Source organism: Triticum aestivum, chromosome 5D, assembly GCF_018294505.1.
Source record: "Triticum aestivum cultivar Chinese Spring chromosome 5D, IWGSC CS RefSeq v2.1, whole genome shotgun sequence".
NCBI lineage: Eukaryota > Viridiplantae > Streptophyta > Magnoliopsida > Poales > Poaceae > Triticum > Triticum aestivum.
Window position 1 is genome coordinate 437596190 of NC_057808.1, and position 71909 is coordinate 437668098.

A 71909-nucleotide genomic window follows, 5' to 3' on the forward strand; every position below is an offset into this window, starting at 1 on the left:
CCAAGACTACACTGCTAGTACTGATAGTCTCCAACAACTGGCAAACTGATGGCATGGCCCCAGAGAAATCAAATCAACATCATATTGCTTGCCTCCCTGCACTCTTGCAGCATTGCATGTTCTGAGTTCATCATGTCTCTGTCCCTTGCCAACTGCACACCATGATGCTTCTCTCCACTCTCACCTATAAATCTATCAGCTTACCACCACCATCTCATCATCAGTTCAACCACAAGCCAAGCACCACAACAACACCCAGCGGGCTCAAAAGTTTCTCTGAACTTTCCGCCAAGAAACAAGGAGAAGCAGTCATGGTCAGTGCCAAGAGGCTCGCCCAACTGGCAAAGAAGTGGCAGAGGATGGCGGCCATGGGGAGGAAGAGGCTCACCCAGACTACGACCGTGAAAAGAGCAGCCGAGGAGTGCTGCGCAATAAACTCAGTAGCGGTGAAGGGACACTGCATGGTGTATACAGCCGATGGGCGGCGGTTCAAGGTGCCACTGGTGTACCTCGACACGGTGGTCTTCGGCGAGCTCCTGAGGATGTCTCAGGAGGAGTTTGGGTTTGCAAGCGGCCATGATGGTAGGATCACGCTGCCCTGTGACGCTGCCATGCACTTCCTCAAGAGAGATGCCACTGCGGAAGTAATGATGGTGCTCCTGAGCTCCATTGAGAGGCCGTGCTGCTTTGATAGCGGTGTGGTGGCGCCATGTGTAGGGCTTAGCCAGCATCTAGCTGTTTGTTAGCTAGTGAAGAATGGCAGCTAGCTAGGATCCTTGTTCATGGCACCAGTTTTTGTTCAATGGAAGATGTGAATATGAAGTTAGTAGATTGGAAATGGAACAAAGATTTGTGATGAAATTTGGAAGCTTTCTGATCAGGCAAAGTGTTCAATTGTTTGTTTCCAAGTCAGTACGTACTAGCAAAGCTTCAATAACACAGCTGTATTTGCGTGTTAACAAATCTGAGTCAAGGCATACACTTCAAAACTAAAACTAATGTGCGCTGATATTTGAGAAACTATAAAACTAATGAATCCTGCACATGTTTTTCTTGAAGAATGACACAGGAGCTTTCCAATTATTGAACAGAAAAAACAGAGAAAGGCAGAGGGTGATACATTCAAGTATGCATACCACATGAGTTTTACAAATGTTACGTGCCTAGAATTAGATTAGATGAAAGAAAACTTCCATTAAACTGCTCAATAATTAATGGACACCTGCAGATTGAACAACTGAGAACTAGTTACCAAACACTTGAATAATCCTAGATAAAATTCTCAGTTTTGTGAAGAATTAGGTAGTGAAATATACCTTTATTTCTTTCTGACTTAGCTGTATTTCTTTCCTTCAGGTCAGGTTGCGAAAATCATGGCGTCAAAAAATGCATAATAGCCAGCTCGCAAAGATGTCCGTTGGTGTTTCAGATTGGATTTCTTTTTTTGAAAAGGAGGATTACCCCCAACCTCTGCATCCATTGGAAAATTAATGATTAAAAGGTTCCACTATGAACTGGCCAGAAGACAATGAACTTGGTCCTAATAGAACCTTAAAAACATCCCAAAACTGGGTGTAGATTGAGTTAATTGCATACTGGGAATAAAAAAAATGTTGCATAACAATGGAGCAAGCAAATCACATCTGGGCTCAGGATTTAATGGAGATGGGGCCAGAGGGGATGTCCTGCTGTGAATGGTAGAGTTTGTCCAGCCGCCGTTAGGGCGCGTACTGGAGAAGAAGCGGTGAAAGCCAGGACGGTGAGGCGTAGATGGCATATCGACTCCATGCTGCCGACCTCCCTCGTCCACTATATATCGTCTAGATGGAAATGTTTTCTCGGTCACTGGACGCCCATTCTAGTCTGCAGTACTCAACATTTTCCAATGTCCTTCTTCTGAGTCCCTATTGCCTCTCTATCCCATTAAACACCGCTAAGTGGATACCTGATACACCACAACGCAGCGCCTTCTTTTGATCGAGTATATTTTCTCCCTCCTCCAGCTCGAGTATGTTTTCTCCCTCCTGAAGCACCCGGCGCACTAGTTTGTCCCACTTTTATAATGCCACCCGTGTAGGCGTGTGCTATATATGCATGTGACCTTCCCTGAAATTCTAGAAAAAAAAAGCAGCATGTAGCCCTAGCATTGAGAGCACCGCCAACCCATCGGTCACTTTAGCATTGAGAAGCTATAGCTCATTCAAACCAGCCGGTCCATTTATGTTTGTGATTGTGCAAACAGGTACAATATCACAAGTTTGGCTGCTCGATTAATCACATCCTTATGAAATGGAATATGTAGAGTGGCCCCTGAGATGGATATATATAGTCTGACAGTTGTTCATGGGCATGAGGTCATGATAGATTGTTGCTAAAGAACCAGATCAAACCTAGCTACCACAAGTTTACAAGTAGCTGATGATTATTTGTTAAGTGAGGGAGCAACTTGAAATAGCCATCTATGTTCTTTTTTCTGAAGGAGCATATATAGGTGGAGAGCCATGGTCGACATAATTTCGTATAAACTTTTGTTACAGGATTTATTTCAAAAGTGAAAAAAAAGAACAAAACGAGTTTTGACTGACCAGAACAAGGTCGATAATCTCTGAGAGATTCTAATCATCTTGCCTCCATGTCATTTTGGTGATTAGTACCGCATTCTTTTTTAGGGTCAGTTTGGTACCATATTGTTTTCGAATCTTTGGTAACATTTTTCATATAAAGAAAGATTAACCATGGCCTCTGCTTACCGGGATTCTCGGTGTACCTTAAGCATCGTATATTACATGCCATGGCTGCCATTCTGAGCAGGCCTCGTTGCACTCACAATGGATGCTTATCCTTGTTCATTTCTTGGTTCAAAGTTCAGAGACGACAGCTTCAGCCGGAGGAAGTACAGCCACAAGTTAATCCACGACTGCAAGTACCCAAGGTATTCCAGTGCAATGCAATATGAGTAAATTCCACTTTGAACCACGTATTTCTAACACCGGTGCTATGCTGATGGACATATAGGCGAGGAAGAAGAAGAAGAAGAATGCAGCTCAGGTGCTGGTAGTTGTGGCAAGTTGGCAAGGGACAGGACCATGCATGAGCTTAGTACCAACTGCAGTAACTTCAAGAGTGCAGTGTGATCTTGATTTGAATTCTCTGGTGCCATCAGTTTGGTACTTATTGGACAGTGTCCATCACAATGCTGGTATCTGGGTCCATCACAATGCTAGAGAAGGGCTGATCACATTCTCTGCTCTCCCAGTATCCCTCTACTCCGACGAACTGTTTATACACCCTTGGTTATCTATTGGGATTATAATTGTTGACCATGTTATGCAAGGTACGTAAGTAGTAATCTTCACTAGTATCCTAGTCCAATCTACCGCTTGCAACTGTATATTCACATACCCAACAAACAGAACAGGGCTGAACCTGAACACTACATAACAGGGCTGAACCTAAACACTACGGCAGCTCTTCTGCACAAGCTAACAAACAGCTAGTACTTGCTGGTTAAGCCCTACGCCCACCACACTGCCGCCAAAGCTGCTGCACGGCCTCGCGACGGAGCATCTCTCCGGAGCAAGCACATGGCATACTCCATGACCGCGGCATCGCAGGGCAGTGTGATCCTCCCGTCGTCACCGCCTACAAAGCTGAATTCCTCCTGGGACATCATCAGGAGCTCGCCCAAGACCGCGGTGCTGAGGTACGCCAGCGGCACCTCGAACCGCACGCTGTCAGCGGTGTACACCACACAGTGGCCCTTCATCGCCACCGACGGTGAAGTCGTACAGCGCTCGTCATTGGCTGCTCCTTCTGCGGCTGTAGTGGTCTGGGTGAGCCTCTTCCTCCCGATGGCCGCCATCCTCTGCCACTTCTTTGCCATCTGAGCACGTCACTTCATCCACAGGCCAAGCACCACCACAACACCTAGCTGCTACAAAAGTTTCTCTGGACGTTCAGCCAAAAAAAACAAGGAGAACCAGTCATGGTCAGTGCCAAGAGGCTTGCCCAACTGGCAATGAAGTGGCAGAGCATGGTGGCTATTGGGAGGAAGAGGATCACCCAGACTACAATGGCGAAAAGAGCCGCTGCCGAATGCCGCGCGGTGACCTCAGTGACGGACTGACGGTGAAGGGACACTGCATGGTATACACCTCGGATGGCAGCCGGTTTGAGGTGCCACTGGAGTACCTCAGCACAGCGGTCTTCGGTGAGCTCCTGAGGATGTCTCAGGAGGAGTTTGGATTCGCGGGCGGAGATGACGGTCGCATCACGCTGCCCTGCGACACTGCAGTCATGGAATACGCCATGTGTTTGCTCAGGAGAGATGCCTCCACAGAAGTAGTGATGGCGTTCCTGAGCTCCATTGCAAGACCGTGCTGCTTTGATGGCGGTGTGGTGGTGCCATGCGTAGGGCTTAACCATTATGTAGGTGTTTGTTAGCTTCTGAAGAATGTCAGCAAGCTAGGATCCTTGTTCTAGGCACTATTTTTCGTTCAATGGAAGATGTCAATATGAAGTTAGAAGATTAGAAATGGAACAAAGTTTTGTGATGGAATTTGCAAAGTGTTCAGTTCAACTGTCTGCTCTGGAGTGTGTATGCAGCGGTAAAGATTCAGTAACACAATTATAGTTGTACGTTAACAAACCGAGTAAAATGTGTACACATTGAAACTACTGAAACTAATGCATGCTGCTATTTTAGACAGAAAAAAAACTAGTCTCGCACATGTTTTTCTTGAAGAATGAGGCAGGAGCTTTGACTTAACAAGCCAACGCTTATACATTCAGGTATGCATGCATATGAGTTAGCAGCTTAGAATCACACAAAAGAAAACTTTCATTTAACAGCAAGTACAGCTGAATAATTAATGGACACCTGCAGATTTAGTAACAGTATGAGAACTAGTTATCAAACACTTGTATAAGAACTAAAGTTACGAAATATACCATTTTTAACCCTTTCTGACATAAGTGAAAATGGGGGAAGCAACAACGAAATGGAGACCACATGAGATGCTGGACTGGAGACTGATGCACAGCAAGACCATGATCTGGAGAAATAACGGCGTTGGTCAAATAAGTTGATTCAAGCAGAAGTACAACATCTGAGATCTGACTGAACAACAACCAATCTAAAACTGAAAGTTTAGCGGCGAGTGGCGACCGATCACGGCCATGGACGAGTTACTGACCTTTTAGTCCTACATGCTGTTTTTTCACTTCAGCAAGACAGGAGTTAAATCAGAGCTTCAGATAGCAGCATGATCATTGACACGGATGATATCTAAACCCAATCCATCCATAACAGTGTCACAGAACAGATCATGGCATTGTCCCTCACCAGCTTGCCACATTGATGCTCCAAACTTTTGGCCCCATCACAATCTAATCCAAAATAATCACATATACTACAACACTGCATGTGATGATCCCATGGCCTTGTCCCCTGCCATCTTTTCTGATGACAACTACACTTCACCTTTACAATGTCCTTCCTCTCGGCTATAAATTCAGCAAATGGCTAAGCTCAACAGCACCACTTCATCAGCTCATCCACCACCAACAGAGCATTATAACATCCATCGCTCACTTCTCTGAATTCCTAACTGAAAATAGTACCACTTAGCAGTATAAGGAAGGTTTCTTCTTAAGATAGAAATTATCAACATTTACATGGTACTGAAGAACACCCCTGAATCCATACAACGTTGAATAAGGCAGTCGGCAGCCTGAAAATACTAAAGGACAATTTTAAAAAACTCAACCCAAGGGGAGTGATATCCTGAAGGCATTGCATTGTAAGGTCGAGAAAAGGCCCCGGACGCCAGCTAGCGGTGCAAGTATACACAGTGAACACGCTGGCTTGCACGACACAAGTATACACAGCGAGGGGCCTTTTTTTGTGACAACCCAGGATTCGAGCCCTGGTTGGTAGCCCCACTCAGGAGGTCATTACCACCATGCTAAATGCACGTTCTCCTCAAGGACAATTATGACAGCACAGATTTGGCATGTGTTTGTTATTCATAATCTTCAGCTTCATCTGAAACCATGGTTAGCAGGCTTATTAGATAAAACATTTATAAAACAAACACTCAAGACAATTGTTCATCAATGTGAATTTGTTCATTTCAGCATGTCAACATTCATATGTACCATCATCAGAAAATAAAGGAGAGGAAAAATATATGAATGCAAGGTGCATGAAGTAAAATAGAAGGCAGGTAATGCAACACAACAAAAGAAACATACAGACTATTAATAACAGAACTTGGTGCGAAACAAATTCCATTGTACAAAATTAATTATAGCAGGCCAAGTGCATAGGGCGCAGTTTGATCGAAACCATTACTAGTACTTAAGACACACCCGATCGCTGACAAGTAGCATAATACATACATAAGTAGTGGTTTTTGTTCTTGGCTCGATAACGAGATCCACCAAAGTACACACGGAAGCCAGATAAGGATCAATCAATGACCCTCCTGGCCCCCCTTCGTCTTACTTGCAGCTAGCTAGCTTAACTATGGAATCAAGCTTTTACTTCGCTTGGCCAGTGGTTGCACGTGAAGTGGCAGCGGCGTTGGCGAGGTCAATGTGCTCTTGCATGAACTTTTCCAAGGTATTTATGTGGTCCATGAAGACCATGAAGTTGAACTCATCGACCACCGTACTGTCGCCCTTGAAGGTGGCCTCCTCACAGAGGTGGATGAAAAGGTCGAGGTGGTCATGCACGATGAGGCTCTGCGCGGCGAGAGCGGCCTCAAGGCAGAATTCCGGAGGCGCGGTCACGGGCAGCTGCAGGGCCATAAGTGCACGGAATAGATCATTTCCATGAAGGCCGGCGAGCTGGGCAGTGGGGGAGACACCGTGGCGGCAGCCTTTAGGGCTACGCGTGGCCTGGAGGCGAGTGGTGAGGTTGTCCACCTTCCTGGTGTCATTGCTGAAATTGCCAACGAAGTTGTCCAACATCTGTTTGAAAGAATCGGTGAAGGTGGGGTTAGAGATGCAATGTGCCGCAGTGGCGCCCAGCACCCGTCGGAGGCGTCCCAGAGCATCAGGATGTGGGTGGGTGCCCCCGGCCATCTCAAGGAGACGAGTGGCGCTTCTCAAAATCGCCCCCATGTCCATGGCTGGCCACACTATTGACTTGAACAGTTATCGTACCACTACGGCTAAGTTTTATGAGCCGGAGAAAGCATCTATCGCGAATGGCGAATCATGTATCGTTGTGGCACATCGATGAAGGCCACAAAACTCACTTGTCTACAAACACCGACCTTGTGCTATAATTTTTGGGCATCCTATGCATGCCTTCACCATTGTGAGAGAACAAGCACTTGATGCCTCATACACAAAACAACCTCACATTTCACACAATGGCATCTGAGCGCACATCACCATAGGATGGTTGTGATCACACTCTTTAGAAGAAAAAAAGGAAACCCTAGCCTTGCGGATGGATATTCCCTCGAGGAACACACACAATGCTCCTCGGCGCCTCTATGAGGAGGACCACCATCATCGAAGGGGCAGGGAAGGCCTTATGTGAACTGGCTTCGCCGTCGCCATCAAAGCACTGTTGTCGGAAAGCCCCAAACCTGTTTACAAGTCGAGCACGAGGCACTCAGCTCCCTGCATGTTCACTGCTGGAGTGACATAAATAAACATTGATATTAGCATCAATTCACATATAATACCATAAATACACCTTGATATTAAAACTATACAACTATCTAAGCCATGCCTAATGTGGTTAAGCACCGCCCAGGCACTAGGCGATGCCCAATAGCCTCACTTACGCCTAGCACTTTTTCCAAACTTGCATATAGCATATTAAAAATAATAGTTGTCCTCCTCAAACCCATTGTTACTTCCTCAAATTTGCTAAAAACAAGTCCACCCTCGGTAATATCTCTTTCTACCCACAACTCTCTCAATCTCCTCCACCAATGCCACGGCAGTGCTCCTGCCTACCCTCCCCGACCATGGCATGGAGTCTTAGACTTATATGTTTCAAATTGATCAATGTCTTGGCCATTGATCAATGTTGTCCTCTCGTCCAGAATTGAGCAACTCGGGTAATATATACTCTTCAGAATGCGCGCGCTGAGAGAGTCTAACTCCTGCAACAGCCTCCATGCCTGCTTTGCTAACATGGCCAAGTTAAAAAGTTCAAAGTCTTTAAAACCTAGACCACCCATTCCTTTTGGCTGGGTCATAGTCTTCCACGAAATCCAATGGGGTTTTCGCTTTCCCGCCTTGCCCCCCCCCCCCCCCCCCCCAAATTTCCGGATTAACATATTGAGATGTTCGCACAAACCTCGTGGCAATTTGAAACAGGACATGGAGAAGACCGGAACTGCTTGGGCGACCGCTTTCACCAAAACCTCTTTGCTTGCTGAAGACATTGTGCTCTCAATCCACCCTTGCACTTACTCCATAGACGATCCTTCAAGTATTTAAATGCACCGCTTTTAGATGAGCCTATATCCGAGGGCATACCTAAATATTTCTCGTTTAGGGTCTCATTTGGAACTTGCAACACCGTCTTCACCTCTGTCCGGATACTGTCGGGAACCCCTTTGCTGAAATAAACCGATGACTTATTGTAGTTGATACGCTGCCCTGAGGCCTGACAGTATCTGTCCAGGACTAGGTTCACCTCGGTAGCACCCATACTATTTGCCTTGAAAAACAGCAGGCTGTCATCAGCGAATAATAAGTGATTCACCTTAGGTGACGAGGGCGCCACTTGTAAACCACTCATGTTGGATGACTCACTTCTGGATTTTAACAGGCACGAAAGGCCCTCTGCTGCTAGCAAGAACAAGTATGGATATATCGGGTCCCCTTGTCTAATCCCACGTGTTGGTGTAAACTCCTCCAACCTCTTCCCATTAAACTGAACTGAGAAAGTTACTGAAGATACCAGTCCCATGACAATATCCACCCACCTCTGAGAGAAACCAAGTTTCAACATGATTGCTTGTAAATACTCCCACTCTACCCTATCATAAGCTTTCATCATAAACTATACAACTATCTAAGCCATGCCTAATGTGGTTAAGCACCGCCCAGGCACTAGGCGATGCCCAATAGCCTCACTTACGCCTGGCACTTTTTCCAAACTTGCATATAGCATATTAAAAATAATAGTTGTCCTCCTCAAACCCATTGTTACTTCCTCAAATTTGCTATAAAAAAGTCCACCCTCAGGTAATATCTCTTTCTACCCACAACTCTCTCAATCTCCTCCACCAATGCCACGGCAGTGCTCCTGCCTACCCTCCCCGACCATGGCCCTAACGCCCATGCACCCTCACTGGACTCCGGCGAGATTATGGTGAGTTTTCTTTTTAACTTTTTATCTTCCCCATTGTCCCTATCACTGTTGCACTCCTCCCCACTATTCCTGGCCATGACCGCGTTCTTACCTGTCGTTCCCGACCATGGGCAGAGCAGTGTCGCATGCGAAGCAACACGTACAACACTTATGACACATGCATGGGAGAAGCACATACAAACATGTCTACTGGACGCCATCGACGATTCTGATGAATCGTTGCATCTCGGACCATGTCATCATGCCACCAAGAGAACGAAGAGGAGAAAAACTCATTCAAACAAAGAAGTATTCAAACCATGGCTCGTGGAGAACAAATTGTTAGTATTGATCTCTCCACCAATGGGCCCGACCCTTGACTCGCTCCCTGATCGGGGGAGCCCAACCCAACTGGGTTGTGGGCCCCTGTCGCGCCGGCTATAAGAGGAAGGTGGTGGCCACTAGGGAAAGTGTGCAACAGAACCGTCGCCCACCTCTCTAACCTCACCGATCGAGGAAGGCTGGTCAGCGATGGGAAGCTCCACAACGCCCTGCCACTCCCCACCGACGCCATCAGCCACCTCGCAGTTGCCCTCTACACCGACCGTCGCTGCCCGTGCGCAGACCATCATCCGACGAACCAGCGATGGCCGGAAGGCTAAGGTAAACACCCGAATACAGATAATATCCCACTGATCCACACCTAGGTGATCCTGTATTTACAACAATGGTATCAGCCACGATCTAGTGCGTGGATTCACATGGAAAAAGAAAAGAAAAGAGACTGAACCGAATCGACCGGTTGAAGAAAGAAATTTCCCCCAAGAACCCTAACCCTCGCAGAGAAACAGGGAAGCAAAAGGGAAAAGAAATCTTGCAAGAAAAGGGCGCCGCCGCACCGGCCGCGCCGTTCCTCTCGATCTCGATGTGCAACCCCTTCGGGGGCAAAGGGCACCACAACCGAGCCGCTTGACGGCGACGCGTTCACCCTAGGGTGCTCGCGCACGCCGGCAAAAGGGTCAGCAGGGGCGCCGTCTTCAGACGCACGCCGGCGCAGGGGAGCAGCGGGAGCCGTCGCAGCTCTCTCTCTCACTGGCCAGTAGGCGGCGGTGGATGGAGAAAGAAAGAAATGAAGGGGGAAAGAAATGGGGAGGGGCTCGCGGCGCGGTGACAGATCGACGTCGTCGCCGGCGGCTGGCGCGGCCCTAACCCGCCGCCACTTCGGCACCGTCGCGCGCAGTGGAGAAGAGGAAGGCTAAGCCGCGCCTCTCTCTCTCTCTCTGTTACAGGAATGCGGAGGGAGGAACGGAGGGCCAAGGGATAGGCGGCCCGCGCGGCGCTGTGGCGCTCGACGCCGTTGCCGGCGGACAGGCGCGGCGCGGTTGCACGGCGACCGGGACAGATCAGAGAGAGCGAGCGGCGCGCAGGGGTGGGGGAATGGATTAGGTTTCCCCCTGCTGGCGCTGGGCACCGTTTTGCTCGGGCTACAGGCGCGCTGGACCGTCGGATGAGACCGTTTTGCTCGGGCTACAGGCGCGCTGGACCGTAGGATCTCATCCGACGGCCAGAAGAGAGCAGGGCGGGCGGTTGCAGGCCTTTTGGGCCAACAGAGGAGGCGCGCGCTGGGACTGAGGCCGTTGACCCAGGTCGAGGCGAGGCCGTTGACCCAGGTCGAGGCAAGGCCGTTTCGCGCGAGCGCGTGGAGGAGCAGGCCGTGGGCCGCTGCGGGGCTCACGCGCCAGGCCGAGGCCGGCTGGAGCTGCCGTGCTTTATTTATTTTTTGTCCAATTTTGGGGAAATTTTCACACAGTTTTTTTTGTCCAGTTTTGGGCAATTCTGAAAAGTTTTTTTTTAAAGTTCATGAATTTTCTTTATTCATGTTTTTCCGCTGCAAATAAAATAAAAGTGTTCTTTTAAAAGTGAATAGAACTAAAGTAAAAGTTTAACTTGTTGCTCCTCTACTCAAATTTGAACCAATGGGATAATTTGTTTAGAGAGTAGAAAAGTATACAGTGATGCTACTAAATAAGAGAAAGTTTTATCCTCCAATTAAATTGGAACCAATGGGAAAATTTAATTGGAAGAACAATTTTTGAGAGAAGTTTTTCCACTTGTGGGTGAAATCAGATTCAGATACCTTCTGCTATGACAATAGAAAGATATTTGATTAAAGTTTAATTATGGTATTGTTATTTTCTGACCAACGTTGATGATGACAATATTATAATTCAATGAGTCTTATAGTTAAAAGTTCAAATCTCTGATAAATTTTGTACCAAAGTGACCAATTTTCAGAGAATTTGATAAAGATTGGGAAATTTATATTGCTAGTTTTCTGCTGCAATAAAGTTGATAATGATGATTATTTTCTTAGCAAAGTTACTTAATAGAAATTTTATCATCGCATTATTTATGAGTTATGTGCATTATTTCCATTTCTGCCCAACGGTGATGTGGAATTAATGTAAAAAGGTGATGTTTTATTCTATTTCTGCCTAACGGTGCTTTAGAATGTAAAAGAAAGGTTTAAAAGTTTAATGTGCATATCTTTAACCAGACCAACGTGGGGTTATTTTTATGCTCATTATTGTTGATTATTGGTTACTTTCCTCAGACTAAAAGTTTTCAATGCTTTTATTTATGAAAGCAAAAAGTTGGGTACTTGTGTCCTGAAAGATGACCAAGAAAGGTCATAACGTGAGGGAGTATGTTCTCTCTAAAAAATGGCTTCAAAGAAGCCAATTTTGGATATTAATCCAAGAAAGAGATATATCATTGAGAGTCTTGCTAGACGAATGTCTTCATGTACTCTCCATGGAAAAGAATTCTCATCTTCTATGAGATGCAATAAGTGATATGCGTGATTAATTTGACCAACGTCGGATTAAGCATGTGTATTAAAGAATATTTGGATTTATTTCTGAATTTGATGATTGAAATATGCAATCAAAGATTGCATGATCCTTCCATCATTGCCGCCTGCAAAGCCAAACTCCTCCTGGGACATCGCCAGGAGCTCGCTCAAGACCGCCGTTCCGAGGTATGCCAGTGGCACCTCGAACTGCACACTGTCGGGGGTGTACACCACACAGTGGCCCTTCATCGCCACCGACGGTGAAGTTTCACAGCACTCGTCATTGGCTGCTCCTTTCGCCGCTGTCGTGGTTCGGGTGAGCCTCTTCCTCCCCATGGCCGCCATCCTCTGCCACTTCTTTGCCATCTGAGCAAGCCTCTTGGCACTAACCATGTCTGCCTTGCTCCTCTTGTCTATTGGCTAGGTGGAGTAATGCTGGTTTAGTTTGTGAGTGAACTGGTGAGGTGATGGTGTTGCTAAGCTGATGGTTTTATATAGAGGTGAGGGAGAAAGACTACAAAGTTTAGGTGCAGCTATCTTGAATTCTTGTCAGGTTGGCAAGGGACATAGCCATGAGCTCAGAACATGCAATGCTGAAAGACTATGGTGTGATCTTGATTTGATTTGTCTGGGGCCATGGATTTGTGATTGTGCAACCAGATACTGCAAAATAATCATTTTGGGTGCCCCTGCCGAGATGGAGATATGTAGTGTGAGAGCTGCTCATGCAACAAGAAGATAAAATCTCTTCAATGGTCCACACACCTAGCTAGCTAGCTATAATATTACAAGATATGTAGTGTGAGAATTGCTTATGATCGTTAGCATGTGACAGAATCTCTTCAGTGGTCAAGACACTAAGCTGTAAGATTACAAAGTAACTCACGGTTTTTGGTTTACACCTGTTTGTTAGCACGATTGTTGGGCAGGAAATTTATGATTGTCTATATTGCACGTTGCACGCCTCCTCCTGTCGCAGGGCATTCAAGTTTGGTACTGTAGCTGAACTATTGTCTTTACAGATTTATTCCAAAAATAAATGTGAGGAAAAGGAATTTATTTTTGTCTTTACATAACGAGGTCAATGTCCTGTGGAAAAATTCTAATCATTTTTTGCAGTAGTGGACTTTACTTGATCACGTTTTCATGTATATCACTTTGACAAATCTTCGTTGTGCCTATGACATGTGTAATCTGAGATTAGCCCACATCCTCTACTCTACATGGGCGACAAGTAGGCATGCATGAGCCTCAGAACATGCAGTGCTAACAGCAAGTGTAAGGCCAAGATAACAATATGTGTTTTTGTAGTGTAAGGCCAAGATAACAATATGTGTTTTTGTCAGGGACAACAACAGTAGCAGTACCTGGGGACTGGGGTGACTGGAGAGATCAAATCAGCCTTTCCAGCAAGCTTGCCACACTGACAGACAGACATTGATTCATGTAACCCAGCCTCCTCCTGTCACCTACACATTAATCCAGGCATTGCAAAATATTAATTTTACCATCACATCATAAGTTTCAATCCCAAATTAATTGTTAATCCAGGCAGATTGTACTATGATTTTAAAGCGGTCAAAAGATCAACGCAAGAAATACCTGCTGAAACATGTTCTCTACATATACGAGTATGAGTATGAATTATTCTCATATATGTTTAGAGAACATATATGTCTCAGCAGGTCTTTCTTGCGTTGATATATGAATCATCCTTGTTTCCATCTTAATAAGTTCCTCGAAACAAAGGGGACTACATAGAGCCGACAATTAAAAATGCTGAAAATGTCTGTCCACAAGGAATAAATCCCCTTCTGACTCTTTCTTATTTATTTTTTGCTATATGGTCGTGTCGAAAAAAATCAAATATAACTGAAAAGTCACAATTTCAGATATAATACATGCATTGGAACCGAGCAGCCAACACAACACACATGAGAGACATAGTATGCTTCAGCTTGGAAATGTGATATGCCACTTTCACAGGAAACAATAAAGGTGGCTGATTCACAATAAGTCTGATTCTAGTCATGTGTACACCTGTATCCGAGAGATGAAATGCAAGAAGCAGCAGTCACCACGTGAGATGCCGAAAATCAAACAGATCATGTGCTAGACCAGCACAAGCTTTCAACTCAAAGTTCAGAGAGAATAGATTGCTACGAGCCTGAACAATTGCATGTCTCCATCTCAGGGGCCACTCTATATACTTATAATCAGTAGGAATGTAGGGCATCATTACCACCCAAATGATCAATTGGTATCTCGTTGCGCAATCACAAACAGAAATAGACCCACTTTCAGGTAGTCCTCGGTCATACAAGTCTCTTCTTGGCCACTACTTGAAGCAGGTCGGCATGGCAGCCATTTGTAATGTCCAAGCACCCAAGTACTGATAGTCTCCAAATTTTGGCGAAGTGAAATCTAATCAAGGTCGCATTGCTATGCTTACCCCTGCACTCTTGGAGCATTGCATTGAATGTTCTGAGTTCATGGCTCTGTCCCTTGCCAACTTGTCATGATATTGAAAGCTACAACTGCACATCATGATGCTTCCCTCCCCTCTCACCTATAAATCTACCAGCTTACCCACACCGTCTCATCATTAGTTTATCCATAAGCCAACCACTACAACACCTAGCTGAATCCCACTTGATACAGCCATGGTCAGTGACAAGAGGAATGCCAACTGGCTAAGAAGTGGCAGAGGATGGTGGCCATGGGGAGGAAGAGGCTCGCCCAGAGTACGACGGTGAAAAGAGCCGCCGAGGAGTGTTGTGCGACGACCTCAGTAGCGGTGAAGGGACAATGCGTGGTGTATACAGCCGATGGGGGTCGGTTCGAGGTGCCACTGGCGTACCTCGGCACGGCGGTCTTCATCGAGCTTCTGAGGATGTCTCAGGGGAAGTTTGGGTTCGCGGGCAGCGACGACGGTCGCATCGCGCTGCTCTGCGACGCTGTGGTTATGGAATACGCCATGTGCTTGCTCAGGAGAGATGCTTCCACGGAGGTAGTGATGGCGTTCCTGAGTTCCATTGCCAGGTCGTGCTGCTTTGACGGCAGTGTGGTGGTGCCACGTGTAGGGTTTAGCCAGTATGTAGCTGTTTGTTAGCTTCTGAAGAACGGCAGCTAACTAGGATCCTTGTTCCAGGCACCATATTTTGTTCAATGGAAGATGTAAATACAAAGTTAGTACATTAGAATTGGGAACAAAAAAATTGTGATGCAATTAGCAAAATATTTAGTTCAACTGTCTGTTTCAGAGTGGGTACTTCAGTAGCACAATTATATTTTTGTGTGTTAACAAATTCAGTCAAGGCGTACACCTAGAAACTACAACTAACGCAGTTCTGCACACATTTTCTTTTAAAGAATTAGACATATTTAAAGAATTTAGTGAAGAGAAAAGCAAACGCTCATACATTCAAGTAAGCATGGCATACGATCAGATAGCAGCTTAGACTTAGATGAAAGAAAACTTCCATTAAACTGCATCCTCAGCTGAATAATTAATGGACACCTGCGCATTTAGCAATTATATGAAAATTAAAGTTATGAAATATACCTCTCAAAACAGAGTATCCTTTTTTTTTTCTGACCTGTGTGAAAATGGGGGAAGCAACAGTGAAATGCAAACCACATGAGACGCTGGACTGGAGACTGGTCATGACAGACAAGACCATGAACTGAAGAAAGAACGAAGTTGGTCAAGCAAGTTGATTCAGGCAGAGGTACAACATCTGATTGATCAACAACCAATCTGAGACTGAAAGTTTAGCAGCAACCAGTCACGACCATGAACGAATTCCTGATCATTTAGTCCTACGTTTTTTTTCAACCAGACATCAAGTTCAGACCTTCAGAGAAAAGCATGATCATTGCCACTGATGATATCTAAAAGTAATCCTTCCATAATCTGAATCACAGAACAGAAAATGGCCTTATCCCTCACCAGCTTGCTACACTGACAGATGATATGAGAGCAAACCTATGCTTTGATGCTCCAAACATTTGGCCCAGCACAATCTAATCCAAATTAATCATACTACAACATTGCATGTGTTGATCCCATGGTCTTTTCCCCTGTTATCTTTTCTGATGACAACTACTTCACAGCCACAATGTCTTTCCTCTGGGCTATAAATTCAGCAAACGACTATGATTGACACCATCAGCTCATACACCACCAACTAAGCATTACATCAGGCATAGCTCACTTTTCTGAATTTCCAGCTGAAAAATAAGACCCGTAATCAACCAACCATGATCAGCACCACGTGACTTGCTCAGTTGGCAAAGAAGTGGCAGAGGATGGCTGCACTTAAGAGGAATAAGCTGACGACAGCAACAACCAAAGAAGATGAGAAGTGCTGCATCTCTGTAGAAGTCAAGGGCCACTCTGTCATGTACACAACTGATGGGAGGCGCTTCGAGGTACCATTGGTGTACCTCAGAACGACGACCTTCAGTGAGTTCCTGACGATGTCCCAGGAAGAGTTTGGCTTCTCAAGCCATGGCAAGATCACACTGCCTTGTGTTGCCGAAGTGATGGAGTATGTCATATGCTTGCTCAGGAGAAATGCCTCTGCCGAGGTCGAGAACGCGTCGCTGAGCTCTATGGTGACATCTTGTCACCACATTGGTTGCACAATGCCAACTGTTGGAGCCAACAAGCAAACTTGCTATTTGTAGCTCCTGAAGAACATGCATGCAGAGCTTGTTCTTGTCCTCTGTTTTCAATAGTTTACTTTGATAGTTGAGTAATGCACTGCAATCTTGAAAGCAATCAACCGGGAACATATTCATTGTATACAGTGAATAAATAATTGCTGCACCTGTTCATTTAGATGTCGATTTATCAATACTGCTTTCATAAAGCTGAATGGAAAATACACAAGTTTTAATACACCTATCATCTAAGCCAGGTTATTAGGGGAAAATAGAATGAATAAGTGACATGACCAGGTGATACAATCATACAGGAGCCATTTTCAATGATGAACCTTTCAGATAAACTTTCAAAGGGCCATCGGGAACTTGGGATAAGGCATAATCAAGTAGCATATAAATCACAAAATAAAAGAGAAAATAGTACTTACAGTACAAGGAAGATTTGTTCTTAAAATAGAAATCATCAAAGTTTAAATGTTACTGAAGAACTGAACACCCCTGAATCTATACAACTTTGCATACGGCAGTGGGCAGCCTGAAAATACTCAATGACAATTGTGCCAGCACAGATTTGGCATGTGTTTGCTATTCGTAATTGTCACCTATACTATTTGAAACCATGGTTAGCAGGCTTGGAAGATCAAACACTTGTGAAACAAACACTCAAGACTTTCGTCAATCAACGTCAATTTGTTCATGTCAACATGTGAACATCTGCATGTATCACTGCACCATCATCAGAAATAAAGGGCAGGCAAAATATATAGATGCATGGTGCATGAATTAAAATAGAAGCTTTGTAATACAATATGACAAAAGTAACATTTAGATTATTAATAACAGAACTTGGTGCCATACAAATTAAATTGTACGAAATTAGTTATAGCAGGCCAGGTGCACAGGGTGCAGTTTAGCAGCTATTACCAAATTTGATCGCTGATAAGTAGCATAATACATACATAAGTAGTCGCACTTGTCCCATAATATAAGAGTGTTCTAGTGTCAAAAACGCTCTTATATTTTGGGATGGAGGGAGTACATAAGGAAGCCAACTAAGGATCCATCTATGACCCTCCTTTTTCTTACCTGCAGCTAGCTAGCTAGCTTAATTATGGCAATCGAGCTTTTACTTTGCTAGGCCAGTGGGGCGACGTGAATTGGCAGCAGCAGCGGCGAGGTCAATGTGCTCACGAACATACTTCTCCAAGGTATTCCTGTGGTCCTTGAAGGCCATGAAGTTGTACTCTTTGGTCACCGTAGAGTTGGCCCCGAAGACGATCCTCTCACAGACGTGCATGGAAATGTCAAACTGGTCATGCACGATGAGGCTCTGCGCGGCAAGAGCAACCTCAAGATAGAACTCCGCAGGTGCGGTCGCGGGCAGCTGCAGGGTCATCAGCGTGCGGAAGAGATCATTTCCATGGAGGCCTGCGAGCTGGCCAGCAGGGGAGACACCGCGGCGGCTGCCTTTGCAGTGGTCTTTAGGGCGGCGCATGGCCTGGAGGTGAGCAGTGAGGTTGTCCACCTTCCTAGTGTCATGCTCCAATTTGTCAACCAAGTCGTCCAACGTCCCTTTGAACCGATCGGCAAAGGTGGCGTCGAAGATGCAATTTACTGCGGCACCGCCCAGCAACCGACTGATGCGTTCCAGAGCATCGGGCTGTGCGTGGGAGTCCATGGACACCTTCAGAAGAGGTTTCGCTCTCGCAATAATCGCCTCTATCACCTCCATGTCAATGGCCGGCCACACTGTTGACATGAGCGATCACCCTCACTCAGTCTTGCTGCAAAGGTAGGATTGGATATAGTCATATAGAGGGGTTAACAATCACACACGGTTCTCCATTTAACAAACATCAATGCAGAAACAATGATTCACAAGAAGACATATTGTTATTTCAGTTTCAGGCATGAATATATATATATATCTCGTAAGAGGCCAAAGTTAAAACTTGAGAAGAGCTATTTAGGTTGCGAAAATTGATGGTAGTAGATGGCTAATAGCCGACTCCCAAATTGGTCAGCTGCTGTTTTAGATTGGAAAATAATGATTAACAGGTTTCACTATGAACTGGGCCAAAGACATGAACCTTACAGGACGAACCAGCATTAACTGAACCCTTGAAAATATCCCAAAACTGGTGTAAATTGAGTTGATTGCATACTAGGAATACTAAATTTTTTGCCTGAAAGCTGCACAAGAACAGATCAAGAAAATCACATCTGGGCTTAGGGTTCAGTGGGGATGGGGGCGGAGGGGATGTCCGGCGGTGAGTTGCGTAGTTGGCGCAGTCGCCGTTAGGGCGGGTACTGCAGAGAGGCGGATACATACCGGCGGTGAGGCAAAATGCGGGCGCGACGAGCGGCGGCGGCCGGCACTCCGATGACGCGGGGGTAGGCGGACTGGAGACTCGTGCTGGCCTCCCAGGCCCAGGCAGAGCCGCTGGTTAAACAGCCCTCGAAAAAGAAAAGAAAAAACCGCTGGTTAAACGTGCTGGCACGACACGGACCGCACGAGCCGCATGGTTCTCCTATTCAGCATGGTTCCCAAACCGGTTTTTCCTCTCTTTTTTCTTGTTATTTCTTTCGGTTTTTCTCTTCTTCATTTTCTTTTTTTCCTTTCTCTTCTAATTTTCGTTTTTTATTTTCTTTTTTAAATTTCCCTTTTCCTTTTTCACATTTTTCTTTCTCCTTTTTTGGCTTTCCCTTTTACGGTTTTTCCAAATTCGCGAGCATTTTAGTTGAAACACCACCACAGTTCTTGGTTGAAATTTGAGATGGCCATCTATAAACTTTTGTTTTGTTGGAAAATAGTCGGAGAGCACCTAGCGAGCTGTTAAAGCTTGACACCTATAAAAGAAAGATGGCTTGGTTGAGTTGGGATAAAATGAGACTCCCAAAGTCCAAAGGTGGTATGGGTTTCCGTGACATGCATGCATTTAATCAAGCATTGCTTGCAAAGCAGGCCTGGCGACTACTTAATGTTCCAGACAGTTTGTGTGCTCGCTTATTACGTGCGAAGTACTACCCCAATGAGAACCTGTTGGATGCAGTTTTTACTGCAAATCCTTCAACTGTATGGAAGGGTATTGAACATGGTCTAAAGCTGGTTAAAAAAGGGATCATTTGGCGGGTTGGAGATGGTTCTTTGATACGGACATGGAGGGACCCTTGGATTCCCCGTGGCCATAATTTCCGACCCGCTACACCTAAAAGGAATTGTCGATTCAATCGGGTGTCTGATTTTGTTGATGAGAATTGTGCATGAATGGTGCAACGATTGAACGACCTCTTCTGGCCGATGGACGTACGTGAAATCCTCAAAATTCATACCTCATCGAGACAACGTCAAGATTTCTTTGCCTGGCATCCGGAGAAGAATGGTCAGTTCTCAGTTAGAAGTGCGTACCACTTGGCGACGACAGTGCATGATGACCAGTTCGCCGGAGGGGCGTCCAGCGCTAACCCTGACGGGAACCGACCCATCTGGAACCTGATATGGCAATCTTCGGTGCCACTGCGGATGAAGCATACGGCGTGCCGAGCGGCTTCAGGAGCACTTGCTACTGCTACGTGCATGCAATATAGGCACCTAGCGACGCGCAGTACGTGCCCAATTTGTGGTATTGTTGATGAGGATAGCTACCATGCTTTGATTGTGTGCAGCCATGCACGTGCAATCTGGGAGGCCATGAGGAAGGTCTGGTTGCTCCCCCAGGACCAGCTACTTATTAATAGTGGCAAAGAATGGTTACTGAACGTGCTGCTTAATTGTACCGATGCAGAGCGTGATTGTATGATTATGCTTATTTGGCGTATTTGACAATTACGTAATGATCTTACTCATGATAAAGAGGTTCCCCCGTTGGCAACTACGGTTGATTTTTTGGACAGTTATATGAAGTCTATTCGAGATGCTAAAAGGTTCAGTACAGAGGAAATAATTAAAGGTAAAATGCCGGTTGCTGATTGGGCTTTGCCTGAAGTGAGACCTGCCCCTAGTCCTAAACCTTGGCCTCCTCCGTCTACTGAGTATGTTGCTTTATCAGTTGATGGTTCTTTCTCAGTGGAATCTGGCGCGGCGGCGGCAGGAATGATTCTTAGACGACATGACGGTTCACTTATTTTTGCAACATATCGTTATTTTCAATTGCAACGATTCTCTGGAAGCTGAGATTCATGCAATCATGGAAGCTGAGATTCATGCAATCATGCAAGGGATGGCGCTAGCTATACAACATTCCACTCTTCCGGTCATCGTTCAATCTGACTCAAGTGAGGCGTTGTTATGTCTATCAGGGAACGGACTTCTTCGTTCTGCCTATGGTCATCTTCTGGCTGAAATTAAGGAGTTGATGAGACATAGGGAGTTTATTCCTCAGAAGTTGAACAGGGATCAAAACAGAGTTGCCGATCGTTTGGCAAATTATAGTCGTATAGAGTGTACCACGGCTGTGTGGATGCATGTAGGACCACCATGTATTGAGGATCTTTTACCTCTCGACTGTAACTCTCTCAATATGGAATAAAACTCCTTTTCCCTTGCAAAAAAAAGGAATTAATCATTCTTATTTTCTGGGCCATATGGTCATGTCCAAGAAAATTAAATATTAACTGAGAAGATCGCATTTCAAATACTACAAGTCAACACAACACACATCAGAGACATCAGCGCCAGCTTGAAAATGTGACATGCCACTTTTTCACAGGCAAAATGCAAGAAGCAGAAATCACCATGCGAGATGTACATGTGTTCATGTGTCCAAGAGACGAGAAATGCAAGAAGCAGGAGTCACCATGTGAGATGCCGAAGCCAAAATCAAACAGACCATGTGCTAGACCAGCACAAGCTTTCGACTCGATGTTCAGAAAGAATAGATTGCTGGAAGCATCAACAATTGCATGTCTCCATCTCAAGGGCCGCCCTATATACTTAAAATTATTATTAGGAATTTAGGATATCATTACCACCCAGAAGATCAATTGGTATCTCATTGCGCAATCACACACGGAAATGGGCCCACTTCCAGGTCATGTAAGTCTATACTTGGCCACTACTTGAAACAAGTCAGTATGCCAGCAATTAGTTTCCAACAAGTGGCAAACTCATGTCCCTAGAGGAATCAAATCAAGATCACATTGCTCGCCCCCTGCACTCTTGCAGCATTGCATGTTCCGAGTTCATCATGTCTCTGTCCCTTGCCAACTTGTCATGATATTGATAGCTACAACGGCACATCATGATGCTTCTCTCCCCTCTCACCTATAAATCTATCAGCTTACCACCACCATCTCATTATCACTTCATCCACAAACCAACCACTACAGCACCTGTTACAAAAGTTTCTCTGAACTATTAGCCAAGAAACAAGGAGAATCAGCCATGGTCAGTGCCAAGAGGCTTGCCCAACTAGCAAACAAGTGGCAGAGAATGGCGGCCATGGGGAGGAAGAGGATCACCCAGAATGCAATGGCAAAAAGAGCAGCCGAGGAGTGCCGGCCGATGACCCCAGTAGCAGTGAAGGGACACTGCACGGTATACACCGCTGATGGGAGCCGGTTCGAGGTGCCACTGGCATTCCTCAGCACGACAGTCTTCAGCGAGCTCCTGAGGATGTCTCAGGAGGAGTTTGGATTCTCAGGCAGCAACGATGGCCGGATCACGCTGCCCTGTGACGCTGTGGTCATGGAGTACGCCATGCGCTTGCTCCGGAGAGATGCCTCCGCCGAAGTAGTGATGGCGTTCCTGAGCTCCATCGCGAGGCCGTGCTGTTTTGACGGCAGTGTGGCGGCGCCATGCATAGGGCTTAGCCAGTATGTAGCTGTTTGTTAGCTTCTGAAGAATGGCAGGTAGCTAGGATCCTTATCCTAGGCACCATTTTTGCTCAACAGAAGATGTAAATATGATGCTAGTAGATTGGAAATGGAAAACTAATTTCATGAAATTTGCAAGCTTTCTGATCAGGCTAAGTGTTCAACTGTTTGTCTCAGACTCAGTACGTAACTGGCAAAGCTTCAGTAACACAGCTATATTTGTGTTTTAACAAACCGAGTCAAGGCATACACTTTAAAACTACAACCAATATGCGCTCATATTTTAGAAACCATAAAACTAATGAGTCCTGCACATGTTTTCCTTGAAGAATGACATAGGAGCTTTGCCTATCATTGAACACGAAAACAGAGGGTATAGATTCAAGTATGCATACCACATGAGTTTAACAAATGTTACCTGCCTAGAATTAGATGAAAGAAAACTTCCATTAAACTGCTGAATAACTAATGGACACCTGCAGATTGAGCAACTGAGAACTAGTTAGTAGTTACCAAACACTTGAATAATCCTAGATAAAAATCTCAGTTTTGTGAAGAATTAAGTAGTGAAATATACCTTTCAGAACAGAGTTTGTATTTCTTTCTTTCTGACTTAGAAGTCAAAATGGGGGAAAAAGAGTGAAATGGATGGATCAGATCACAAGCTGAAAAAACAGCGACATCTGTTGAGCAAATGGATTCAGGCAGACGAACGCATCTGACCGATCAACAACCAATCTGAGGCCGAAAGTTAAGAGGCGACCGATCATTGACAGTGATAATATCTCAACCCGATCCATCCATATCCAAATCACAGAATAGATCATGGCCTTGTCTTCACCAGCTTGCCAAACTGACAAATGATATGAGAGCAAACCAATGGTTTAATGTCACTGCTATTGGATCCAGCATGTTCCAAACATTTGACCCCATCACAATCTAATCCAAATGAATCATACTACAACACTGCATGTGCTGATCCCATGGCCATGACCATGTCTCTTATCATCTTTTGTAATGACAACTACACTCCACCCTCACCATGTCCTTCCTCTCGGAAAAAAATTCAGTGAACGGCTATGCTCAACACCATCAGCTCATACACCACCAACTAAGCATTGCAGCATCCATACCTCACTTCTCTGGTTTCCAGCTGAAAAACAAGAGCCGGAAACAACCATGGTCAGCGCCAAGCGACTTGCTCAATTTGCAAAGAAGTGGCAGAGGATGGCAGCATTTAAGAGGAAGAGGCTGACAACAGCCAAAGAAGATGAGATGTGCTGCATCTCTGTAGCAGTCAAGGGCCACTGTGTCATGTACACAGCCAATGGGATGCGCTTTGAGGTAGCATTGGTGTACCTCAGCACGACGATCTTCAGCGAGCTCCTGAGGATGTCCCAGGAGGCGTTGGGCTTCGCAAGCGATGGCAAGATCACACTGCCTTGTGATGGAGTATGTCATGTGCTTGCACAGGAGAAATGCCACTTCGAAGTCGAGAACGCGCTGCTGAGCTCCATGGTGACTTCTTGTCACTACACTGGTTGCACAATTCTAACTGTTGGAGCAAATTGGCTGTTTGTAGCTCCTGAAGAACATGCATGCAGAGCATGTTCTTGTCCTCTGTTTTCTGTAGTTTACCTGGATAGTGTAGATAGGTAGATATAAGAAATGGAGAAGGAAAATTGCTGTGTATTGCACTATAATCTTGCAAGCAATCAAGCAGCAACGCCAGTAGCCGCAGTTGTTTTTCTCGTAGATATACATTGCATTCAGTGAATAAATATTTGATGCAACTGTTCATTTAGATGCCAATAGTTCCATAGCCAGGTTATTAGGGGGAAAAGAATGATGAAATTTTGAGAGAAGCTATTAAAGGGCCATCGGGACTTTGGGATAAGAAATAAGCAAGTAGTACATAAATCACAAAAGAAAAGATAAATTAGTACTTACCAGTGTATGGAAGATTTTATTCTTAAAATGGAAATCATCAACGTTTAAACATTACTGAACAACTGGACACCCCTGAATCCAAACAACTTTGCATTAGGCAGTCGGCAGACTGAAAATACTCAAGGACAATTACGCCATCTGGCATGTGTTTGTTAATCATAATCTTCAGCTTCATTTGAAACCATGGTTAGCAGGCTTGCTTGCAGGCTTGGAAGATGAAACACTTGTGAAACAAACACTCAAGACATTTGTTAATCAATGTCAATTTGTTCATGTCAGCTTGTGAACATTTGTATGCATCTTCATCAAACTAAAGGACGGGCAAAATATATAGATGCATGGTGCATGAATTAAAATAAAAGGCATGTAATACAGAACGACAAAAGTAACATTCATATTATTACTAACAGAACTTGGTGCCAAACAAATTACGTTGTACAAAATTAGTTATAGCGAGCAAGCGCACAGGCACAGCTTGATAGCAACTATTACTACTACTCAAGAGTTAAGACAGACTCGATCGCTGACAAGTAGCGTAATACACTAATGCATACATAAGTAGTTGTTCTTGGCTCGACAACGATGATGCAGCAAACTACATAAGGAAGCCAAATAGGATACATCAACAACCCTCCTTCGTCTTTGCAGCTAGCTAGGTTAATAATGGCAATCGAGCTTTTACTCTGCTTGTCCGGTAGGTGGACGTGAAGTGGCAGCGGCTTCGGCGAGGTCAATGTGCTCTTGAACGAACTTCTCCAAGGTTTTCCTGTGGTCCTTGAAGGCCATGATGTTGTACTCCCTGATCGTCGTAATGTCGGCCCCGAAGACTGTCTTCTCACAGAGGTTGATGAAAAAGTCGAGCTGGTCATGCACGATGAGGCGCTGTGCAGCGAGGGCGACCTCCAGGCAGACCTCCGCAGGTGTGGCCACGGGCAGCTGCACGCCCATCAGCGCGCGGAAGAGATCATTTCCATAAAGGCCGGCGAGCTGGGCAGCGGGGGAGATGCCGCGGCGGCGGCCTTTAGGGCTGCGCGTGGCCTGGAGGCGCGCGCTGATGTCGTCCATCTTCCTGTTGAAGTTGCTGAATTTGACAAGGAAGTCGTCCATCCTCCTTCTGAACGAATCCGTGTCATCGGAGAGACAACGCAGCACGGCGCCCAGCAGCACCCGCTCGAGGCGTCCCAGAGCGTCAGGGTGCGGGTGGGCGTCCCGAGCCGCCTTGAGAACACGATTGTAGTTTGTAAAAAGTGCCGCCATATCTATGCCAAGGTAGGAGTACACATAGAGGGGTTAATAATCACACACAGTTGTCCATTTAACAAACATAAATGTGTAGAAACAATATGTGATTCACAAGAAGATATAGTAAGAGGCCAAAAATTACAACTTCACAAAAGCTATTCAGGTTGCGAAAATTAGATGGCTAATATGCAGCTCCCAAAGATGTCCGCTGCTGTTTCAGATTGGAAAATTAATGAATAACAGGTTCCACTATGAACTGCCCCCAAAGAGCATGAACCTTTACAGGACGAACTAGCACTAATTGAACCCTTGAAATATCCCAAAACTGGTGTATGAGCTAACTGCATACTAAAATCTGCACAAGAACAGAGCAAGCAAATCACATCTGGGCTTAGGGTTCGATGGGGATGGGGGCGGAGGGGATTTACCGCGTTCAGTGTCGGACATGGTGTAGCCGGCGTTAGGGCCCGTACTGCAGAAGAAGCCGGGAGGCGGATACATACTGGCGGTGAGGAAAATGCGGGCGCGGCGGGCGGCGGGCGGCGGGCGGCGGGCGGAACTCCGGTGACGGGGCGGCGGACTGGGGACTGGAGTCTAATGTGGGTGCGAATCTGGCCTTATAATTTTTCCTTTTTGATGAGAAGGTTGCCACGTGCCATTCACCCGCACAACTCACCAAAGGACACAAGAGGCCTATGGTTGGAAGTTTACGAAAACTAATAGCACCCCCCAATCAGTTCCTCTTAATAAAAAAAAGAATCACCCGATCAGATTTCAAGTCCTAAATTGAATATTGGTGCTTTTTTCAGGTTTTTTATCGTTGTCCGTTCATTTGGGCCGTGTTTGGTTGCCTGCATTTGGTCAAACCAGGCCCGCGCGGAAAGTGTCCGGCCTGTTTGGTAGCCCGCATATACTGTTCGGCGTGCATCGCATGAAATTTAAAGCACCTCCTAAACAGGCCCAACAGCTACGCCCGAATCGACAGTTTCTGGAAAGCCAGGCTCGGCCGAAGCAGGGCAGGGGAACGAGGCGTGCTGGCTCGTGCGACCATGGAGATGTTGCGAGCTCTCGCGCGTCTCCGTAAAATCGGCGGGAGGATTTCGGCTCACCTCCCGTCGATTCGGTCACCCCTATTTAGCCCCCTCCTCTCACCGCCCAAAGTCCCACCACCATTCTCCCCCCTTTCGAGCTTTCCCACCGACGCGCATCGGCACCGACAAGTAGGTAAGCGGTGCTCCTTCACCGGCGGGCGGTCCATGACGGGGGCGACCCCTATCCTCAACTTTTCGACCGTTACCGCTTCCCCCTCGAGCTGCAGCCATGACCTCTGTGAGTTCAATCACCCTCTTCTCCCTGTTCGTTGTAGCTAGATCTGAGAGCATGTGGTTGTAGGGTTTTATGTGCAAGCATGTGGTAGGGTTGATTCATGCGCAGACCTGTGAGCAGATGGTAGATTGTGATGTTGTGGTATATATTGGTGGTGGATTTGTAGCATGCTAGAGTAGTGTGATAGTGATGAACACAATAGATTCATAGCTAGTTGTGATGTATGATCCTCCTTTCATAGATTGTCCAATACTTTGGGTGTTATGCTTACTGTCAATGCATACTACGATTGTAGTACATGACCACGCAGACCCAAGATCTTAGTCAGTCACTTGTCATGTCTGACAGCCAGTACGTTGTGTCCTATGTCGAGGACTCCCAGCCCCCTCGAGTCGCATATGCCTCCTGATTCAGAGGTGTTCGAGGTATCAGTCGGTGGTTCTCTTTTGTGGCAGTTGTGCTCGTTGATCCAACTGTTGCTCCTACTGCCGCTGCGCTGACGGGAGCCACAAAGGCAAAGAAGGATGCACTAGTAGAAAACAGGGCTTTGGTCCAAGCTCAATCTACACATTAGTCCCGGTTGCATTACGAATCGGGACTAATGTGAGCATTAGTCCCGGTTCGAGCGGCTAGGGCGCTGGGCAAGCATTAGTCCCGGTTCAAATGGGACCTTTAGTCCCTGTTCGTGGCTCCAACCGGGACTAAAGATTAGATCTTTAAGGCCTGTTCGGCAACTCCCTGGCTACAGGAAATCCTCAAATCCAGCTTCTGTTTTCGATCGCCAGCTTCTTCCACGAATCGGGATCGATGGAAAAGTGTTTGGCTCGATCACTTCGGCTTCTCGTCGCGCTAGCAGGCCGGCCTGCCTGGGCGGGCTGGAGTCCAGTCGGCTCAACAAGTAGGATCGGTGTGAAACAGGAGGAGAGAGGATGGGCTTGGCCCAGATCGGAGGGAAACATAACGAACCGGTACGTGAGGCACTTCGCGTTGGCATCTGATCGTAAATAACGCCAACTCTAGGAATCCAGCTTCTGGGATCGACAAAACTGCGGCTCCAAGTTTTTGTACGTGGATGCTGCTTCGATCTGGGAAGCCAGCTTCCTGGAGCTGGGCCGTTCGGGCCAGCTTCCCTCGCGGATTCGTGGAAGCTGGGAGCTGGCGAGCTACCGAACAGGCCCTTAGTCCCGGTTCGAGCCACGAACCGGGACTAAAGGGGTTTTGAAATTTGTTTTTTCATTTGTTTTTTGTGTCTAGTTTCTGTTTTAAATTGCTTATATCTTTTAGGATATTTGATGTTTTTTAGTGATTCTTTTTGCATCAGATTCAAAATTTTGTCCACTTTCTGTTTGTGCCATTAGTTTTCAAATTTGAATGATTCAAATGTGAATTTGTTCAAATTTGCTTCAAACCCTAGATTGTGAATAATTTGAGTTTAAAAATAGTTTTTAATTTAATTCTTTTTGCTCGTAGTCACATGTTAGATTGTTGTCACAGTAAGATTTATTTGGTTATTTTTAGAATAATTTATATTATGATTTTAATTAAAACAATATTGTTTTGCTTATATAGTTGTTTTAGTCCTTTAATTGTTGTTTTCAATTATTTTTAGTTAGTTCTTTCTATAGATTTTAACATGTTGTAGTATGCTTCTGTTAGACAATAGTAGATAAATTTTTATAATTAATTAATATTAATTTTGCTAAAGTTTTGTATTAATAGTTGTTTAGCCTTTAATAATAGTTGATAGAATTAGTTTTGCTATATTAAAAGTAATTCTTTTTGCCACTTTAATAGAACGTGACTCTAGCTTGGTTAACCTTAGTTGTGACTCTGGCTGGGACGGTGCTAGAAGATGTAGTCGACGGTAGGATTGTATGGACACCATGTTGTAGTATGCTTCTGTTGGACACCATCAAACTCTACCCCCCCCCCCCTTATCGCCATTTCAGTTTTCAAAAAAAGAAAATGATAAAAAACTTTAAAAAATAAAATCCTTCGAGATGTAGTTATGTTACTACATCTACTAGTCAGGAAAATTAAAAAGCATAAATTTCGACATGTTTTGCAAAAAAATGTTATGAAAAAGTAAAACGGCTATAACTTTTACATACGATGTCGGAAAAAAACGTATAATATATCAAAATGTTCAGCACGAAAATCCGGTTCCGATTTCGACGGCAATAGGCCATTTTGAAATTTTTTAGAATCCTCAAATTCTGAAAGGAAAAAAGTTTATCCTCAAATTTAAGTTTTTTTGAATTTTTTGTCAAACTGTTGTCAAACTACTTATTCAAGAAATATTAGTGTTACTAATTAATTATTGTTTCTTACAATCTCAAACGGTGCTTCATGCTCAAGTTCAACTCCTAAGGGTTAATAGGATTAACAGCTTACTATTGTCAGGAAAACAGCAAGTGCAGACTTGGAAACTAGGGAGAATAGAACTCGGAAGTTAAGCATGCTTAGGCTGGGGTAGTGAGAGGATGGGTGACCAGCCGGGAAGTTAGACGATTTGGAATGAGTGGTACATACTTGAGCAGTGATGAGGGCTGATTAGAGGTTAAATTGTCAAATAATTCAGAAATTTGAAAATCGGGAAAAAATTCAAAAAACAAATTCAAAAAAAATTAGAATTTTTTTCTCAAAAAAAATCAGAAAAACCAAATTTCAAAAAAATTCCTTTAGTCCCGGTTGCCAACCGGGACTAAAGGTGGAGCTCTAGAAACCGGCCGCGTGGAGCTCCTTTACAAACCGGGACTAAAGGTTTTGGGCTTTAGTCCACACCCTTTAGTCCCGGTTCTAAAGGCCCTCTAGAACCGAGAGTAAAGGCCCGTTTTCTACAAGTGATGGTAGGGGCGACAACATGAAGTGACAGCCGTTCATATCCACGTTCATGCTGAACAAGATGTGAGCTCATCTTTACTGGGGTTAGGACTGATAAGGGCTTCAAGGAGGTGCACTTGAGCACCGTTGCCAAGGAGGTGTTAGAGTTCTGTGGCCAGGAGGTGACTGCCACCTAGGTGTACAACCGCCTCAAGAAGTGGAGAGTGTCGGTGTCAAAACCGGCGGATCTCGGGTAGGGGGTCCCGAACTGTGCGTCTAAGGCGGATGGTAACAGGAGGCGGGGGACACAATGTTTACCCAGGTTCGGGCCCTCTCGATGGAGGTAATACCCTACTTCCTGCTTGATTGATCTTGATGATATGAGTATTACAAGAGTTGATCTACCACGAGATCGTAGAGGCTAAACCCTAGAAGCTAGCCTATGGTATGATTGTTGTTGTCCTACGGACTAAACCCTCCGGTTTATATAGACACCGGAGGGGGCTAGGGTTACACAGAGTCGGTTACAAGGGAGGAGATCTACATATCCGTATTGCCAAGCTTGCCTTCCACGCCAAGGAGAGTCCCATCCGGACACGGGACGAAGTCTTCAATCTTTTATCTTCATAGTCCAACAGTCCGGCCAAAGGATATAGTCCGGCTGTCCGAGGACCCCCTAATCCAGGACTCCGTCAGTAGCCCCTGAACCAGGCTTCAATGACGATGAGTCCGGCGCGCAGATTGTCTTCGACATTGCAAGGCGGGTTCCTCCTCCGAATACTCCGTAGAAGATTTTGAACACAAGGATAGTGTCCGGCTCTGCAAAAGAAATTCCACATACTACCGTAGAGAGAATAATATTTTCACAAATCTAATCTGCTGATGACATCACATCACGGCCCGGTCATTATTCGAACCTTTTTCACAACCAGCCACAGCATGTATTGCGAGGCGGTTTCCTTGGCACGTCTTGTCGAAGCAGAGATCGTGTCCCCTTATCACGGGATTCTCATCAATACAGGTGTGGGTAACCTAGCCGCGCCATTAATTACGGCGCTTGGGGAATAAGAGGTTTTACCAGGCAAGTGGGGAGGCGCAGAATCCCTGCTGCCTTTATAAGGGGATAAGGACTCCCTTTTGCACCCACGCCTCTTCCCGATTCATTCCCCTCCGCTCAAGCTCCAGCGCCCAAGCGTTCATCTTCTCTGCCCACAAAAGGCCTTCCGAAGATGTCCGGATCCGAGCAGGAGGCAAATGGATGGCCTCTACCGTTCGAGAGAAGGATATCAAAAAGCTTCGGGAGGCTGGGTACCTGGCCAAGAAAATCAGCCACCATCTCCCGACGGCGGGACAAATCGTCCCTACTCCGGAACCCCACAAGAGGGTCGTATTCCTCCCTCATTTTGTCCGCAGGCTAGGGTTTCCCCTCCACCCGTTAGTCCGCGGCATCATGTATTATTATGGGATCGATCTTCACGATCTGTCCCCTAATTCCTTCCTCAACATCTCGACATTCATTGTCGTGTGCGAGGCTTTTCTCCGCATTTCGCCGCACTTCGGTTTATGGCTGAAGATTTTTAATGTGAAGCCCAAGGTGGTGGGCCGCGAGCACGCCGAGTGCGGGGGCGCCATGGTGAGCAAGATGCCCAACGTTATATGGCCAACGGGAACCTTTAATGATTCTGCCAAGGAGTGGCAACAACAGTGGTTTTATATCACTGAGCCACGCGGCTCAGAGTGGGCCGCCTCTCTCGAGTTCCGATCTGGCGCCCCCCTACGGCTTACATCCTGGGTCAAGAAAGGCCTGGACTGGTCCTCGTCCGACGAACTATCGGTGCTCCAGACGCGCGTTAAAGATATGGGAGACAAGAACATTGAACTTGTCAATGTGGTCCAGGTGATGCTAGTTCGCCGGATCCTGCCTTGTCAGCATCGGACTTGCAATCTATGGGAATTTGATCCGGCCAGGCACCAAACCCTGCGAGAGCTCTTTGGCTCTTCGCACAAGGACATCTGGAAGGTGCTTTTCAAGTCCAGCAAATCGTGGCCGGACTCCGCCGAGGACCACGGGTACCAACTGTCCCGCCCTGCAAGTTCGGTGAGTTATCAAACTTTTCTATCCGCGTAACCCAAAGGAAGCACTTAACGTATTTTATACAACTCCCCCAGGGCTGGACGAAGAAGGCGGAGCGGATCCATTGTCCGGCCCCGCTGCCCGAAGAACCGGCCATCCCACTTCTGACGAAGATGCTGGCCCCGACGCCTTACAAGGTGCCGACGAAGACGGCCGAGAAGGAGGCCAAAAAGACCCGGGGTGGCCTTCGTCGCCGTGGCACCTCGGACACAATATCCGAAGGCTCCGATGCCCATTCCGCCTCCGAAGAGGACGAGGAGGAGGAGGAAGATGAATCCCCTGCGGGGGGGAGAAGGAAGAGGACGGCCTCCGTACACTTGGAGGCCGAGCTGCCCAAAAGGGGAAAGGCTCCTCTTCCGGAGGAGTCCACTGCCGCCGCCGACAGCGGCCCGGCATGGGATCCCAGGGCCCAGCCCCTGGTGAACTCGTAAGTATATAAAGTCCGAGTACTTTTTAGGCGTCCGGACTTATCATGGCATAGTATTTCAACCTAAGCCATATTTTTTGTAGTCCGGCGAGGTCCCGTACCAAACAATCCTCATCAGAGGACTTGCTGAGCTCAAATGCTATGGAGAGCGGGACGCCCCCAAAGGCCCCTTCCTCCAAACAGGTGCATAGCACCGAGGCGTCGTCCCAGAAGGACCCTGGCCAAGGAGGAAAGGGAAAACCGTGAAGGCGGCGCCTGGAGGTCAAACCTTAGGAGCCGGACACGTGGGGGAAAAGATTCCCATGGGAGCTGACGGCGGGGGCCATCCTGAGTTCGGCTCCCAGCCGGATGTGATTCCGGAGATCTATACGGCTCCAGAATCAAGCAGGCAGCCTCCCTCAGCTGGAGGGTGCGTGCCTGTTCCATCGGCGACCTCTGTCCAACCAGAGGTGTCGGGTGCTTTGTTGGTGGCGTTGAAGAACGCCTCCATCGTCGATGAACACCGTGCCCTTATGGGTGCGGTGATTGAGAAGATTCAGTCAACTGAGAGTGGACTGAACGAAGCCTTACCAGCCTTATAAGAGGCTTTGAGGTATGTTTATGAGTTTTCGAAGAGTGTCATAGTATAGATAGTAGCCCCTGATACACTGTTCGGTGAAAGAAAGAACCGGACAGGGGATCGAATTTATGATCGCAGGAAGACTCATTGAATGATATTGATTTCTCTTCTGTTATAAGCAGGCGCCTGTAGCGGCTGCTGCCTCTCGTACTGCGGAGATCTCCAGACTGAATCAAAGTCTGGAGCGAGCCAAAGAAGAACTTGGCCAATTGAGAATGCAGTCGAGAGATAAACAAGGTATGCACAAGCCTTGCTCGCGTTTATTGCGAATGAATTTTCAGTATGAAATAAGCTTCATGATTTGTGCTAGGGATTGTGACCGAAGTCGAGGCCCTTAAAAAAGCCGAGGCCGAGGAAAAGGCGGCCACAGAGCAGGCTCTTCGTGAGAAGCACGAGGCCAGGGTTATTAAAGCTGAGCAGGAGCTGCAAGAGGCTGTGAGGAAGTGCGAGACCTTGGAGCAGAGTTTAACGGAGAAGGAATCCGAACTCACCCAGGCGCATCAGGCCGCGAGCGATGCCCGGGGGGAAACCCAAAGCGCCCTGCAGGGGATCCAAGAGGCGAGGAAGATCGCGGCGGTAAGGCTTTTTCCATGTAAAGCAAGTATTTGAGGGGAAAACTATATTTATAATTTTTAATCCAGATTTCTCAGGGGTATTTGCCGAGCTACCCCGCAGCATATCAGATGCCGCCCAATTCTACTGAGCCGAAGAAAGGAACACCGCAGATAAGCTCTTCTGGTCGCAGTATTTGGCACCGAATTATCTGGTGCCTTTTGCCGATCAACTGAAACAGCTGATCGAACTGCATAAGGCGGCAGAACTAGCCATGAAAGATTTGGTTATCCGGCTATGGCCTGCTGAGCCGATTCCAAGCAGCTACTTCGGGCTCGTGAAGCGACTTGTAAGTGCTTGCCCTCGACTTGACGTCATCAAGCGGTCGGTCTGTATAGAAGGTGCGCGAATGGCCTTCACCCGCGCAAAGGTGCACTGGGGGAAGATGGATGCTGAGAAGCTGATGACCGAAGGGCCGCCAGAGGGAAAGGAGCACCGCAAGCCCGAATTGTATTATGAGAGTGTCCGGAAAGGATCCTACCTTACAGCGGAGCTATGTACCAAGGACATTATATTCCCATGAATGCACATCATGTTGTCCTTTGTAATGTTTGAACAAGGTCATTGATTTGTTGCTTGTCATATAAAAGTTTACCCTCCTGTGCGGCCGTTTTATATGTTAAACCTGAGAGTTGGCCAGTCGTCGGCTTCTGCCCCACGTAAGAAGTACGGGGGTGTTCGGGATAAACCTGAGCACTCTTTATCCCAGTTTTGGGTCCTTCGAAGGAGGCGCTCAGCACAATGAACCAGACAATCAGACTATAGGGCTTTATCACTCTCACTTAGCCATAGGAGCTTTAGTATGGTAGGCGCAGCCCCTGGTGTTCGAAAGACCGTACTAGGGGCTCTATAAGCACCTGATCGGGAAAAACTGATCCATCGCACGCTGCATTGGTTATGGCATTATGCGGGAGAAATCCTTAAAGATTTTGTGACCTCTCGAACAGCTGACCAGCTCTCGCCGTATCATGACAGTCAGTTTTGGGCTTTCTCTACTGAGGTGCTCGTCCGGAAGAACCGGGACACAATCGCAGTAGTTCTCCCAGTGCTACCTTAGCCGATATAGCGGAACGTAAGGTACCAAAACGTGGGAGCCGGGCAAATCCAACTCTTGACCCAAGATATGATTCGGAGCTGATGCATATAATGCTATAGGTTCGGGGTGCCGAACTTCCATGAAGGTGTTCGGACTTTATTGCCGTATTATGGGTAAAACGAAGCCCCTGGCATATTTTAAGGCAGATCGTTGTGTACGGATGCCACTTGACATAAGAATTTCAATAAGAAATAACGGCAGGTAAACGTGATATAAATCCACATGTTGTATTTAATAGTACGTCTATGCGTATGAGTACAAGTAATGTGATAAAAAGGGAATATGATGGCGGAACCTGCTGAGACCAGGGGGGAAGAAGCTGAGTGCGGATCCGTAATATAGCCGGATGGTCATTGCAGGGAATATCTAAGGATTCCCTTGCGCGTTCACGCTGCCTCCGTATAGTCCGTCCTAGTCGGCGCAAAGGTGAACCTGCGAAGGAAATGCAAGAAATATTTGCGTGCCGAAGAGCGGTTGAGCCGCTGAGTTCGGCCTGTCCTGGCCTTCGCCGGAGTGTTTAATTAAGCTTTGGACGAGCCGGGCTATCCTTCTGCGAAGCAGTTCGGAGTCCCTTGACGGTGTCCGGGAGCCTGGACGTTGACTCGAGGTTCGGCTGCAAGGTGCTGCTCGTTGCTTCTGCTGCTAAAGCAGTGGTGTATTTGTTTGTGCCGGGGGAAGGTTTGGCCTTGACATTGACCGTGATGACGCCGCGTGGACCAGGCATCTTGAGCTTACGGTAGGCATAATGTGGCACCGCGTTGAATCGAGCGAACACGGTTCGTCCGAGCAGTGCCTGATAATCACTGCGGAAAGGGACGATTTCGAAGACCAACTCTTCGGTACGGTAATTTTCTGGTGATCCGAAGACTACCTCAAGGGCGATGGAGCCTGTACAGCTGGCTTCCACTCCTGGTATAATGCCTCTGAAAGTGGCTTTAGTGGGTTTGATCGCCGAATGATCGATGCCCATCTTGCGCACTGTGTCCTGGTAAAGCAGATTTAGACTGCTGCCTCCGTCCATAAGGACTCGAGTGAGGTGGAACCCGTCTATTATCGGGTCGAGGACTAGTGCGGTTGGATTGCCATGATTGGCGTTAACCGGACGATCCCTGCGGTTGAAGGTGACCGGCCCTAGTTTATATCGTGGGACGACTAGTTCCGTTAAGTCGGCATCCCTAAGGGTGCGTATCCGGTCCGAGTTGGTAATTTGGGTGGTATTTACCATGTTCGCCGATTGAATGTGCGGGGGGAATTTCTTTTGCCCTCATGTGTTCGGTGATCTGGGCTCTTCGTCGCCATCATCGCTTTGAGGCCCCCCTTCTCCGTCTTTGGCGCCTGCCCTGCTGGCTTGTTTGAAGTCCCAGCATTCTCTGTTGGTATGGGTGGCTGGCACTCCTGGGGTGCCATGGATTTGGCATTGGCGATCGAGTATGCGGTCCAAACTGGAAGGACCCGAATTATTATTCTTGAGTGGCCCCTTTCTCTAACCGGACTTTGAGCCCCTGAACCCGGCATTGACTGCCGTATCTTTGGCGTTTTCACCATATTTGCGGCGCTTGTATTTGATGCGTTGTGGTTCGCCGTTGCTATCCCTGGCCTTTGATGTGCCAGGTTTGCTTGCTGTATTGGTACTACGAGCCAACTAGCTATCTTCGCCAGTGCAAAAGCGGGTCATCAGTGTTGTGAGGGCTGCCATTGATTTTGGCTTCTCTTGGCCGAGGTGTCGGGCGAGCCATTCGTCGCGGATATTATGCTTAAATGCCGCTAAGGCTTCTGCATCCGGACAGTCGACGATTTGGTTCTTCTTAGTTAGGAACCGGGTCCAGAATTTCCTGGCCGATTCCCCTGGCTGCTGAGTCATATGACTTAAATCGTCAGCATCCGGCGGTCGCACATAAGTGCCTTAGAAATTGTCTAGGAATGCATCTGCCAGGCTCTCCCAGCTTCCGATTGTTGGAAATATGCCCTAGAGGCAATAATAAAATGGTAATTATTATATTTCCTTGTTCATGATAATTGTCTATTGTTCATGCTATAATTGTATTAACTGGAAACCGTAATACATGTGTGAATACATAGACCACAACATGTCCCTAGTAAGCCTCTAGTTGACTAGCTCGTTGATCAATAGATGGTTATGGTTTCCTGACCATGGACATTGGATGTCATTGATAACGGGATCACATCATTAGGAGAATGATGTGATGGACAAGACCCAATCCTAAGCATAGCACAAGATCGTGTAGTTCGTTTGCTAGAGCTTTTCTAATGTCAAGTATCATTTCCTTAGACCATGAGATTGTGCAACTCCCGGATACCGTAGGAATGCTTTGGGTGTACCAAACGTCACAACGTAACTGGGTGGCTATACAGGTGCACTACAGGTATCTCCGAAAGTGTCTGTTGGGTTGGCACGAATCGAGACTGGGATTTGTCACTCCGTATGACGGAGAGGTATCTCTGGGCCCACTCGGTAATGCATCATCATAATGAGCTCAATGTGACTAAGGAGTTAGCCACGGGATCATGCGTTACGGAACGAGTAAAGTGACTTGCCGGTAACGAGATTGAACAAGGTATTGGGATACCGACGATCGAATCTCGGGCAAGTAACGTACCGATTGACAAAGGGAATTGTATACGGGATTGATTGAATCCTCGACATCGTGGTTCATCCGATGAGATCACCGTGGAACATGTGGGAGCCAACATGGGTATCCAGATCCCGCTGTTGGTTATTGACCGGAGAGTCATCTCGGTCATGTCTGCATGTCTCCCGAACCCGTAGGGTCTACACACTTAAGGTTCGGTGACGCTAGGGTTGTAGAGATATTAGTATGCGGAAATCCGAAAGTCGTTCGGAGTCCCGGATGAGATCCCGGACGTCACGAGGAGTTCCGGAATGGTCCGGAGGTAAATATTTATATATGGGAAGTCCTATTTTGGCCACCGGAAAATGTTCGGGATTTTTCGGTATGGTACCGGGAAGGTTCTAGAAGGTTCCGAAGTGGGGCCCACCTGCATGGGGGGACCCACATGAACGTGGGTAGTGGGGGCAAGGCCTCACACCCCTGGTCAAGGCGCACTAAGATCCCACCTTAGAAGGAATAAGATCATATCCCGAAGGGATAAGATCAAGATCCCTAAAAAAGGGGGATAACAATCGGTGGGGAAGGGAAATGATGGGATTTCTTTCCCCCACCTTTGCCAACGCCCCAATGGACTTGGAGGGCAAGAAACCAGCCCCCTCCACCCCTATATATAGTGGCGAGGCGCATGGGAGCAGCACCCCAAGCCCTGGCGCCTCCCTCCCTCCCATGACACCTCTTCCTCCCCGCTTGCGCTTGGCGAAGCCCTGCCGGGATCCCGCTACTTCCACCACCATGCCGTCGTGCTGCTGGATCTCCATCAACTTCTCCTCCCCCCTTGCTAGATCAAGAAGGAGGAGACGTCCCTGCTCCGTACGTGTGTTGAACGCGGAGGTGCCGTCCGTTCGGCGCTAGGATCATCGGTGATTTGGATCATGACGAGTACAATTCCATCAACCCCGTTCTCTTGAACGCTTCCGCTCGCGATCTACAAGGGTATGTAGATGCACTCCTCCCCTCTCGTTGCTAGCATCTCCTAGATTGATCTTGGTGACACGTAGGAAAATTTTGAATTTCTGCTACGTTCCCCAACACCGATGGAGTTTGCCGGCAAGCTATTAAGCCAATGCCGGGCCGGCCCTTTGAGTTTTAGCGGGAGATACTTGATGGCATGTAGGTCATCCCCGCGGGCCATGTGAATGTGGAGGAAGAAGTCTTCTATCCATACCGCGGGGTCTGTAGTACCATCATATGATTCAATGTTTACGGGTTTAAACCCTTCTGGGAATTCGTGATCCATTACTTCATCTGTGAAGCATAGGGGGAGTGCGGCGCCTCTGTGCCGGGCTATATCACGATGCAGTTCATATGAGTCTTGTCTGCTATATTCGGCCCGGCCGGATTTGCTTTTAGTATATCCGGCGTGACGGTCATCGTCCCGCGTTGGTGCGCGCCCCCGTGATCCGTAGATCGATCTTGCATGTTTTGCCTTCTTTTCCAATACGTCTCGCAGGTCCTGCATGTTGCCCCGGGCCTTGGTATTTTTGTTTGAGTGGTGGCGGGGTGCGGGCTGAACTTCGGGCTGATATGCCTCTCTGTCTCGGCCACGAGGTGGCCGATCTGCCGCATCATACGCTGGTGATGTAGGTTTTAATGCTTCCTCCTCGAGTCGAGGTAGCAACCTGCGCTTTGGGTAACTCTTGGTTGGGCGCTCGAGTTCGTATTCCTCGGCTGCCAGGACTTCAGTCCATCTATCCGCTAGCAGATCTTGATCAGCTCGAAGCTGTTGTTGCTTTTTCTTCAGGCTGTTTGCTGTGGCTATAAGCCGGCGCTTGAAGCGCTCTTGCTCGACGGGATCCTCAGGCACGACAAATTCTTCGTCGCCGAGGATCACTTCGTCTTCGGAGAGAGGCATGTAATTGTCATCCACTGATTCTCCGTTTGCTGCGTGTTCCGGAGGGCTAGCTTGTTCATCCTCCCGCTCGAGGTTTGGCTGGAGGGGATTATCGTCGTCTTCGGCCCTATCCGGAGCGTTATTGTCTCTTGTGCCGGTATCGCTGCTTTTACTATGGAGGGACTTAGAGCGGCGCCGCTGACGTCGGTGCTTGGGTTGCTTCTTGGAGGGATTATCCTCCGTTGTCTTATCGCCATCCCCTTCTTTGGGGGTGTCCACCATGTATATGTCATACGATGACGTGGCAGTCCAGCGCCCTGTGGGCGGTGGTTCTTGTTCGTCTCCTGCATCGTCGTCCATACCGTCGATGTCTTCGGAGCCGAAGTCGAGCATGTCGGTTAAATCGTCGACAGTGGCTACTAAGTGGGTGGTGGGTGGGGCGCGAATTTCTTCGTCGTCCGCATCCCATTCTAGCCGGACATAGTTCGGCCAATGGTCTCCTGACAAGGAGAGAGACTTCAATGAGTTTATACGTCGCCAAAAGGCGAGTGCTGAAAGATATCCGCGGAGGTAAACTCCATGATCGGTGCCCAATCGGATTTGATGGGCACGGACGCAGGCGGCTCGGAGTCCGGGGCCGGGGACGAATCCAACGGTTCGGCAATACAGGTCTCATAGGAGGTGAACTTAGTATTCGGCTCTATCGCCACCGAGTGTGCGGCCTCTGAGGCGGGGTCCATCCACCCGTCCTCAGATGGCGCAATTTGTTTCGGATTGAGGGCCGGAGTGGCTGCAGGTGTGATCTTCCGAACACTGTCCGACGGCAGAGCTAAATTATGCTCGTCGTGATTGTGCGGCGCACCTGACATGGGCTCGAATCCGTCGAAGATCAAGTCCCCGCGGATGTCGGCAGTATAGTTCAAGTTTCCAAATCTGACCTGATGGCCAGGGGCGTAGCTTTCGATATGCTCCAGATGGCCAAGCGAATTGGCCCGCAGTACGAAACCACCGAATACAAAGATCTGCCTGGGGAGGAAAACCTCACCCTAGATCGCATCATTGCCGATGATCGAAGGAGCCATCAAGCCTTATGGTGACGACACAGTGGAACTCCCAATGAAAGCACCAATGTCGGTGTCAAAACCGGTGGATCTCGGGTAGGGGGTCCCGAACTGTGCGTCTAAGGCGAATGGTAACAGGAGGTGGGGGACACAATGTTTACCCAGGTTCGGGCCCTCTCGATGGAGGTAATACCCTACTTCCTGCTTGATTGATCTTGATGATATGAGTATTACAAGAGTTGATCTACCACGAGATCGTAGAGACTAAACCCTAGAAGCTAGCCTATGGTATGATTGTTGTTGTCCTACGGACTAAACCCTCCGGTTTATATAGACACCGGAGGGGGCTAGGGTTACACAGAGTCGGTTACAAGGGAGGAGATCTACATTTCCGTATTGCCAAGCTTGCCTTCCACGCCAAGGAGAGTCCCATCCGGACACCGGATGAAGTCTTCAATCTTTTATCTTTATAGTCCAACAGTCCGGCCAAAGGATATAGTCCGGCTTTCCGAGGACCCCCTAATCCAGGACTCCCTCAGAGAGCTCGACGGATCCAAGTGTCCAAGCTCAGAGACCTTAGCAGCGCCTCATGGGATCAGAAAACTTGCTCGATCATTCTGGAGGCAGAGCACTACACCGGCCATGTCACAGTTAGCTCACTGTCCCCTGGTTTTTCACATTGACTACATTGCCTACTCGCAACTAATAACGCTTGTGCTTCTTTCTTACGACCATCCAAAGACGCAGAGTTCCTCAACACACCCATCCAGAACTACAACCAGATGCAACATATCTTCTCCTTCGGGCTGGCAACCGGCAAGCATGCCATGGGCTCCGGCAAGCCTTTTGGTTCTTCCATGCCGGTGTTCCCAGGCACCACACACGTAGAGGCAGTCCTTGATGGCCCTGACAAGCCATTTGAGCATGTCCCTATGGTCGATAGGAAGAGGAAGTGGGGCAGCCTGATGGAAGAGCAGATCAGTGTCTTCACCAGCATGACTGAGGTCGTCAAGGAGCTGGCAAATCTCCATTAGGGAGATGATACGTCTCCAATGTATCTATAATTTTTGATTGTTCCATGCTATTATATTATCTGTTTTGGATGTTTTATATGCATTAATATGCTATTTTATATTATTTTTGGGACTAACCTATTCACCTAGAGCCCAGTGCCAGTTTTTGTTTTTTCCTTGTTTTTGAGTTTCGCTGAAAAGGAATACCAAACGGAATGAAACCTTCGCGATGATTTTTCTTGGACCAGAAGACAACCAGGAGACTTGAAGATGAATTCGGAGGAGCCACGAGGCTGCCACAAGGACGGAGGGCGCGCCCAGGGGGTAGGGCGCGCCCCCACCCTTGTGGGCCCCCGTGACTCTCCTGACCTAATTCTTTCACCTATATATTTCCAAATATCCCCAAACCATCAGAGGCATCCACAGAAACACTTTTCCACCGCCGCAACCTTCTGTACCCATGAGATCCCATCTAGGGACCTTTTCCGGCACCCTGCCGGAGGGGGATTCGATCACGGATGGCTTCTACATCAGCTCTATTGCCCTTCCGATGAAGCGTGAGTAGTTTACCACAGACCTACGGGTCCATAGCTAGTAGCTAGATGGCTTCTTCTCTCTCTTTGATTATCAATACCATGTTCTCCTCGATGTTCTTGGAGATCTATTCGATGTAATACTTTTCTGTGGTGTGTTTGCTGAGATCCGATGAATTGTGGATTTACGATCAGCTTATCTATGAATATTAATTGAATTTTCTCTGAATTCTTTTCTGCATGATTTGATATCTTTGTAATTCTCTTCGAACTATCGGCTTAGTTTGGCCAACTAGATTGGTTTTTCTTGCAATGGGAGAAGTGCTTAGCTTTGGGTTCAATCTTGCAGTGTCCTTTCCCAGTGACAGTAGGGGTAGCAAGGCACGTATTGTATTGTTGCCATCGAGGATAAAAAGTTGGGTTTTACATCATATTGCTTGAGTTTATTCCTCTACATCATGTCATCTTACGTAATGCGTTACTCTGTTCTTCATGAACTTAATACTCTAGATGCAGGCAGGAGTCAGTCGATGTGTGGAGTAATAGTAGTAGATGCAGAATCGTTTCGGTCTACTTGACACGGACGTGATGCCTATATTCATGATCATTGCCTTAGATATCGTCATAACTTTGCGCTTTTCTATCAATTGATCGGCAATAATTTGTTCACCCACCGTATTATTTGCTATCTTGAGTGAAGCCTCTAGTGAAACCTATGGCCCCCGGGTCTATTTTCCATCATATTAGTTTCCGATCTACTATTTTTGCAATCTTTTACTTTCCGATCTATAAACCAAAAATACCAAAAATATTTACTTTACTGTTTATATATCTCTATCAGATCTCACTTTTGCAAGTAACCGTGATGGGATTGACAACCACTTTATCGCGTTGGGTGCAAGTTGTTTGATTGTTTGTGCAGGTCTTGGTGATTTGTACGTTGTCTCCTACTGGATTGATACCTTGGTTCTCAAACCGAGTAAAATACTTATCTCTACTTTGCTGTATCACCCTTTCCTCTTCAAGGGAAAAACCAATGCAAGCTCAAGAAATAGAAGGAAGAATTTCTGGCGCTGTTGCCGGGGAGATCTATGCCAAGTCAAGACATACCAAGTACCCATTATAAAACTCTCATCTCTTGCATTACATTATTCGCCATTTGCCTCTCGTTTTCCTCTCCCCCACTTCTAAAATGATTTTCAGAAAAACACAAAAAGATTTTCCTTTTTATTCGCCCTTCTTCCATTTGATCTTTTGTTACCATGTGCCTTCTTTTTGCTTGCATCTTCGCTTGCTAAAAATTTATGGATCACTACTGCAGGATGCTGCTAACGCGACACTACGATCACAGACCCTTTGACGAAACTGTGTGCGATGCAATAATCGCAAACGGTGGTGTAAAAAAACGTCAAAAAATGTGCAAAACGTTTGCGATGGAGAATGCATCAAACACGGTTCAGATTTTAGTTGCGTGTGCGATGCAGGGCACACGGTTCAGTTCAATTAACTGTTTGCGATGAGGAGGAACAAAAGAAACGGGCAGCCAGATGAAGGTGTGTGTGATATACAGCATACGGTTCACTCGGATGAACTGTTTGTGATTAGGCAACACAAAAGAAACGGTCAGCTAGATCAAGGTGTGTGCGATATACAGCATGCGGTTCACTCGGATGAACTGTTTGCGTTGAGACAAGAGAATAGAAAGGGTTCAACTTAACAAGATGTGTGTGATACACGGCAAACAGGTCTGTAATCGGAAACGTGTGCGAAGACCGATAACAACACAGACGATTGCTGCTAACAAGCCGTGTGTGTTGTGAGCAAACAATTGCTGGTATACAATTGTGAGTGATTGATGAAAACATCACCGACGGGTTCCATTGTTTAGTCCGTGTGCGATGTGATTTTCTTTGTCCGCACAACATCTACGCTCTATCTACAGAGCATCAACATATATAGTTAAAAAGACAGCATTGCATAACCAAATTAAGCATACAATTACACAAGTGACTACACACATAACATTTCCACACACCAAAGTAAGCAATTACATGCATACTAAACTAAGAGAAACGAGGATCTAATCATCTACTTATTTTTGCGACGACGCTTGCCATTGCCCTGCTTTCGGCTAGATCCCTGGCCGTTTTGGGGAAGGAGGCACTTCCTCATGTCAACGATCCTCCTGTACATGTTGTAGCTCATGTACGCCTCCTTGGCCGCGTACACGACATGAGCTTTGTCGAGTTTCTCCATCCAGGCGGAGTGCCAGGCACGCTTGTCCTTGTTGCACGAATCCTTCATGTCTCTATAGTAGGGGTCGATGATGGCCTCGACAAGGTGAACCAGTGAGTCCTTCTCATGCTCCTTGCTGCCCCGGATCTTGTATTGGCCCTGGATGTCAACAAGATTCTAGCAGGCGATGCCCGAATTCTCGAGCGCCTTTACATCATTGGTGATTTCCACCGCAGCGAACATGTAGTGGGGCTGTTGACAAACCTGGCAAACCGCTCACAAGGCCTTGTAGCCAGGCAGTAGTGGTAGACGAGGACGTGGTGGCGTACGCACATCTGGGCGATGGTAACCTTGGGACGAGACTCGGCATGAGAGCGGGTATACTCGAGGTCGAACCCGACCACCTTGTACTTCTCCTCGGCAAGCAACAGCTCCATGATGTGGATGGAGTGCTCCACCCAGACCGGGTCGTCGGTGTACACCATCGAGAGGTCCATGAACCTTTTGTGGGTGTCCACCACGACACGCATGGTGAACTGTTGCTCGTCGTCGGCAGCCACTCGAAGCGCCATTGGAGCCGCGCAGGATACCCTCAAAGAATTTCTCGTGGTGGGTGTGCTTCTTGCAAGGTGGGGCGTGATCGAAAGGTTGAAGAGACACAAGGGTTAAATGGCCGCTGTAATAAATGGGGGCCGGCTGGCCTGTAATCGTCACGTATTGTCACGGCGTTCATACCGGAGGATTCCAGTGCATGCTTGACAACACAACACCTCATCAGCTGCAAACACTCGCGCTAATCCGCTGAACATGGATATCAGAGAGGTTCAAACTAATATTACCACTTCTAAGTCCGGTTTCGAAACCTCACAATTTTGCAAAAGGGTCAGCCACTGAGAAGTCATGTATGGGGTTGATGATGACCCACAAGTATAGGGGATCTATCGTAGTCCTTTCGATAAGTAAGAATGTCGAACCCAACGAGGAGTAGAAGGAAATGACAAGCAGTTTTCAGTAAGGTATTCTCTGCAAGCACTGAAATTATCGGTAACAGATAGTTTTGTAATAAGGTAATTCGTAACGGGTAACAAGTAACAAGAGTAAACAAGGTGCAGCAAGGTGGCCCAATCCTTTTGTAGCAAAGGACAAGCCTGGACAAACTCTTATATAAAGGAAAGTGCTCCCGAGGACACATGGGTATTATCGTCAATCTAGTTTTCATCATGCTCATATGATTCGCGTTCGTTACTTTGATAATTTGATATGTGGGTGGACCGGTGCTTGGGTACTGCCCTTCCTTGGACAAGCATCCCACTTATGATTAACCCCCCTCGCAAGCATCCGCAACTACGAAAGAAGAATTAAGGTAAACCTAACCATAACATGAAACATATGGATCCAAATCAGCCCCTTACGAAGAAACACATAAACTAGGGTTTAAGCTTCTGTCACTCTAGCAACCCATCATCTACTTATTACTTCCCAATGCCTTCCCCTAGGCCCAAACAATGGTGAAGTGTCATGTAGTCGACGTTCACATAACACCACTAGAGGAAAGACAACATACATCTCATCAAAATATCGAACGAATACCAAATTCACATGACTACTTATAACAAGACTTCTCCCATGTCCTCAAGAACAAACGTAACTACTCACAAATCATATTCATGTTCATAACCAAAGGGGTATTAATGTGCATAAAGGATTTGAACATATAATCTTCCACCGAATAAACCAACTAGCATCAACTACAAGGAGTAATCAACACTACTAGCAACCCACAGGTACCAATCTGAGGTTTTGAGACAAAGATTGGATACAAGAGATGAACTAGGGTTTGAGAGGAGATGGTGTTGGTGAAGATGTTGATGGAGATTGACCCCCTCCCGATGAGAGGATCGATGGTGATGACGATGGTGGCGATTTCCCCCTCCCGGAGGGAGTTTCCCCGGCAGAACAGCTCCGCCGGAGCCCTAGATTGGTTCCGCCTCGATACGGCGGCGCTTCGTCCCAAAAGCTTCCTTCTGATTTTTTCCAGGGCAAAAGACACCTTATACCAGAAGATGGGCATCGGGGGGCTTCCAGGTGGCCCACGAGGCAGGGGGCACGCCCAAGGGGGTAGGGCGCGCCCTCCACCCTCGTGGACAGTGGGTGGCCCTCCTCTGGTGCTTTCTTCGCCCAATATTTTTAATATATTCCAAAACCGACTTTCGTGGAGTTTCAGGACTTTTGGAGTTGTGCAGAATATGTCTCTAATATTTGCTCCTTTTCCAGCCCACAATTCTGTTGGAAATATGCCCTAGAGGCAATAATAAATGGTTATTATTATATTTCTTTGTTCATGGTAATTGTCTATTATTCATGCTATAATTGTATTGTCCGGAAATCGTAATACATGTGTGAATACATAGACCACAACCTGTCCCTAGTAAGCCTCTAGTTGACTAGCTCGTTGATCAACAGATAGTCATGGTTTCCTGACTATGGACATTGGATGTCATTGATAACGGGATCACATCATTAGGAGAATGATGTGATGGACAAGACCCAACTTAAGCATAGCATAAAAGATCGTGTAGTTTCGTTTGCTAGAGCTTTTCCAATGTCAAGTATCTTTTCCTTAGACCATGAGATCGTGCAACTCCCGGATACCGTAGGAGTGCTTTGGGTGTGCCAAACGTCACAACGTAACTGGGTGACTATAAAGGTGCATTACGGGTATCTCCGAAAGTGTCTGTTGGGTTGGCACGGATCGAGACTGGGATTTGTCACTCCGTGTGACGGAGAGGTATCTCTGGGCCCACTCGGTAATGCATCATCATAATGAGCTCAATGTGACTAAGGCGTTAGTCACGGGATCATGCATTGCGGTACGAGTAAAGAGACTTGCCGGTAACGAGATTGAACAAGGTATTGGGATACCGACGATCGAATCTCGGGCAAGTAACATACCGATTGACAAAGGGAATTGCATACGGATTGATTGAATCCTCGACACCGTGGTTCATCCGATGATATCATCGTGGAACATGTGGGAGCCAACATGGGTATCCAGATCCCGCTGTTGGTTATTGACCGGAGAGGCGTCTCGGTCATGTCTGCATGTCTCCCGAACCCGTAGGGTCTACACACTTAAGGTCCGGTGACGCTAGGGTTGTAGAGATATATGTATGCGGAAACCCGAAAGTTGTTCGGAGTCCCGGATGAGATCCCGGACGTCACGAGAGGTTCCGGAATGGTCCGGAGGTAAAGATTTATATATGGGAAGTCTTATTTTGGTCGCCGGAAAAGTTTCGCGCTTTATCGGTATTGTACCGGGAGTGCCGAAAGGGGTCCGGGGGTCCACCAAGGGGGTCCACCAGCCCCGGGGGGCCACATGGGCTGTAAGGGGTGCGCCTTGGCCTATATGGGCCAAGGGCACCAGCCCCAAGAGGCCCATGCGCAAGAGATAAGAAAAAAGGGAGAGTCCTAAAGGGGGAAGGCACCTCCGAGGTGCCTTGGGGGGGAAGGACTCCCCCCTGGCCGCACCCTTCCTTGGAGGAAGGGGCAAGGCTGCGCCCCCCCTCTCCCTTGGCCCTATATATAGTGGGGGGAAGGGAGGGCAGCAACATCTAAGCCTTGGGCGCCTCCCTCCTCCCCTGCAACACCTCTCTCTCTCTCGCAGAAGCTTGCGAAGCCCTGCCGGAGAGCCGCTACATCCACCACCACGCCGTCGTGCTGTTGGATCTCCATCAACCTCTCCTTCCCCCTTGCTGGATCAAGAAGGAGGAGACGTCGCTGCACCGTACGTGTGTTGAACGCGGAGGTGCCGTACGTTCGGCACTCGGTCATCGGTGATTTGGATCACGGCGAGTACGACTCCGTCATCCACGTTCATTGGAACGCTTCCGCTCGCGATCTACAAGGGTATGTAGATCCACTCCTTTCCCCTCGTTGCTAGTAGACTCCATAGATGCATCTTGGTGAGCGTAGGAAAATTTTAAATTATGCTACGATTCCCAACAGTGGCATCATGAGCCAGGTCTATGCGTAGTTACTATGCACGAGTAGAACACAAAGTAGTTGTGGGCGTTGAGTTTGCCAATTCTTCTTGCCGCTACTAGTCTTTTCTTGTTTCGGCGGCATTGTAGGATGAAGCGGCCCGGACCGACCTTACACGTACTCTTACGTGAGACAGGTTCCACCGACTGACATGCACTAGATGCATAAGGTGGCTAGCGGGTGTCTGTCTCTCCTACTTTAGTCGGAACGGATTCGATGAAAAGGGTCCTTATGAAGGGTAAATAGAAATTGGCAAATCACGTTGTGGTCATACGTAGGTAAGAAACGTTCTTGCTAGAAACCTACAAACCACGTAAAAACTTGCAACAACAATTAGAGGACGTCTAACTTGTTTTTGCAGCAAGTGCTATGTGATGTGATATGGCCAGAAGATGTGATGAATGATATATGTGATGTATGAGATTGATCATATTCTTGTAATAGGAATCACGACTTGCATGTCGATGAGTATGACAACCGGCAGGAGCCATAGGAGTTGTCTTTATTATTTTGTATGACCTGCGTGTCATTGAATAACGCCATGTAAATTACTTTACTTTGTTGCTAAACGCGTTAGCCATAGAAGTAGAAGTAATCGTTGGCGTGACGACTTCATGAAGACACAATGATGGAGATCATGATGATGGAGATCATGGTGTCATGCCGGTGACAAAGATGATCATGGTGCCCCGAAGATGGAGATCAAAGGAGCATAATGATATTGGCCATATCATGTCACTATTTGATTGCATGTGATGTTTATCATGTTTTTGCATCTTATTTGCTTAGAACGACGGTAGCAAGTAGGATGATCCCTTATAATAATTTCAAGAAAGTGTTCACCCTAACTGTGCACCGTTGCGAAGGTTCGTCGTTTCGAAGCACCACGTGATGATCGGGTGTGATAGATTCTTACGTTCGAATACAACGGGTGTTGACGAGCCTAGCATGTACAGACATGGCCTCGGAACACACGCAATACACTTAGGTTGACTTGACGAGCCTAGCATGTACAGACATGGCCTCGGAACACGGAGGACCGAAAGGTCGAGCATGAGTCGTATAGAAGATACGATCAACATGGAGATGTTCACCGATCTTGACTAGTCCGTCTCACGTGATGATCGGACACGGCCTAGTTAAACTCGGATCATGTTTCACTTAGATGACTAGAGGGATGTCTATCTGAGTGGGAGTTCATAATCAGATGAACTTCATTATCATGAACATAGTCAAAAAGGTATTTGCAAATTATGTCATAGCTTGCGCTTTAGTTCTACTGGTTAAGATATGTTCCTAGAGAAAATTTAGTTGAAAGTTGGTAGTAGCAATTATGCGGACTGGGTCCGTAAACTGAGGATTGTCCTCATTGCTACACAGAAGGCTTATGTCCTTAATGCACCGCTCGGTGTGCTGAACCTCAGCGTCGTCTGTAGATGTTACGAAACATCTGACATACACGTTTTGATGACTACGTGATAGTTCGGTGCGGTTTAGAATTGTGGCACCAAAGACGTTTTGAAACGTCGCAGAACATGTGAGATGTTCCGAAGACTGAAATTGGGATTTCAGACTAGTGCCCACGTCAAGAGGTATGAGACCTCTGACAAGTTTCTTAAGCCTGCAAACTAAGGGAGAAAAGCTCAATCGTTGAGCGTGTGCTCAGATTGTCTGAGTGCCACAATCGCTTGAATCGAGTGGGAGTTAATCTCCCAGATGAGATAGTGATAGTTCTCCATAGTCACTGCCACCAAGCTAGTAGAGCTTCGTGATGAACTATAACATATCAAGGATAATTATGATGATCCTTGAGCTATTCGCGATGTTTGACACCGCGAGAGTAGAAATCAAGAAGGAGCATCAATTGTTGATGGTTAGTAAAACCACTAGTTTAAGAAGGGCAAGGGCAAAAGGGATACTTCATGAAACAGCAAGTCGTTTGCTGCTCTAGTGAAGAATCCCAAGGTTGAACCCAAACCCGAGACTAAGTGCTTCTGTAATGAGAGGAACGGTCACTGAAGCAGTACTACCCTAGATACTTGGTAGATGAGAAGGCAGGCAAGGTCGACAGAAGTATATTGGATATACGTTATATGAATGTGTACTTTACTAGTACTCCTAGCAGCACCAGGGTATTAGATACTGGTTCGGTTGCTAAGTGTTAGTAACTCGAAATAAAAGCTGCGGAATAAATGGAGACTAGCTAAAGGTGAGATGACGATATGTGTTGGAAGTGTTTCCAAGGTTGATGTGATCAAGCATCGCATGCTCCCTCTACCATCGAGATTTGGTGTTTGCGTTGAACATGATTGGATTATGTTTACCGCAAAACGGTTATTCATTTAAGGAGAATAATGGTTACTCTGTTTATTTGAATAATACCTTCAATGGTCTTGCACCTAAAATGAATCTCGATCGTAGTGATACACATGTTCATGCCAAAAGATATAAGATAGTAATGATAGTACCACATACTTGTGGCACTGCCACTTGAGTCATATTGGTGTAGAACGCATGAAGAAGCTCCATGTAGGTGGATCTTTGGACTCACTCATTTTTGAAAAGATTGAGACATGCGAACCATGTCTATTGGTATATATGCATGAAGAAACTCCATACAGATGGATCGTTTGGACTCACTTGATTATGAATCACTTGAGACATGCAAATCATACCACATGGGCAAGATGACTGAAAGGCCTCGTTTTCAGTAAGATGGAACAAGAGAGCAACTTATTGGAAGTAATACATTTTGATGTATGCAGTCCAATGAGTGCTGAGGCATGCAGTGGATATCGTTATGTTCTTACTTCACAGATGATTTGAGTAGATGCTGAGTGTATTTACTTGATGAAACACTAGTCTGAATTATTGAAAGGTTCAAGTAATTTCAGAGTGAAGTTGAAGATCGTCGTGACAAGAGGATAAAATGTCTGTGATATGATCATAGAGATGAGTATCTGAGATACGAGTTTGGCACACAATTGAGACATTGTGGAAAGTGTTTCACAATTAATACCGCCTGGAACACCATAGTGTGATGGTGTGTCCGAACATCATAACTGCACCCTATTGGATATGGTGCATACCATGATGTTTCTTATCAAATTACCACTATCGTTTATGGGTTAGGCATTAGAGACAACCGCATTCACTTTAAAAGGGGCACCACGCAATTCCGTTGAGACGACACCGTTTATAGAAACCTAAGTTGTCGTTTCTTAAAAGTTTGGGGCTGCGATGCTTATGTGAAAAAGTTTCAGGCTGATAAGCTCGAACCCAAAGCGGATAAATGCATCTTCATAGAATACCCAAAAACAGTTGGGTATACCTCCTATTTCAGATCTGGAAGCAAAAGTAATTGCTTCTAGAAACGAGTCCTTTCTCGAGGAAAAGTTTCTCTCGAAAGAATTGAGTGGGAGGATGGTGGAGACTTGATAAGGTTATTGAACCGTCGCTTCAACTAGTGTGTAGCAGGGCACAGGAAGTTGTTCCTGTGGCACCTACACCAATTGAAGTGGAAGCTTATGATAGTGATCATGAAACTTCGGATCAAGTCACTACCAAACCTCGTAGGACGACGAGGATGCGCACTACTTCAGAGTAATGCGTGATCCTGTCTTGGAAGTCATGTTGCTAGACAACAATGAACCTACGAGCTATGGAGAAGCGATGGTGGGCCCATATTCCGACGAATGGCTCGAGGCCATGAAATCCGAGATAGAATCCATGTATCAGAACAAAGCATGGACTTTGGTGAACTTGCCCGATGATCGGCAAGCCATTGAGATAAATGGATCTTTAAGAAGAAGACGGACATGGACGGTAATGTTACCGTCTATGAAGCTCGACTTGTGGCAAAGAGTATTTTCACAAGTTCAAGGAGTTGACTACGATGAGTTTTTCTCATCCGTAGCGATGCTTAGGTCCGTCGGAATCATGTTAGCATTAGCTACATTTATGAAATCTGGCAGATGGATGTCAAAACAAGTTTCCTTACCAGTTTTCGTAAGGAAAGGTTGTATGTGATACAATCAGAAAGGTTTTGTCGATCCTAAGGATGCTAAAAGGTATGCTAGCTCCAGCGATCCTTCCATGGATTAGAGCAAGCATCTCGGAGTCAGAATATACGCTTTGATGGGGTGATCAAAGTTTTTGGGTTTATACAAAGTTTGTTAGAAACTTGTATTTACAATAAAGTGAGTGGGAGCGCTACAACATTTCTGATAAGTATATGTGAATGACATATTGTTGATCCGAAATGATGTAAAATTTCTGGAAAGCATAAAGGGTTGTTTGAAAGGAGTTTTTCAAAGGAAGACCTGGATAAAGCTGCTTACATATTGGGCATCAAGATCCATAGAGATAGATCAAGACGCCTGATGATACTTTCAAAAGACAGCACACCTTGACATGATTTTGAAAGAGTTCAAAATAGATCAGCAAAGAAGGAGTTCTTGGCTGTGTTACAAGGTGTGAGTATTGAGTGAGACTCAAGACCTGACCACAGCAGAAGATAGAGAAAGGACGAAGGTCGTCCCCTATGCTTTAGACATAGGCTCTATAGTATGCTATGCTGTGTACCGCACATGTAGTGTGCCTTGCCATGAGTTGGTCAAGAGGGTACAATGGTGATCCGGGAAAGGATCTCATGACAGCGGTCGAACTTATCCTTAGTACCTAGTGGATTAAGGAATTTTCTCGATTATGGAGGTGGAAAGGAGTTCGTCGTAAAGGGTTACGTCGATGCGAACTTTGACACTAATCCGGATGACTCTGAGTAGTAAACCGGATTCGTATAGTAGAGCAATTATTTGAAATGGCTCCAAATAGCGCGTGGTAGCATCCACAAGATGACATAGATATTCGTAAAGCACACGGTTCTGAAAGGTTCAGACCCGTTGACTAATAACCTCTCTCACAAGCATAACATGACCAAACCAGAACACATTGAGTGATAATCACATAGTGATGTGAACTAGATTGTTGACTCTAGTAAACTCTTTAGATGTTGGTCACATGGTGATGTGACCAGTGAGTGTTAATCACATGGTGATGTGAACTAGATTATTGACTCTAGTGCAAGTGGGAGACTGTTGGAAATATGCCCTAGAGGCAATAATAAATGGTTATTATTATATTTCTTTGTTCATGGTAATTGTCTATTATTCATGCTATAATTGTATTGTCCGGAAATCGTAATACATGTGTGAATACATAGACCACAACCTGTCCCTAGTAAGCCTCTAGTTGACTAGCTCGTTGATCAACAGATAGTCATGGTTTCCTGACTATGGACATTGGATGTCATTGATAACGGGATCACATCATTAGGAGAATGATGTGATGGACAAGACCCAACTTAAGCATAGCATAAAAGATCGTGTAGTTTCGTTTGCTAGAGCTTTTCCAATGTCAAGTATCTTTTCCTTAGACCATGAGATCGTGCAACTCCCGGATACCGTAGGAGTGCTTTGGGTGTGCCAAACGTCACAACGTAACTGGGTGACTATAAAGGTGCATTACGGGTATCTCCGAAAGTGTCTGTTGGGTTGGCACGGATCGAGACTGGGATTTGTCACTCCGTGTGACGGAGAGGTATCTCTGGGCCCACTCGGTAATGCATCATCATAATGAGCTCAATGTGACTAAGGCGTTAGTCACGGGATCATGCATTGCGGTACGAGTAAAGAGACTTGCCGGTAACGAGATTGAACAAGGTATTGGGATACCGACGATCGAATCTCGGGCAAGTAACATACCGATTGACAAAGGGAATTGCATACGGATTGATTGAATCCTCGACACCGTGGTTCATCCGATGATATCATCGTGGAACATGTGGGAGCCAACATGGGTATCCAGATCCCGCTGTTGGTTATTGACCGGAGAGGCGTCTCGGTCATGTCTGCATGTCTCCCGAACCCGTAGGGTCTACACACTTAAGGTCCGGTGACGCTAGGGTTGTAGAGATATATGTATGCGGAAACCCGAAAGTTGTTCGGAGTCCCGGATGAGATCCCGGACGTCACGAGAGGTTCCGGAATGGTCCGGAGGTAAAGATTTATATATGGGAAGTCTTATTTTGGTCGCCGGAAAAGTTTCGCGCTTTATCGGTATTGTACCGGGAGTGCCGAAAGGGGTCCGGGGGTCCACCAAGGGGGTCCACCAGCCCCGGGGGGCCACATGGGCTGTAAGGGGTGCGCCTTGGCCTATATGGGCCAAGGGCACCAGCCCCAAGAGGCCCATGCGCAAGAGATAAGAAAAAAGGGAGAGTCCTAAAGGGGGAAGGCACCTCCGAGGTGCCTTGGGGGGGAAGGACTCCCCCCTGGCCGCACCCTTCCTTGGAGGAAGGGGCAAGGCTGCGCCCCCCCTCTCCCTTGGCCCTATATATAGTGGGGGGAAGGGAGGGCAGCAACATCTAAGCCTTGGGCGCCTCCCTCCTCCCCTGCAACACCTCTCTCTCTCTCGCAGAAGCTTGCGAAGCCCTGCCGGAGAGCCGCTACATCCACCACCACGCCGTCGTGCTGTTGGATCTCCATCAACCTCTCCTTCCCCCTTGCTGGATCAAGAAGGAGGAGACGTCGCTGCACCGTACGTGTGTTGAACGCGGAGGTGCCGTCCGTTCGGCACTCGGTCATCGGTGATTTGGATCACGGCGAGTACGACTCCGTCATCCACGTTCATTGGAACGCTTCCGCTCGCGATCTACAAGGGTATGTAGATCCACTCCTTTCCCCTCGTTGCTAGTAGACTCCATAGATGCATCTTGGTGAGCGTAGGAAAATTTTAAATTATGCTACGATTCCCAACAGTGGCATCATGAGCCAGGTCTATGCGTAGTTACTATGCACGAGTAGAACACAAAGTAGTTGTGGGCGTTGAGTTTGCCAATTCTTCTTGCCGCTACTAGTCTTTTCTTGTTTCGGCGGCATTGTAGGATGAAGCGGCCCGGACCGACCTTACACGTACTCTTACGTGAGACAGGTTCCACCGACTGACATGCACTAGATGCATAAGGTGGCTAGCGGGTGTCTGTCTCTCCTACTTTAGTCGGAACGGATTCGATGAAAAGGGTCCTTATGAAGGGTAAATAGAAATTGGCAAATCACGTTGTGGTCATACGTAGGTAAGAAACGTTCTTGCTAGAAACCTACAAACCACGTAAAAACTTGCAACAACAATTAGAGGACGTCTAACTTGTTTTTGCAGCAAGTGCTATGTGATGTGATATGGCCAGAAGATGTGATGAATGATATATGTGATGTATGAGATTGATCATATTCTTGTAATAGGAATCACGACTTGCATGTCGATGAGTATGACAACCGGCAGGAGCCATAGGAGTTGTCTTTATTATTTTGCATGACCTGCGTGTCATTGAATAACGCCATGTAAATTACTTTACTTTGTTGCTAAACGAGTTAGCCATAGAAGTAGAAGTAATCGTTGGCGTGACGACTTCATGAAGACACAATGATGGAGATCATGATGATGGAGATCATGGTGTCATGCCGGTGACAAAGATGATCATGGTGCCCCGAAGATGGAGATCAAAGGAGCATAATGATATTGGCCATATCATGTCACTATTTGATTGCATGTGATGTTTATCATGTTTTTGCATCTTATTTGCTTAGAACGACGGTAGCAAGTAGGATGATCCCTTATAATAATTTCAAGAAAGTGTTCACCCTAACTGTGCACCGTTGCGAAGGTTCGTCGTTTCGAAGCACCACGTGATGATCGGGTGTGATAGATTCTTACGTTCGAATACAACGGGTGTTGACGAGCCTAGCATGTACAGACATGGCCTCGGAACACACGCAATACACTTAGGTTGACTTGACGAGCCTAGCATGTACAGACATGGCCTCGGAACACGGAGGACCGAAAGGTCGAGCATGAGTCGTATAGAAGATACGATCAACATGGAGATGTTCACCGATCTTGACTAGTCCGTCTCACGTGATGATCGGACACGGCCTAGTTGAACTCGGATCATGTTTCACTTAGATGACTAGAGGGATGTCTATCTGAGTGGGAGTTCATAATCAGATGAACTTCATTATCATGAACATAGTCAAAAAGGTATTTGCAAATTATGTCATAGCTTGCGCTTTAGTTCTACTGGTTAAGATATGTTCCTAGAGAAAATTTAGTTGAAAGTTGGTAGTAGCAATTATGCGGACTGGGTCCGTAAACTGAGGATTGTCCTCATTGCTGCACAGAAGGCTTATGTCCTTAATGCACCGCTCGGTGTGCTGAACCTCAGCGTCGTCTGTAGATGTTACGAAACATCTGACATACACGTTTTGATGACTACGTGATAGTTCGGTGCGGTTTAGAATTGTGGCACCAAAGACGTTTCTGAAACGTCGCAGAACATGTGAGATGTTCCGAAGACTGAAATTGGGATTTCAGACTAGTGCCCACGTCAAGAGGTATGAGACCTCTGACAAGTTTCTTAAGCCTGCAAACTAAGGGAGAAAAGCTCAATCGTTGAGCGTGTGCTCAGATTGTCTGAGTGCCACAATCGCTTGAATCGAGTGGGAGTTAATCTCCCAGATGAGATAGTGATAGTTCTCCATAGTCACTGCCACCAAGCTAGTAGAGCTTCGTGATGAACTATAACATATCAAGGATAGTTATGATGATCCTTGAGCTATTCGCGATGTTTGACACCGCGAGAGTAGAAATCAAGAAGGAGCATCAATTGTTGATGGTTAGTAAAACCACTAGTTTAAGAAGGGCAAGGGCAAAAGGGATACTTCATGAAACAGCAAGTCGTTTGCTGCTCTAGTGAAGAATCCCAAGGTTGAACCCAAACCCGAGACTAAGTGCTTCTGTAATGAGAGGAACGGTCACTGAAGCAGTACTACCCTAGATACTTGGTAGATGAGAAGGCAGGCAAGGTCGACAGAAGTATATTGGATATACGTTATATGAATGTGTACTTTACTAGTACTCCTAGCAGCACCAGGGTATTAGATACTGGTTCGGTTGCTAAGTGTTAGTAACTCGAAATAAAAGCTGCGGAATAAATGGAGACTAGCTAAAGGTGAGATGACGATATGTGTTGGAAGTGTTTCCAAGGTTGATGTGATCAAGCATCGCATGCTCCCTCTACCATCGAGATTTGGTGTTTGCGTTGAACATGATTGGATTATGTTTACCGCAAAACGGTTATTCATTTAAGGAGAATAATGGTTACTCTGTTTATTTGAATAATACCTTCAATGGTCTTGCACCTAAAATGAATCTCGATCGTAGTGATACACATGTTCATGCCAAAAGATATAAGATAGTAATGATAGTACCACATACTTGTGGCACTGCCACTTGAGTCATATTGGTGTAGAACGCATGAAGAAGCTCCATGTAGGTGGATCTTTGGACTCACTCATTTTTGAAAAGATTGAGACATGCGAACCATGTCTATTGGTATATATGCATGAAGAAACTCCATACAGATGGATCGTTTGGACTCACTTGATTATGAATCACTTGAGACATGCAAATCATACCACATGGGCAAGATGACTGAAAGGCCTCGTTTTCAGTAAGATGGAACAAGAGAGCAACTTATTGGAAGTAATACATTTTGATGTATGCAGTCCAATGAGTGCTGAGGCATGCAGTGGATATCGTTATGTTCTTACTTCACAGATGATTTGAGTAGATGCTGAGTGTATTTACTTGATGAAACACTAGTCTGAATTATTGAAAGGTTCAAGTAATTTCAGAGTGAAGTTGAAGATCGTCGTGACAAGAGGATAAAATGTCTGTGATATGATCATAGAGATGAGTATCTGAGATACGAGTTTGGCACACAATTGAGACATTGTGGAAAGTGTTTCACAATTAATACCGCCTGGAACACCATAGTGTGATGGTGTGTCCGAACATCATAACTGCACCCTATTGGATATGGTGCATACCATGATGTTTCTTATCAAATTACCACTATCGTTTATGGGTTAGGCATTAGAGACAACCGCATTCACTTTAAAAGGGGCACCACGCAATTCCGTTGAGACGACACCGTTTATAGAAACCTAAGTTGTCGTTTCTTAAAAGTTTGGGGCTGCGATGCTTATGTGAAAAAGTTTCAGGCTGATAAGCTCGAACCCAAAGCGGATAAATGCATCTTCATAGAATACCCAAAAACAGTTGGGTATACCTCCTATTTCAGATCTGGAAGCAAAAGTAATTGCTTCTAGAAACGAGTCCTTTCTCGAGGAAAAGTTTCTCTCGAAAGAATTGAGTGGGAGGATGGTGGAGACTTGATAAGGTTATTGAACCGTCGCTTCAACTAGTGTGTAGCAGGGCACAGGAAGTTGTTCCTGTGGCACCTACACCAATTGAAGTGGAAGCTTATGATAGTGATCATGAAACTTCGGATCAAGTCACTACCAAACCTCGTAGGACGACGAGGATGCGCACTACTTCAGAGTAATGCGTGATCCTGTCTTGGAAGTCATGTTGCTAGACAACAATGAACCTACGAGCTATGGAGAAGCGATGGTGGGCCCATATTCCGACGAATGGCTCGAGGCCATGAAATCCGAGATAGAATCCATGTATCAGAACAAAGCATGGACTTTGGTGAACTTGCCCGATGATCGGCAAGCCATTGAGATAAATGGATCTTTAAGAAGAAGACGGACATGGACGGTAATGTTACCGTCTATGAAGCTCGACTTGTGGCAAAGAGTATTTTCACAAGTTCAAGGAGTTGACTACGATGAGTTTTTCTCATCCGTAGCGATGCTTAGGTCCGTCGGAATCATGTTAGCATTAGCTACATTTATGAAATCTGGCAGATGGATGTCAAAACAAGTTTCCTTACCAGTTTTCGTAAGGAAAGGTTGTATGTGATACAATCAGAAAGGTTTTGTCGATCCTAAGGATGCTAAAAGGTATGCTAGCTCCAGCGATCCTTCCATGGATTAGAGCAAGCATCTCGGAGTCAGAATATACGCTTTGATGGGGTGATCAAAGTTTTTGGGTTTATACAAAGTTTGTTAGAAACTTGTATTTACAATAAAGTGAGTGGGAGCGCTACAACATTTCTGATAAGTATATGTGAATGACATATTGTTGATCCGAAATGATGTAAAATTTCTGGAAAGCATAAAGGGTTGTTTGAAAGGAGTTTTTCAAAGGAAGACCTGGATAAAGCTGCTTACATATTGGGCATCAAGATCCATAGAGATAGATCAAGACGCCTGATGATACTTTCAAAAGACAGCACACCTTGACATGATTTTGAAAGAGTTCAAAATAGATCAGCAAAGAAGGAGTTCTTGGCTGTGTTACAAGGTGTGAGTATTGAGTGAGACTCAAGACCTGACCACAGCAGAAGATAGAGAAAGGACGAAGGTCGTCCCCTATGCTTTAGACATAGGCTCTATAGTATGCTATGCTGTGTACCGCACATGTAGTGTGCCTTGCCATGAGTTGGTCAAGAGGGTACAATGGTGATCCGGGAAAGGATCTCATGACAGCGGTCGAACTTATCCTTAGCACCTAGTGGATTAAGGAATTTTCTCGATTATGGAGGTGGAAAGGAGTTCGTCGTAAAGGGTTACGTCGATGCGAACTTTGACACTAATCCGGATGACTCTGAGTAGTAAACCGGATTCGTATAGTAGAGCAATTATTTGAAATGGCTCCAAATAGCGCGTGGTAGCATCCACAAGATGACATAGATATTCGTAAAGCACACGGTTCTGAAAGGTTCAGACCCGTTGACTAATAACCTCTCTCACAAGCATAACATGACCAAACCAGAACACATTGAGTGATAATCACATAATGATGTGAACTAGATTGATGACTCTAGTAAACTCTTTAGATGTTGGTCACATGGTGATGTGACCAGTGAGTGTTAATCACATGGTGATGTGAACTAGATTATTGACTCTAGTGCAAGTGGGAGACTGTTGGAAATATGCCCTAGAGGCAATAATAAATGGTTATTATTATATTTCTTTGTTCATGGTAATTGTCTATTATTCATGCTATAATTGTATTGTCCGGAAATCGTAATACATGTGTGAATACATAGACCACAACCTGTCCCTAGTAAGCCTCTAGTTGACTAGCTCGTTGATCAACAGATAGTCATGGTTTCCTGACTATGGACATTGGATGTCATTGATAACGGGATCACATCATTAGGAGAATGATGTGATGGACAAGACCCAACTTAAGCATAGCATAAAAGATCGTGTAGTTTCGTTTGCTAGAGCTTTTCCAATGTCAAGTATCTTTTCCTTAGACCATGAGATCGTGCAACTCCCGGATACCGTAGGAGTGCTTTGGGTGTGCCAAACGTCACAACGTAACTGGGTGACTATAAAGGTGCATTACGGGTATCTCCGAAAGTGTCTGTTGGGTTGGCACGGATCGAGACTGGGATTTGTCACTCCGTGTGACGGAGAGGTATCTCTGGGCCCACTCGGTAATGCATCATCATAATGAGCTCAATGTGACTAAGGCGTTAGTCACGGGATCATGCATTGCGGTACGAGTAAAGAGACTTGCCGGTAACGAGATTGAACAAGGTATTGGGATACCGACGATCGAATCTCGGGCAAGTAACATACCGATTGACAAAGGGAATTGCATACGGATTGATTGAATCCTCGACACCGTGGTTCATCCGATGATATCATCGTGGAACATGTGGGAGCCAACATGGGTATCCAGATCCCGCTGTTGGTTATTGACCGGAGAGGCGTCTCGGTCATGTCTGCATGTCTCCCGAACCCGTAGGGTCTACACACTTAAGGTCCGGTGACGCTAGGGTTGTAGAGATATATGTATGCGGAAACCCGAAAGTTGTTCGGAGTCCCGGATGAGATCCCGGACGTCACGAGAGGTTCCGGAATGGTCCGGAGGTAAAGATTTATATATGGGAAGTCTTATTTTGGTCGCCGGAAAAGTTTCGCGCTTTATCGGTATTGTACCGGGAGTGCCGAAAGGGGTCCGGGGGTCCACCAAGGGGGTCCACCAGCCCCGGGGGGCCACATGGGCTGTAAGGGGTGCGCCTTGGCCTATATGGGCCAAGGGCACCAGCCCCAAGAGGCCCATGCGCAAGAGATAAGAAAAAAGGGAGAGTCCTAAAGGGGGAAGGCACCTCCGAGGTGCCTTGGGGGGGAAGGACTCCCCCCTGGCCGCACCCTTCCTTGGAGGAAGGGGCAAGGCTGCGCCCCCCCCTCTCCCTTGGCCCTATATATAGTGGGGGAAGGGAGGGCAGCAACACCTAAGCCTTGGGCGCCTCCCTCCTCCCCTGCAACACCTCTCTCTGTCTCGCAGAAGCTTGCGAAGCCCTGCCGGAGAGCCGCTACATCCACCACCACGCCGTCGTGCTGTTGGATCTCCATCAACCTCTCCTTCCCCCTTGCTGGATCAAGAAGGAGGAGACGTCGCTGCACCGTACGTGTGTTGAACGCGGAGGTGCCGTACGTTCGGCACTCGGTCATCGGTGATTTGGATCACGGCGAGTACGACTCCGTCATCCACGTTCATTGGAACGCTTCCGCTCGCGATCTACAAGGGTATGTAGATCCACTCCTTTCCCCTCGTTGCTAGTAGACTCCATAGATGCATCTTGGTGAGCGTAGGAAAATTTTAAATTATGCTACGATTCCCAACAAATTCCAGCTGCCGGCATTCTCCCTCTTCATGTAAACCTTGTAAAATAAAAGAGAAAAGGCATAAGTATTGTGACATAATGTGAAGTAATAGCCCATAATGCAATAAATATCGATATAAAAGCATGATGCAAAATGGACGTATCAACTCCCCCAAGCTTAGACCTCGCTTGTCCTCAAGCGGAACCCGATATCGAAAAATATGTCCACATGCTTAGAGATAGAGGTGTCGATAAAATAAAATACGGACATGAGGGCATCATGATCATTCTTAGAATAGCAACATATATATATATATTGTCATATGATTTCTTATGCTAAAGTAACAATCTATTCACAATGTAAAGTATGAATCAGAAACTTCATTGAAAAAGTAGCAAACTATAATCTCAGTCATTGAAGCAATTACAATTTATCATAACATCGAAAAGAGTCAATATAAGAGCTTTTCAGCAAGTCCACATACTCAACTATCATTTAGTCTTTCACAATTGCTAACACTCACGCAATACTTATGGGTATGAAGTTTTAATCGGACACAGAGAAAGATAGGGGCTTATAGTTTTGCCTCCCAACCTTTTACCTCAAGGGTAACGTCAACAATAATGCTTTTATGAAAACCCACATCCAATTGGATATATATATATATATATCAGAATCTTTCCAACACATAGTGCTTGCCAAAGGATAAAGTGTAAAAAGGAAAGGTGAAGATCACCATGACTCTTGTATAAGGTATAAGACAAAAATAAAAGATAGGCCCTTCGCAGAGGGAAGCAGAGGTTGTCAGGTGCTTTTACGGTTGGATGCACAAAATCTTAATGAAAAAGAACATCACTTTATATTACCACTTGTGATAGGGACCTTTATTATGCAGTCCGTCGCTTTTATTTCTTCCATATCACAAGCTCGTATAGAGCTTATTTTCTCCACACTCATAGATCATACATATTTAGGGAGCAATTTTTATTGCTTGCAATAATGACAACTTACTTGAAGGATCTTACTCAATCCATAGGTAGATATGGTGGACTCTCATGGCAAAACTGGGTTTTGTTGGAAATATGCCCTAGAGGCAATAATAAAATGGTTATTATTATATTTCCTTATTCATGATAATAGTCTATTATTCATGCTTTAATTGTGTTATCCGGAAATCGTAACACATGTGTGAATACATAGACCGTAACATGTCCCTAGTGAGCCTCTAGTTGACTAGCTCCTTGATCAATAGATGGTTACGGTTTCCTGACCATGGACATTGGATGTCATTGATAATGGGATCACATCATTAGGAGAATGATGTGATGGACAAGACCCAATCCTAAGCATAGCACTAGATCGTGTAGTTCGTTTGCTAAAGCTTTTCTAATGTCAAGTATCATTTCCTTAGACCATGAGATCGTGCAACTCCCGGATACCGTAGGAATGCTTTGGGTGTACCAAACGTCACAACGTAACTGGGTGGCTATAAAGGTGCACTGCAGGTATCTCCGAAAGTGTCTGTTGGGTTGGCTCGGATCGAGACTGGGATTTGTCACTCCGTATGACGGAGAGGTATCTCTGGGCCCACTCGGTATTGCATCATCATAATGAGCTCAATGTGACTAAGTAGTTAGTCACGGGATCATGCATTACGGAACGAGTAAAGTGACTTGCCGGTAACGAGATTGAACGAGGTATTGGGATACCGACGATCGAATCTCGGGCAAGTAAAGTACCGATTGACAAAGGGAATTGTATACGGGATTGCTTGAATCCTCGACATCGTGGTTCATCCGATGAGATCATCGTGGAACATGTGGGAGCCAACATGGGTATCCAGATCCCACTGTTGGTTATTGGCTAGAGAGGTGTCTCGATCATGTCTGCATGATTCCCGAACCCGTAGGGTCTACACACTTCAGGTTCGATGATGCTAGGGTTATAAGGAAGGTTTGTATGTGATTACCGAATGTTGTTCGGAGTCCCGGATGAGATCCCGAACGTCACGAGGAGTTCCGGAATGGTCCGGAGGTAAAGATTTATATATGGGAAGTCACCATACGGTCATCGGAAATATTCGGGGGTATACCGGTATTGTACCGGGACCACCGGAGGGGTTCCGGGGGTCCACCGGGAGGGTCCACCTGCCCCGGAGGACCTTATGGGCTGTAGGTGGAAGGGAACCAGCCCTTAGTGGGCTGGGCACCAACCCCCCTAGGGCCCATGCGCCTAGGGTTTGGGGGAGCCCTAAAGGGGGGCGCCCCCCTTGCTTGGGGGGCAAGCTCCCTCCCCCCTTTGGCCGCCGCCCCCCCTCTAGATCTCATCTAGAGGGGCCGGCCCCCTTCCCCCTTCTCCCTATAAATAGAGGGGTGAGGGGAGGGCTGCAGCACCACATCCAAGGCGCAGCCCCTCCCCTCCCCAACACCTCTCCTCCTCCGCGTGTGCTTGGCGAAGCCCTGCCGAAGAACTGTCACTCCACCACCACCACGCCGTCATGCTGCTGTTGGAGCCTTCTTCCTCAACCTCTCCCTCCTCCTTGCTGGATCAAGGCGTGGGAGACGTCACCGCTCCGTACGTGTGTTGAACGCGGAGGTGTCGTCCGTTCGGCGCTTGGATCATCGGTGATTTGGATCACGACGAGTACGACTCCATCAACCCCGTTCTCTTGAACGCTTCCGCTCGCGATCTACAAGGGTATGTAGATGCACTCCTCCCCTCTCGTTGCTAGTAAACTCCATAGATTGATCTTGGTGATGCGTAGAAAATTTTAATTTCTGCTACGATCCCCAACAGTGGCATCATGAGCTAGGTCTATGCGTAGTTTCTATGCACGAGTAGAACACAAGTTGTTATGGGCGTCGATTTTGTCAATTTACTTGCCGTTACTAGTCTTATCTTGATTCGGCGGCATCGTGGGATGAAGCGGCCCGGACCGACCTTACATGTACGCTTACGTGAGACAGGTTCCACCGACTGACATGCACTAGTTGCATAAGGTGGCTAGCGGGTGTCTGTCTCTCCCACTTTAGTCGGATCGGATTCGATGAGAAGGGTCCTTATGAAGGTAAATAGAAATTGGCATATCACGTTGTGGTTTTGGCGTAGGTAAGAATCGTTCTTGCTAGAAACCTATAGCAGCCACGTAAAAGTTTGCAACAACAATTAGAGGACGTCTAACTTGTTTTTGCAGCAAGTGTCATGTGATGTGATATGGCCAGAAGGATGTGATGAATGATATATGTGATGTATGAGATTGATCATGTTCTTGTAATAGGAATTAAGCAGGAGCCATAGGAGTTGTCTTAATTTATTTGTGACCTGCGTGTCAACTGGAACATCATGTAATTACTTTACTTTATTGCTAACCGTTAGCCATAGTAGTAGAAGTAATAGTTGGCGAGACAACTTCATGAAGACACGATGATGGAGATCATGATGATGGAGATCATGGTATCATGCCGGTGACGATGATGAACATGGCGCCCCGAAGATGGAGATCAAAAGGAGCAAAATGAGATTGGCCATATCATGTCACTATTTGATTGCGTGTGATGTTTATCATGTTTTACATTTTATTTGCTTAGAACGACGGTAGCATAAATAAGATGATCCCTCGCTAAAATTTCAAGAAAGTGTTCCCCCTAAATGTGCACCGTTGCGAAGGTTCGTTGTTCCGAAGCACCACGTGATGATTGGGTGTGATAGGTTCTAACGTTCGCATACAACGGGTGTAAGCTAGATTTACACACGCAATACACTTAGGTTGACTTAACGAGCCTAGCATGTACAGACATGGCCTCGGAACACAAGAGACCGAAAGGTCGAACATGAGTCGTATAGCAGATGCGATCAACATGAAGATGTTCACCGATGATGACTAGTCCGTCTCACGTGATGATCGGACACGGCCTAGTTGACTCGGATCATGTATCACTTAGATGACTAGAGGGATGTCTGTCTGAGTGGGAGTTCATTAATAATTTGATTAGATGAACTTAATTATCATGAACTTAGTCTAAAAAACCTTTACAATATGTCTTGTAGATCAAATGGCCCACGCTAATGTTGCCCTCAACTTCAACGCGTTCATAGAGAAAACCAAGCTGAAAGACGATGGTAGCAACTATACGGACTGGGTCCGGAACTTGAGGATCATCCTCATAGGTGCCAAGAAAGCATATGTCCTTGAAGCACTGCTAGGTGAAGCACCCGTCCCAGCAAACCAAGACGTTATGAACGCCTGGCAAACACGTGTTGATGATTACTCCGTGGTTCAGTGCGGCATGCTTTACAGCTTAGAACCGGGGCTCCAAAAGCGTTTCGAGCAGCACGGAGCATATGAGATGTTCCAAGAGCTGAAAATGGTTTTCCAAGCTCATGCCCGGGTCGAGAGATATGAAGTCTCCGACAAGTTCTACAGTTGTAAGATGGAGGAGAATAGTTCCGTCAGCGAACACATACTCAAAATGTCTGGGTTGCACAACCGCTTGTCTCAGCTGGGAGTTAATCTCCCGGATGACGCGGTCGTTGACAGAATCCTTCAGTCGCTCCCACCTAGCTACAAGAGCTTTGTGATGAACTTCAATATGCAGGGGATGGAAAAGACCATTCCTGAGGTATATTCAATGCTGAAATCAGCGGAGGTGGAGATCAAAAAGGAACATCAAGTGTTGATGGTGAATAAGACCACTAAGTTCATGAAAGGCAAGGGTAAGAAGAACTTCAAGAAAGACGGCAAGGGAGTTGCCGCGCCCGGTAAGCAAGCTGCCGGGAAGAAGACAAAGAATGGACCCAAGCCTGAGACTGAGTGCTTTTATTGCAAGGGAAACGGTCACTGGAAGCGGAACTGCCCCAAGTACTTAGCGGATAAGAAGGCTGGCAATACCAAAGGTATATGTGATATACATGTTATTGATGTGTACCTAACCAGCGCTCGTAGTAGCTCCTGGGTATTTGATACCGGTGCGGTTGCTCATATTTGTAACTCAAAGCAGGACCTGCGGAATAAGCGGAGACTGGCGAAGGACGAGGTGACGATGCGCGTCGGGAATGGTTCCAAGGTCGATGTGATCGCCGTCGGCACGCTACCTCTACATTTACCTACGGGATTAGTTTTGAACCTCAATAATTGTTATTTAGTGCCAGCTTTGAGCATGAACATTGTATCTGGATCTCGTTTGATGCGAGATGGCTACTCATTTAAATCCGAGAATAATGGTTGTTCTATTTATATGAGAGATATGTTTTATGGTCATGCCCCGCTGGTCAATGGTTTATTCTTAATGAATCTCGAACGTGATGTAACACATATTCATAGTGTGAATGCCAAGAAATGTAAGGTTGATAATGATAGTCCCACATACTTGTGGCACTGCCGCCTTGGTCACATTGGTGTCGAACGCATGAAGAAACTCCATGCAGATGGACTTTTGGAGTCTCTTGATTATGAATCATTTGACACATGCGAACCATGCCTCATGGGCAAAATGACCAAGACTCCGTTCTCCAGAACAATGGAGCGAGCAACCAATTTATTGGAAATCATACATACTGATGTGTGCGGTCCAATGAGCGTTGAGGCTCACGGTGGCTATCGTTATGTTCTCACCCTCACTGATGACTTGAGTAGATATGGGTATGTCTACTTAGTGAAACACAAGTCTGAGACCTTTGAAAAGTTCAAGGAATTTCAGAGTGAGGTTGAGAATCAACGTGACAGGAAAATAAAATTCTTACGATCAGATCGTGGAGGGGAATATTTGAGTCACGAATTTGGCACACACTTAAGGAAATGTGGAATTGTTTCACAACTCACGCCGCCTGGAACACCTCAGCGTAATGGTGTGTCCGAACGTCGTAATCGCACTCTATTAGATATGGTGCGATCTATGATGTCTCTTACCGATCTACCGCTATCATCCTGGGGTTATGCTTTAGAGACTGCCGCATTCACTTTAAATAGGGCTCCGTCAAAATCCGTTGAGACGACACCGTATGAATTATGGTTTGGAAAGAAACCTAAGCCGTCGTTTCTTAAAGTTTGGGGATGCGATGCTTATGTCAAGAAACTTCAACCTGAAAAGCTCGAACCCAAGTCGGAAAAATGCGTCTTCATAGGATACCCTAAGGAAACCATTGGTTATACCTTCTACCTCAGATCCGAAGGCAAGATCTTCGTTGCCAAGAACGGGTCCTTTCTGGAGAAAGAGTTTCTCTCGAAAGAAGTAAGTGGGAGGAAAGTGGAACTTGATGAGATGACCCCTCTCGAACCAGAAAGTAGCGCAGCTCAAGAAAATGTTTCTGTGGTGCCTGCACTGACTAGAGAGGAAGTTAATGATGACAATCATGATCAAGTTACCACTGAACTTCGTAGGTCCACAAGGACACGTTCCGCACCAGAGTGGCACGGCAACCCTGTCCTGGAAATCACGTTGTTGGACAACGGTGAACCTTCGAACTATGAAGAAGCAATGGTGGGTCCAGATTCCAACAAATGGCTTGAAGCCATGCAATCCGAGATAGGATCCATGTATGAAAACAAAGTGTGGACTTTGACAGACTTGCCCGATGATCGGCGAGCGATAGAAAATAAATGGATCTTTAAGAAGAAGACGGACGCGGATGGAAATGTTACCATCTATAAAGCTCGACTTGTCGCTAAGGGTTATCGACAAGTTCAAGGAGTTTACTACGATGAGACCTTCTCACCCGTAGCGAAGCTGAAGTCCGTCCGAATCATGTTAGCAATTGCCGCAATCTACAATTATGAAATATGGCAAATGGACGTCAAAACGGCATTCCTTAACGGCTTCCTTAAGGAAGAATTGTATATGATGCAGCCGGAAGGTTTTGTCGATCCTAAGAATGCTGACAAAGTACGCAAGCTCCAGCGCTCAATCTATGGGCTGGTGCAGGCATCTCGGAGTTGGAACATTCGCTTTGATGAGATGATCAAAGCGTTTGGGTTTACACAGACTTATGGAGAAGCCTGTGTTTACAAGAAAGTGAGTGGGAGCTCTGTAGCATTTCACATATTATATGTGGATGACATACTATTGATGGGAAATGATATAGAATTCTTGGAAATTATAAAGGCCTACTTGAATAAGTGTTTTTCAATGAAGGACCTTGGAGAAGCTGCTTACATATTAGGCATCAAGATCTATAGAGATAGATCGAGACGCCTCATAGGTCTTTCACAAAGCACATACCTTGACAAGATATTGAAGAAGTTCAATATGGATCAGTCCAAGAAGGGGTTCTTGCCTGTATTGCAAGGTGTGATATTGAGCACGGCTCAATGCCCGACCACGGCAGAAGATAGAGAAAAGATGAGTGTCGTCCCCTATGCCTCGGTCATAGGGTCTATTATGTATGCCATGCTGTGTACCAGACCTGATGTAAACCTTGCCGTAAGTTTGGTAGGAAGGTACCAAAGTAATCCCGGCATGGAACACTGGACAGCGGTCAAGAACATCCTGAAGTACCTGAAAAGGACTAAGGATATGTTTCTCGTTTATGGAGGTGACGAAGAGCTCGTCGTAAAGGGTTACGTCGATGCAAGCTTCGACACAGATCTGGATGACTCTAAGTCACAAACCGGATACGTGTATATTTTGAATGGTGGGGCAGTCAGCTGGTGCAGTTGCAAGCAAAGCGTCGTGGCGGGATCTACATGTGAAGCGGAGTACATGGCAGCCTCGGAGGCAGCACATGAAGCAATCTGGATGAAGGAGTTCATTGCCGACCTAGGAGTTATTCCCAATGCATCGGGGCCAATGACTCTCTTCTGTGACAACACTGGAGCTATTGCCCTTGCCAAGGAGCCCAGGTTTCACAAGAAGACCAGGCACATCAAGCGTCGCTTCAACTCCATTTGTGAAAATGTTCAAAATGGAGACATAGATATTTGTAAAGTGCATACGGATTTGAATGTCGCAGATCCATTGACTAAACCTCTTCCACGAGCGAAACATGATCAACACCAGAACTCTATGGGTGTGCGATTCATCACAATGTAACTAGATTACTGACTCTAGTGCAAGTGGGAGACTGTTGGAAATATGCCCTAGAGGCTAATAAAATGGTTATTATTATATTTCCTTGTTCATGATAATAGTCTATTGTTCATGCTTTAATTGTGTTATCCGGAAATCGTAACACATGTGTGAATACATAGACCATAACATGTCCCTAGTGAGCCTCTAGTTGACTAGCTCGTTGATCAATAGATATTTACGGTTTCCTGACCATGGTCATTGGATGTCATTGATAACGGGATCACATCATTAGGAGAATGATGTGATGGACAAGACCCATTCCTAAGCATAGCACTAGATCGTGTAGTTCGTTTGCTAAAGCTTTTCTAATGTCAAGTATCATTTCCTTAGACCATGAGATCGGGCAACTCCCGGATACCGTAGGAATGCTTTGGGTGTACCAAACGTCACAACGTAACTGGGTGGCTATAAAGGTGCACTGCAGGTATCTCCAAAAGTGTCTGTTGGGTTGGCTCAGATCAAGACTGGGATTTGTCACTCCGTATGACGGAGAGGTATCTCTGGGCCCACTCGGTATTGCATCATCATAATGAGCTCAATGTGACTAAGTAGTTAGTCACAGGATCATGCATTACGGAACGAGTAAAGTGACTTGCCGGTAACGAGATAGAACGAGGTATTGGGATACCGACGATCGAATCTCGGGCAAGTAAAGTACCGATTGACAAAGGGAATTGTATTTCCTTATTCATGATAATAGTCTATTGTTCATGCTTTAATTGTGTTATCCGGAAATCGTAACACATGTGTGAATACATAGACCATAACATGTCCCTAGTGAGCCTCTAGTTGACTAGCTCCTTGATCAATAGATGGTTACGGTTTCCTGACCATGGACATTGGATGTCATTGATAACGGGATCACATCATTAGGAGAATGATGTGATGGACAAGACCCAATCCTAAGCATAGCACTAGATCGTGTAGTTCGTTTGCTAAAGCTTTTCTAATGTCAAGTATCATTTCCTTAGACCATGAGATCGTGCAACTCCCGGATACCGTAGGAATGCTTTGGGTGTACCAAACGTCACAACGTAACTGGGTGGCTATAAAGGTGCACTGCAGGTATCTCCGAAAGTGTCTGTTGGGTTGGCTCGGATCGAGACTGGGATTTGTCACTCCGTATGATGGAGAGGTATCTCTGGGCCCACTCGGTATTGCATCATCATAATGAGCTCAATGTGACTAAGTAGTTAGTCACGGGATCATGCATTACGGAACGAGTAAAGTGACTTGCCGGTAACGAGATTGAACGAGGTATTGGGATACCGACGATCGAATCTCGGGCAAGTAAAGTACCGATTGACAAAGGGAATTGTATACGGGATTGCTTGAATCCTCGACATCGTGGTTCATCCGATGAGATCATCGTGGAACATGTGGGAGCCAACATGGGTATCCAGATCCCGCTGTTGGTTATTGGCTAGAGAGGTGTCTCGATCATGTCTGCATGATTCCTGAACCCGTAGGGTCTACACACTTAAGGTTCGATGACGCTAGGGTTATAAGGAAGGTTTGTATGTGATTACCGAATGTTGTTCGGAGTCCCGGATGAGATCCCGGACGTCACGAGGAGTTCCAGAATGGTCCGGAGGTAAAGATTTATATATGGGAAGTCACCATACGGTCACCGGAAATATTCAGGGGTATACCGGTATTGTATCGGGACCACCGGAGGGGTTCCGGGGGTCCACCGGGAGGGTCCACCTGCCCCGGAGGACCTTATGGGCTGTAGGTGGAAGGGAACCAGCCCTTAGTGGGCTGGGCGCCAACCCCCCTAGGGCCCATGCGCCTAGGGTTTGGGGGAATCCTAAAGGGGGGGCGCCCCCCTTGCTTGGGGGGCAAGCTCCCTCCCCCCTTTGGCCGCCGCCCCCCCTCTAGATCTCATCTAGAGGGGCCGGCCCCTTCCCCCTTCTCCCTATAAATAGAGGGGTGAGGA

The 71909-nt window shown here is 46.4% G+C and overlaps 4 protein-coding genes and 1 pseudogene across 6 annotated transcripts; 2 read left to right on the top strand and 3 right to left on the bottom strand.

Annotated features, from left to right (window-relative positions):
• The first annotated feature begins 3942 nt into the window (after nucleotides 1-3942).
• LOC123125343 (auxin-responsive protein SAUR36-like) lies at nucleotides 3943-4543 on the top strand (annotated as a pseudogene).
• Nucleotides 4544-6224: 1681 nt separating this feature from the next.
• On the bottom strand, nucleotides 6225-17556 carry LOC123122483 (uncharacterized). Of its 3 annotated transcripts, XR_006460235.1 has the most exons (4): nucleotides 15782-17552; nucleotides 15605-15702; nucleotides 13550-13651; nucleotides 12117-12871 (listed from the first exon to the last, which is right to left on the bottom strand). XR_006460235.1 is itself a non-coding variant. In XM_044542684.1 (3 exons), exon 3 carries the CDS (start codon nucleotides 7132-7134, stop codon nucleotides 6544-6546), a length of 591 nt encoding a protein of 196 aa, XP_044398619.1. In that variant the 5' UTR covers nucleotides 7135-7652; nucleotides 13550-13651; nucleotides 15748-17556; the 3' UTR covers nucleotides 6225-6543. The 3 variants fall into 3 exon arrangements, 1 of the variants encoding a protein (XP_044398619.1); XM_044542684.1 differs by lacking the exons at nucleotides 12117-12871; nucleotides 15605-15702 and adding an exon at nucleotides 6225-7652 and having other exon boundaries at nucleotides 15748-17556; XR_006460234.1 differs by lacking the exon at nucleotides 15605-15702 and having other exon boundaries at nucleotides 15748-17552.
• Nucleotides 17557-17663: 107 nt separating this feature from the next.
• On the bottom strand, nucleotides 17664-19313 carry LOC123122482 (uncharacterized). The gene is made up of 2 exons (XM_044542682.1): nucleotides 19186-19313; nucleotides 17664-18637 (listed from the first exon to the last, which is right to left on the bottom strand). The coding sequence occupies exon 2, from the start codon at nucleotides 18610-18612 to the stop codon at nucleotides 17980-17982; it is 633 nt and encodes a 210-aa protein (XP_044398617.1). The 5' UTR covers nucleotides 18613-18637; nucleotides 19186-19313; the 3' UTR covers nucleotides 17664-17979.
• A 2855-nt stretch (nucleotides 19314-22168) lies between these two features.
• Nucleotides 22169-22695, top strand: LOC123122485 (auxin-responsive protein SAUR36). Its single transcript, XM_044542686.1, has one exon. It carries the CDS (start codon nucleotides 22237-22239, stop codon nucleotides 22684-22686), a length of 450 nt encoding a protein of 149 aa, XP_044398621.1. The 5' UTR covers nucleotides 22169-22236; the 3' UTR covers nucleotides 22687-22695.
• Nucleotides 22696-24991: 2296 nt separating this feature from the next.
• LOC123122484 (uncharacterized) lies at nucleotides 24992-26470 on the bottom strand. The gene is made up of 2 exons (XM_044542685.1): nucleotides 26288-26470; nucleotides 24992-25876 (listed from the first exon to the last, which is right to left on the bottom strand). The coding sequence occupies exons 1-2, from the start codon at nucleotides 26358-26360 to the stop codon at nucleotides 25296-25298; spliced, it is 654 nt and encodes a 217-aa protein (XP_044398620.1). The 5' UTR covers nucleotides 26361-26470; the 3' UTR covers nucleotides 24992-25295.
• Between the last annotated feature and the right edge of the window lie 45439 nt (nucleotides 26471-71909).

Bases quoted from the DNA above. Each gene is read 5' to 3' on its own strand.
- LOC123122485 (XM_044542686.1), top strand. From the start codon at position 22,237: ATGGTCAGTGCCAAGAGGCTTGCCCAACTAGCAAACAAGTGGCAGAGA.
- LOC123122483 (XM_044542684.1), bottom strand. From the start codon at position 7,134: ATGGACATGGGGGCGATTTTGAGAAGCGCCACTCGTCTCCTTGAGATG.
- LOC123122482 (XM_044542682.1), bottom strand. From the start codon at position 18,612: ATGTCAACAGTGTGGCCGGCCATTGACATGGAGGTGATAGAGGCGATT.
- LOC123122484 (XM_044542685.1), bottom strand. From the start codon at position 26,360: ATGTATCCGCCTCCCGGCTTCTTCTGCAGTACGGGCCCTAACGCCGGC. The intron at 25,877-26,287 runs GTAAATCCCCTC...ACCTTGGCATAG, and splicing joins CATGTCCGACACTGAACGCG to ATATGGCGGCACTTTTTACA.